Genomic DNA, 72,089 nt, shown 5'->3' with positions numbered 1-72,089 from the left:
TAGAGCCTCAACATCACATCCCTGCTCCTGTACTCTATTCCTCTAGAAATGGATGCCAACATTGCATTCGCCTTCTTCACTACTGATTCAACCTAGAGGTTAACTTTAAGGGTATTCTATACGAGGACTCCCAAGTCCCGTTGCATCTCAGAACTTTGAATTCTTTCCCCATTTAAATAATAGGCTGCCTGTTTATATTTTCTGCCAAAGTGCATAATCATACACTTTCCAACATTGTACTTCATTTGCCACTTCTCTGCCCATTCTTCCAATCTATCCAAGTCTCTCTACAGACTCTCCATTTCCTCAGCACTACCGGCCCCTCCACCTATCTTCGTATCGTAACAAACTTAGCCACAAAGTCATCTATTCTATAATCTAAATCATTGATGTACAATGTAAAAAGAAGCGGCCCCAACACTGATCCCTGCCGAAAACCACTGGTAACCGGCAGCCAACCAGAATAGGATCCCTTTATTCCCACTCTCTGTTTCCTGCCAATCAGCCAACGCTCTATCCATGTATGTAACTTTCCCGTAATTCCATGGGCTCTTACCTTGTTAAGTAGCCTCATGTGTGGCACCTTGTCAAAGGCCTTCTGAAAATCCAAATATACAACATCCACTGCATCTCCCTTGTCTAGCCTACTGGTAATTTCCTCAAAAAATTGTAATAAGTTTGTCAGGCAGGATTTTCCTTTAAGGAATCCATGCTGAGTTCTGCCTATCTTGTCATATGCCTCCAGGTACTCTGTAACCTCATCCTTGACAATGGACTCCAACAACTTCCCAACCACGGATGTCAAGCTAACAGGTCTATAATTTCCTTTTTGCTTCCTTGCCCCCTTCTTAAATAGCTGAGTGACCTTTGCAATCTTCCAGTCCTCCGGAACCATGCCAGAATCTATCGACTTTTGAAAGATCATCGCTGATGCCTCCGCAATCTCCACAGCTACTTCCTTCAGAATATATTCTTAGATTAGGCAAAGCAAGACCTCCATCCTTTTTCAATTTTTATAAGTGACATTTACTAATTCTTGGTCTTTTATTATTCCAAATAAAAGATTGAACAGTAATCTCACTGTGGAATGGGAGAAAGGGTGTCGATATGATTGAACAGAAATCTCACTGTGGAATGGGAGAAAGGGTGTCGATATGATTGTACAGTAATCTCACTGTGGAATGGGAGAAAGGGTGTCGATATGATTGTACAGTAATCTCACTGTGGAATGGGAGAAAGGGTGTCGGTGTGATTGAACAGTAATCTCACTGTGGAATGGGAGAAAGGGTGTCGATATGATTAAACAGTAATCTCACTCACACTCCTCCACAACCTGGTGCATTAAACTCGAGCTCCCTCTGCTGTCTCCAGTCACCTGTGAGTAGATGTGACTTAATTTTCTCCCAGGACACACTGGCCTTGTTATTCAAACCTATATCTCCCACTGAGGAAGATGCTCCACACTAATAAACAAATCTCTTCGTTCTGGGAGTTTCCTGTTGGCTGCGCCTACCAGGATTGCCTAATAACCGTTCCTTAGCAAGAGGAGAAGTGATGTCCCCTTCGCACTGGGAGGCTGTTACTTCCTGCTGTATCACATGTCTGCCCTGTTTCCAGACACAGGGCCCCATAGTAAATTGTACACATGGAGACCCTTTGTTCAGTCATGTGGTGTAGTGTTTCACTGGAGCTGTGCCGTTAGTCCGACATGGTCTAGCTATGTCATCCTGTAAAACTCCTCCTATCTTGAACGTATCCAATTTCTTCTGCACCACGTTACTGCATTGGCCTTTGTCACTCTCTCATCAGAAACTCACCGACTAATTGAACGTTCCCTGTTGCTGCCCATTTCCTGATGCTGTGCCCTGAGCTCCATTCATTTGTCATTCCCACCTTCCTGGGATACCACAACTGGGGTTGACACTGAGAGTTCCGACACACCCCGACTCATCGTCTGCTCCAGAATCAGATTCAGCTTTATTACCACTGGTACCTGTCCTGAAATGTGGTGTTTTGTGATGGCAGTACCATACAAGACAAAAAATACACTCTATGTTACAAGAAGAAATAAAAAGAATATCAAAAATAAACTAGTGTGTAAAAATAGAGTGAAAGTAGCAAGGTGACTTCCATGGACCATTCAGAAATGAACCTGTGGGAATGTTCCTGGGTGTCTCCACCAATCCATGAGATGACATTCCCACATTCCTGGTGCCGTTCTGGCCACTTTCTCCCAGAACCTGGAATGTCAACAAAAAATGTCATTCCACATATCAAGGTGGTACAAAAGGGAGCAGACAGAACATGGTGTTATAGTTACAGAGGAGGTGCAGTGCAGGTAGACAACACAGGACAAGGACCTCGATGATGTAGACTGAGAGATGGAGTTTATCTTTACTCCAGAGAAGATCTGATCTGATAACAACAGGATTGCAGCTTACTTGATACCTGTTCTCAAACCTTTTCATCTTCTGACTGAGGAGATGTGGGATGGAGGAGAAGAGAGAATGGCAGTGTGGGAGGGACCTCGATGAGCCTAGGCAACAGGATTTATTAGTCTGGTCTACCAAGTGTATACCACAGCGTGCCTGGTCCGACCGAGCACGTTCCAGCTGAACGTTCTCATGTGGACAGATGATTTCTGAACACCCCTGGGCCTGGTTTTGCCCTTACCTGACAGGACCCACTTCACACAGTGACTGCTCCAACCCACACCCAGGGGCAGACCTCAGACAGAGTGGGAGTCTGGGCACAGTGTGTCGGAGGTGCACTGGCCAGCAGCTGAGACACTGGCTTCACACCTGTTAGACCAGGTGGGTGGGGGTCATGTGCTGGGTTACAGAGACACCAGTGTGGGTACGGTAAAGGGGAGGGGGAGGGAATCTCTTCCTGGGTAGGGAACAGACAGTGGGGGAAGGTGGCTTCAGAAACAAATGGATGCACAGTGGGATGATATCACAAAGCCAGCTGTATGCTCCAGACGATGCTGGGCTGACCACTGCCAATTGGGGTGGGGTGAGGTCTCCCCCACCCCACCGTCACTACGTCCCTCCTTTAGGAAACTCACAGAGTCATTCAACAGGGAAACAGGTCATTCAGCCCATCATATTAGCAGGAACACATTGTTTGGTGTTTCGTGGTAAGAACCTTTCAAGCCGAGCAGCGGTAGTTGAATAGTCAGTGAGGTTCTGCCATTTAGGATTTTCTCCCATTGTAAATACGTTACACTCAGAATGTGGAACTAGGTAATCACAGTGTTGGAACTGTAGTCAGTAGTTTATTGTTGTTCTTGTGTTTAAAAAAAATCACTGCTGAGTTGTATGTGTAAGGGGGGAGAGAAGGAGAAAGTGAATCTCCAGAAGCCCTGCTGAAATGAGAAAAGACCCTTTATGTCCACCAGCTTCACTCTCCAGAGATCGATTCACAACCACAATGTAATCGCTTTCAGTTCTTAGAAGAGATTACAGAGCTTTTGTTCCACGTATTGGACAGTAAATTAGAAAAGGTGTATTGACAAAGAATAGGGAAATGGTCAACATAATCTGTACTGGCAGGAAGAGAATGGAACATGGCTAAAGGTTTATATGTTAGTCAGCCTAACGTTGCTGCTAGGGTAAATAGTGAATCCTTACTGAACATGGAATACAACGTAGTTAGGCTCTTCAGCCCATGACGTTGTGCCAACCTTTTAATCTCACTCAAGATCAATCTAACTCTTCCCTCCAAAGTAGTTCTCTACTTTTCTATCATCCATCTGCCTATCCAAGAGTCTCTTAAATGTCCCTAATGTATCTGCCTCTACCACCACTCCTGGCAGCATGTTCCATACACCTACTGCTCTCTGATGTCCTGCTAAGTCACTTTTGCAGCCTCTCTAAAGCTTCCACATCTTTCCTGTAATGAAGCGACCAGAACTGGACACAACACTCCAGGAATGGGCTAACCAGGGTTTTATAGGTTGCTTAGGGAGCACTTGCTGGGAGTCTGAATAGGTTCGTCCCATTGAGGCAGGGAAAGGATGGTAGGGCGAAGGAACAGTGCTTGATGAGAGATGAATATCTAGTCAAGAGGAAGAAAGAAGTTTAGGAAGCAAGGATCAGACAGGTCTCTAGGGAGTTGCAAGGTAGCCAGGAAGGAGCTGAAGAATGGACTTTGGAGAGGAATGGACTATGTGAGGAACAGAGAGATGACTAGAGTGAGAGTAGGGCCGATCAGGGAGAGAAGAGGAACTATGCCTGGAGTTGGAGGAGGTAATGAACACTTTGCCTAGGTAATCACCAGTGAGAGGTCTGTGAGAACAGGCTGATATCTCAAATGTGCCAATGTTCAGAAAGAGGACGGGCTGGGACTTCTGAAAAATGTTAGGATGGATAAGTGACCAGGGATGCACAAGATCTACCCTGGGTTACGACAGGAAAAAAGGGAAGAGATTGCTGTACCTTTGCTGATGAACTTTGTGTATTTGCTGGCTATGATTGTAGTACCAGGTGACCGAAGAAGGCAAATGTAATTCCTGTGTTCAGGAGAGCGAGTTATAGACCGGTGGGTGGTGGGCAAATTACTGGATCAAATTCTCAGAGCCAGGATTTCTGAGCATTTCTAGAAGCATAGTCTGATTAGGCTTTGTGAGGGGCAGATTATGCCTCACGAACCTGATTGAATTATTTGAGGATGTGACAACACACATTGATGAATGTGGAGATGTGGATGTGGGGTATATGGATTTCAGTGAGGCATTTGCCAAGGTTCCCCAGGGTAGGCTCATTCAGGAAGTCAGAAGGTACGGGATCCAGGGAAACTTGGCTGTGTGAATACAGAATTGGCTTGCCTATAAAAAGGTGATTGTAGATGGAGCGTATTCTTCCTGGAGGTTAGTGACCAGTGGTGTTCCATAGGGATCTGTTCTGATATCCCTGCTCTTTGTGATTTTTATAAATGACCTGGATGAGGAAGTGGAAGGGTGGGTTAGTAACTTTGCATGTGACACGAAAGTTGGGGCTGTTGTGGATAGTGTAGTAGTTTCGAAGCACAGGAACAGGCTCACAACTGGGCTGCTAGCGGCAGCGGTGGAGGTGGAAACAATAGGATCTTTTAAGAGACTCCTGGATAGATACATGGAAATAGATGGCTATGGGTAAGCCTAGGTAGTTCTAAGGTAAGGACAAGTTCGACACAACTTTGTGGGTCGAAGGGCCTGTATTGTCCTGTAGGTTTTCTATGTTTCTAATGTTGTCCTGAACTAATTAAATTAATAATCAGAATCAGAATCAGGTTTATGATCACTGGCATGAGTCATGAAATTTGTTAACTTAGCAGCAGCAGTTCAATGCAATACATAATACAGAAGAAACAAATAATAAATAAATAAATAAATAAAATTACAGTATACGTATATTAAATAGATTAAAAATTGTGCAAAAATCAGAAATAACATATATTTTAAAAAGTGATGTAGTGTCCAAGGGGTCAATGTCCATTTAGGAATCGGATGCAGAGGGGAAGAAGCTGTTCCTGAATCGCTGAGTGTGTGCCTTCAGGCTTCTGTACCTCCTACCTGATGGTAACAGTGAGAAAAGGGCATGCCCTGGGTGCTGGGGGTCCTTAATAATGGATGCTGCTTTTCTGAGACACTGCTCCTTGAAGATGTCCTGGGTACCTATATACAGTATACACACACACAAATATGCTAGCTGAATATGGAAGACTGTATCCAGAAATTTACAAAATTTATGACTAAATTAACAAACCCTCTGCAGCTTCTTTCAGTCCCATGCAGTAGCGACCCCTCCACCCACTGCCCCCCCATACCAAACTGTGATGCAGCCTGTCAGAATGCTCTCCACGGTAATCTATAAAAGTTTTTGAGTGTATTTGTTGACATACCAATACTCTTCAAACTCCTAATGAAGTACAGTCACTGTCTAGCGTTCTTTATAACTACATCGATATGTTGGAACCAGGTTAGATCATCAGAGATCTTGACACCCAGGAACTTGAAACTGCTCACTCTCTCCACTTCTGATCCCTCTATGAGGATTGGTGTGTGTTCCTTCATCTTGCCCTTCCTGAAGTCCACAACCAGCTCTTTCATCTTACTGACGTTGAGTGCCAGGTTGTTGCTGTGGCACCACTCCACTAGTTGGCATATCTCACTCCTGTACGCCCTCTCATCACCACCTGAGATTCTACCAGCAATGGTTGTATCATCAGCAAATTTATAGATGGTATTTGAGCTATGCCTAGCCACATAGACATGGCCAACCCAACTAAACTAATTCCTTCTGCCTACGCGATGTCCAAGTGCTTCCATTTCCCTCACATTCATGTGCCTACCTAAACATCTTTTCAAAGCCCCAGTGAAAAAGGTGAATGGTATGCTGGCATTTATAACGAGAGGATTCGATTACAGGAGCAGGGAGGTACTACTGCAGTTGTACAAGGCCTTGGTGAGACCACACCTGGAGTATTGTGTGCAGTTTTGGTCCCCTAATCTGAGGAAAGACATCCTTGCCATAGAGGGAGTACAAAGAAGGTTCACCAGATTGATTCCTGGGATGGCAGGACTTTCATATGAAGAAAGACTGGATGAACTGGGCTTGTACTCGTTGGAATTTAGAAGATTGAGGGGGGATCTGATTGAAACGTATAAAATCCTAAAGGGATTGGACAGGCTAGATGCAGGAAGATTGTTCCCGATGTTGGGGAAGTCCAGAACGAGGGGTCACAGTTTGAGGATAGAGGGGAAGCCTTTTAGGACCGAGATTAGGAAAAACTTCTTCACACAGAGAGTGGTGAATCTGTGGAATTCTCTGCCACAGGAAACAGTTGAGTCCAGTTCATTGGCTATATTTAAGAGGGAGTTAGATATGGCCCTTGTGGCTACGGGGGTCAGGGGGTATGGAGGGAAGGCTGGGGCGGGGTTCTGAGTTGGATGATCAGCCATGATCATAATAAATGGCGGTGCAGGCTCGAAGGGCCGAATGGCCTACTCCTGCACCTATTTTCTATGTTTCTATGTTTCTATATATCTGCCACCACCACATTCCAGATACCCACCGCTATGTAAAAAAACTTGTCCCGCTCATCTCCTTTGAACTTCTTCCCATTGCATGTCCTAGGTCATAGGTTACACTGAAGGACGCAGAGCTGGGCTAAGAAGTGGCAGATGGAGTTCAACCCAGAAAAGTGTGAAAACATTCAATCTGGAACGTCTTTAAAACCCTGGTTGGACTACACTTAGAATATTGTGTTCAGTTCTAGTTGCCTTGTGTTTCTCTCTCCCCTCCCCCACTTTTTAAATCTACTCCTTAGCTTTTTTTCTCCAGTCCTGCCAAAGGGTCTCAGTCTGAAACATCAAATATACTCCTTTCCATAGATGCTGCCTGGCCTGCTGAGTTCCTCCAGCATTTTGTGTGTATTGATAGGAAAGATGTGAAAGTTTTAGAGAGGGTGCTGAGAAGATTTACCAGGCTGCTGCCTGGATAGGAGAGCATATCATATGAGGATACGTTGAGTGAGTTAGGTCTTTTCTCTTTGGGGTGAAGGAGGATGAGAGGTGACTTAACAGAAGTGTACAAGATGGTCATAGGCATAGATCCAGTGAATAGGCAGAGACTTCCTCTCAGGGTGAAAATGGTTAATATTAGGGGCATAATTTTAAGGTAATTGGAGGAATTTATAGGAGGAATGACAGAGGTTAGGACATGGCCTAGTGGTTAAGGTGTTGGACTAGTGATCTGAAGATTGCAAGTTCAAGCCTCAGCTGAGGCAGCGTATTGTGTCCTTGAGCGAGGCACTTAACCACACATTGCTCCTGCACGTTTATAGCCCAGCGGCAGTGGTTGGTGCAGTATGGCAGGTCTGTTTGTTGTACAGAAAGAGATGAGTGGATAGAATGTCCTGCCAGGTATGGTGTAGAGGCAGATTTATTAGGGGCATTAGATACCCCATGCAAGGCTTATTGAGAAAGTAAGGAGGCATGGGATCCAAGGGGACATTGCTTTGTGGATCCAGAACTGGCTTGCCCACAGAAGGCAAAGAATGGTTGTAGACAGGTCATATTCTGCATGGAGGCCAGTGACCAGTGGTGTGCCTCAGGGATCTGTTCTGGGACCCCTCCTCTTCGTGATTTTTATAAATGACCTGCTTGAGGAAGTGGAGGAATGGGTTCGTAAATTTGCTGACAACATAAAGGTTGGGGGTGTTGTGGATAGTGTGGAAGGCTGTCAGAGGTTACAACGCGACATTGATAGGATGAAAAACTGGGCTGAGAAGTGGCAGATGGAGTTCAACCCAGATAAGTGTGAGGTGGTTCATTTTTGTAAGTCAAATATGATGGCAGAATATAGTATTAATGGTAAGACAGTGTGGAGGATTGCAGTGTGGAGGATCAGAGGGATCTTGGGATCCGAGTCCATAGGACACTCAAAGCTGCTACGCAGGTTGACTCTGTGGTTAAGAAGGCATACGGTGCATTGGCCTTTCTCAACCATGGGATTGAGTTTAGGAGCCGAGAGGTAATGTTGCAGCTATATAGGACCCTGGTCAGACTACGCTTGGAGTACTGTGCTCAGTTCTGGTCGCCTCACTACAGGAAGGATGTGGAAACCATAGAAAGGGTGTAGAGGAGATTTACAAGGATGTTGCCTGGATTGGGGAGCATGCCCAATGAGAATAGGTTGAGTGAACTCGGCCTTTTCTCCTTGGACCAACAGAGGATGAGAGGTGACCTGATAGAGGTGTATAAGATGATGAGAGGCATTGATTGTGTAGATAGTCAGAGGCTTTTTCCCAGGGCTGAAATGGTTAGCACGAGAGGGCACAGTTTTAAGGTGCTTTAAAGTAGGTACAGAGGAGATGTCAGGGGCAAGTTTTTTACGCAGAGAGTGGTGAGCGCGTGGAATGGGCTGCCAGCAACAGTGGTGGAGACGCATACAATACGGTCTTTTAAGACACTCCTGGATAGTTACATGGAGCTTAGAAAAATAGAGAGCTATGGGTAAGCCTAGTAATTTCTAAAGTAAGTAAGTGTTTGGCACAGTATTGTGGGCCGTAGGGCCTGTATTGTGCTGTAAGTTTTCTATGTTTCTATATAAGAAACTCTTAGGAAGGCACAGGGATGATAGAAAAATAGAGGGAATGTAGGAGGGAAGATTTAGATTGATCTTAGAGTTAGTTAAAAGGTTGGCACAACATCGTGGACTGCAGGGCCTAACCCAAGGTGTTGACTGTTCATTTCCCTCTATAGATGCTGCCTGACCCGTTGAGATCCTCTCGCATCTTGCTTGTTCTTCTAGGTTCCCGGGTCTGCAGAATCTGAGCTATGATGGTTTTGGAAGTGAGGGGTGCAGCCAGCAGGTGGCACTTGTGCTGTAGAAGACAATTGCCAGAGATACTTTCCCAGTGTTGATTGGTTGACTGAGCTCTGCCCTGCAAGTACCCTGTGCTGGATATCAAGTCCAAAGAGTGTAAGTCACAAGTCTGATATCCTTGTCCTTTCCTTCGGAATTTATTCAGTGATTACAGCATCACATCAATACAATGCTACAATATTCCACAATTCACACAAAATGCTGGAGGAACCCAGCAGGCCAGGAGGCATCTATGGAAAAGAGTTCAGTCTGATGAAGGGTCTTGACCTGAGTTGTCGACTGGACTCTTCTCTATAGATGCTGCCTGGCCTGCTGAGTTCCTCCAGCATTTTGTGTGTGTTGCTTAGATTTCCAGCATCTGCGGATTTTCACTTGTTCCACAATTCACACATTTACTAGTTTCATAGTACAACACAATCATCTCTATCCAGAATGCACTCGAGCCTCTGTGGTGTTTCCCAGCCCTGAAATTCCTTATTGCACCCGCATTGTTCTCCTTCTCCAGGGGCAAGCAGGGCACATGTAACCCTGGAAGAGGGACAGACAATCAGCTCAGGCTGAAAACTCCACTGCCCGTGTGAATGGCCACCTTGCTCAGGCCCAGGAGCAAACTGACCAGGAGATTCCCCGACCAACCCATCCGCAAACGCACCAGGTGACTGAAGATCAGGAGCATGGGATGCAGCACAGCCAAAACTTGAAGAGCAGCTCCTTGAGATACTAAAATTCTGCAGTCTCTCACACTCCATATATACACGATTAGCACTGATTACAGTACTTATCCACTGTGCTCAACATTGGGACAATAGCTGCAGTGGGTGCTACAAAAATGCCTCCTCTTCCTCAACAGATATAATGAGTAACATCACTGTTAAAATGTGTTTCTTTCTTCCAGAGGAAACAGCAGCAGAACTGCTGCCTGCCTTTCAGTATCTCAGTTTCTATCATGGGTTACAGGAGAAGTTACAGGTACTGGCAAATGGTTTATTATTGTCACATGTACCAAGATGCAGTAAAAGACTTTCGTTTGTGGGCCTTTCAGTCAGATCATTCCAGGCATACAGTAAGCACATTGAGGTAGTGAAAAGAAGACAGAATGATACAGTTACAGAGGAAGTGCAGTGCAGGTAGACAAAGAAAGTGCAAGGGTCATGTCAAGGTAGATGTGGAGATCAAAAGTTTATCGTGCATGAGGGATCCTTTCAGAGTCTTATAGCAGTGAGATAGAAGCTGTTCTTGAGCCTAGTGGTAGATGTTTTCGAGCTCCTGTATTTTCTGCCTAATGGAAGCAGGGAGAAGAGAGGATGGCCAGGGTTGGAGGGGACCTTGGTTATTGTTGGCTGCTTTCCTGAGGCATTGAGAAGTGTAGACAGAGCTATGAAGGGGAGCCTGGCTTTTGAGATGGAGGAATGGAACTGCTCTGTGAGTCAGCACAAACCCAAAGAAAGATAAAGATAATGACTAGGTTCTTTGTCACGTGTACAGTACTGCGCCAAAGCCTTAAACACATATACTGTATATAGCTTGGGTGCCTAAGACTTTTGGACAGTACTGTATTTGTCAACGTGGAGCAGAGTGAGTTTGTAAATCTGCTGGAGCAAAGCATGTTGAGAATGGTGAGGGTGAAGCTCTGTGGAGGGGTGTGGGACGGGTGGCAGAGACGGAGTACCAGGGGTGGAGAGTGGTGCGGATACAGACACACCCAGCCCTGAGACACCAGACAAGGTCATTTGATTCCAAACAACTGGTGTATTGATCATTGCAGAATGTCTCTCCGGTGCTTCCTGTTCCCTCCCCTCTCCCTCCCCTTTCCCAACCATGATTCCCATCTCCCTGCCCCCTTCCCACTCTCAGTCCACAATAAGACCCATTTCAGAATCAGCTTGATTATCTCTCACATATGTCATGAATTTTGTTTTTTTTTTATTTTTGCTGCAGTACAGTGCAATACATACAATTACTACAGTACTGTGCAGAAGTCTTGGCCACCCTAGCTGTGTATACAGTGTGTGTCTAAGACTTTTACGCAGTATTGTACTATGAAGCATACAGTGAAATGCAACATCTGTGTCAAATCAAATTAAATCAGTGACGATTACGCCGGGCAGCCTACAAATGTCACCACACGTCTGGCGCCAGCATAGCGTGCCCACAACTCATTTACCCTAACCTTATGTCTTTGAAATGTGGAGGAAACTGGTCTCCAGAGGAAATCCACGCAGTCACGGAGAGAACGTACAAATTCCTCACAGACAGTGGCAGGAATTGAACCTCGACGCCACTGTAAAGCGATGCCCTAACCACCACACTGCTGTGTCACCCAAATGGCTTCTTTCTATGTCCTCTGGAAATATTAGAACCCTTGTGATTGTGTGTGCAGGAAGAGGAATGGGAATGGTGTGGTGAGGCATCCCCTGAGTTTTGTCTCCACAGACACCGTTAGATCTGCTGATCATTTACAATATTCTCTGTTGCTCTCGCAAGGCAGCAGCTCTGACCTGTGATTCACAGCTTTGCGTTCCTCTCCATCTCTAATTAACCCCGTAAATCTACACTATGCACCAGAAGTCTTCCTGAACAAATTTCACCACAGCAACCCGGGTCTCACCCTACCACAGATAGTCCCCTTGCCTGATGCGTTCCCCCAGCAGACAGCAGCTTGCTTTCTCACATTCCCAATTCTGAAATCTCAAACATTAACTCTGTCTCCTCTTTCTCTGTCCTGTCACCCACGTTCGCAGACCCCCCAGTCTCAGCTCTCCCTCAGCTGGTGACAAAGCTCTGATACCCAAGTACACAGTGAGATCTGTGAGTTCTGCCCAGTGTTTGCCACTTGCATTTACATGAGACAGTATTTGCAGTCAAGTACTTTATACTTTATACTTTATTGTCACCAAACATTTGGTACTAGAACGTATAATCATCACAGCGATATTTGATTCTGCGCTTCACACTCCCTGGATTACAAATATTCAAAATATTAAAAATAGTTAAAATTAGTAAATATTAAAATTTAAATTATAAATCATAAATAGAAAATAGAAAAATGGGAAATAAGGTAGTGCAAAAAAACCGAGAAGCAGGTCCGGATATTTGGAGGGTAGGGCCCAGATCCCGGTCAGGATCCGTTCAGCAGTCTTATCACAGCTGGAAAGAAGCTGTTCCCAAATCTGGCCGTATGAGTCTTCAAGCTCCTGAGCCTTCTCCCGGAGAGAAGAGGGGTGAAAAGTCTGTTGGCTGGGTGGGTCATGTCCTTGATTATCCTGGCAGCACTGCTCCGACAGCGTGCGGTGTAAAGTGAGTCCACGGACGGAAGATTGGTTTGTGTGATGTGCTGCGCTGTGTTCACGATCTTCTGTAGCTTCTTTCGGTCTTGGACAGGACAACTTCCATACCAGGTTGTGATGCACCGTAGAAGAATGCTTTCTACGGTGCATCTATAAAAATTAGTGAGGGTTTTAGAGGACAGGCCAAATTTCTTTAGTTTTCTCAGGAAGTAAAGGCACTGGTGGGCCTTCTTGGCAGTGAACTCTGCTTGGTTGGACCAAGTCAGGTCATTTGTGATATTGACCCCAAGGAACTTAAAGTTTTTGACCTGTTCCACTTGCGCACCACCGATGTAAATTGGGTCATGCGGTCCGCTACTCCTTCTGAAGTCAACAACCAATTCCTTTGTCTTGCTGACGTTGAGGGATAGGTTATTGTCTTCGCACCATGCCACCAAGTTCTTAATTTCCTCTCTGTACTCAAACTCATCATTACCCGAGATACGGCCTACAATTGTTGTGTCATCAGCAAACTTATATATTGAGTTTGATGGAAACTTGGCTACACAATCATGGGTGTACAGTGAGTACAGCAGGGGGCTGAGTACACAGCCTTGTGGGGCACCGGTGCTCAGAGTGATTGCAGAGGAGAGCTTGTCCCCTATTTTTACAGCCTGGGTCCTGTCTGTCAGGAAGTTGAAGATCCTGCTGCAGATCTGAGTGCTAAGGCCCAGGTTTCGGAGCTTAGGAATCAGTTTATTTGGAATGATGGTATTAAAGGCAGAGCTGTAGTCAATGAAAAGGAGCCTTATGTATGCATCTTTATTCTTCAGGTATTCTAAGGAGGAATGTAGGACCAGAGAGATGGCATCTGCCATTGACCTGTTGCTCCGGTAGGCGAATTGCAAAGCGTCGAGGTTGACCGGTAGGCTGTGGTTGATGTGTGCCATAACTAATCACTCGAAGCACTTCATAGCAATTGATGTCAGAGCCACAGGTCAATAGTCATTCAGGCATGCCACCTTGCTCTTCTTCGGCACTGGGATTATCGTTGCCTTCTTAAAACATGAGGGGATCTTAGACTGAAGAAAGGAGCAGTTGAAGATGTCAGCAAACACTCCAGCTAGCTTGCTTGCACAGGCCCGGAGAACCCGTCCTGGGACGCCATCTGGGCCCGTATTGACTATTGACTGTCAATAGTATTTGTTGCATATGTGAATGAAATGTCCAGATCATTTTGCCGTAAATTGGATGGGTTAACCAGCAGAAATGGGATTGAAGCTCCCAGCAAGAATTAGACGGATGCTCCCAGTGGGAATTGGATGGATTTACCCAGTGTGACTTGGACAGATGTGCTTGTTGTTATATCAGTGTGAGGATGTCTGGGTTACATTTCCCCCTCTGGAACATCATTAGTGGGATCCTGAAACAGGTTCCCCAGGCACCTCATCTACTGGTGCACTTCAGAGATGGTCTTCTCATTGCCTCCTGGGCTGTCCCAAGTATGCAGACCTGCTAGACGTTTTTAGTTAAGAAAAGGGCCACATTCTCCCACCTCGTCAAACCTACGACTGTGCCGTTGAATTACCGTGTGAAAACTGTCCACCCCGAGGAAGACTCTACTGCCTATCAGCTGCAGAAAGGGTGGCCATGGAGGAGTGCATCTGTGATGGCCTCACATCTGGTTTCATCCCCAGATGGGACGGGCTTCTGGGAAAACCACCGCACATTCGTTGCTGCCTTTCCATTCCCACATGTCCTGAGAGTCCTTCCGTGCAGAGATTTCAGGACAAAGGAAAGAGGTACGCCCAGTGCAGTTACTAGGGTTCCAATATTTCTGTAAGACATAGAAAGTCTATTCGACCCATCGAGTCTGTGCTGACTCACAAAGAACTCCCAATCCTCCACTGACTTTCCTGTAACCTGTTCTTCTACATTCACAATTCACCAGGGCAAACTTCCAACAGCCAATTAGCCTACATGTCTAAATGTGGGGAGAGAGCAGAGCAGCCGGGGTGTAGTCATACGGTCAAGGAGAGAAATTGCAAACTCCACATAGAGAGTATCCAAGGTCAGGATGGAACCTGGTCTCCAGATCTGTGAGGCAGCAGCTCTGTTTGATGTTAGAGGTGCCCTGAGGCAGCTCCAGAAAGTCCACTCCTGCTTCGGTACTGGACACTGTGGTGGGAGTCTAAAGTTCCAGGCAGGTTACCACAAGTTTAATCAAGTGGGAGTCCAGTGCTCGTTCTCATCTGATTTGTTGTGTCTGCTAACTGGAATGGACATTATCTGTCACAGGTTGTCATCTGACTTGAGAGTCAGAGTGTCCTTAAATGTCACTGTCACCAAATGTCCTGTGCACAGTATCGGTTGACCCAACTGAAGCATTCCATAAAGTGTTGGCGTTGTCTAAGGAGGAGAGAGCACATCAGGCTAATGTTCAGAACTGCACTGAGCCACAGGCAGAGGGGTGCGTGTCTAAATCTGGGAGCATGCTCCAGTGGTCAGATAAGTTTGGCTTCAACCAAATGGAAGAGTCATATGGAAAGCTCTGTCGGATTATTGAATCCCATGGAAAATCTAAAGGAAAGGTTTGGAGGGTGTTCCAGCCTTTAAAACCTGGTCGGATGCAGTCTGTGATGTATTGTGAGGTCAGGAAAGAACTTCAAAGTTTAAAAGTTCAAAGTTCAAAGTAAATGTCTGGAGGAAGGAGTTTAGTCATGATGGCGCTTAATAGCGACTCCTTTCCATGCATCTTCGGAAACAGCTCTATTTCCATCTTTAATATCTCTATTTTTCCCTTTCAGGGTTTTTTTTTGATGACCCTGACCTGGAGTTACACACTGACTTCGGTTTTTTGCGGGAATGGGACCCGTTTTCAGGGTTTTATGACTGGCCGTTATTCGACAAGCCAAGGATTGGCCCAAGAGCTTAGCTCACCTTTGGAGGTCCCAGATCTCGTGGCTCTGGAGACAGGCGGATTGAAGGTCGGTGTCCCGGCAGGAGAGCAGTGTGTCGTGGGAGTCGGAAGATCTGTGACTGTGTGCCCTGAGGCCTGAGATCTTTGGGCACAGAGCTCGGAAAAAGCATCACAATGGACTTTTAACATCGTAAACCAGCGAGTTGTTTGTTTTGACTCCCCTCTCGCTGTGAAAGAGAGACATCTCTTTTTCCCCTATTAGGGAGAGAGGGAGCCTGTGGTATGATGAATGTTGGGTGAATAATGTAGTCTTTGGGTACTGCAAGTCTGTGTCTATGCTGATGCTTTGCTCATGCTTGAATGCACGGTGGGGGGGTGCCGACACTTATTTTTTGCTGGTGGGGGAGGGGGGATCGAAAATGCTGATGCTTACGTGCAGGAGGGGGGAGCTGGGGGGGGGAGTTTGGGGTTCTAACATTTAGCTGTCATTCATTCTTTGGGGGCATTCCTCTGTTTTTGTGAATGGTTGCGAAGAAAAAGCGTTTCAAGACATATGGGAACCCTCACAACGCGTTGGAGGAACTCAGGAGGTCGGGCAGCATCCATACAAACGATCAGTCAACATTTCGGGCCGGAACCCTTCGTCAGGACTGAAGAGGGAGGGGGCAGGAGCCCTATAAAGAAGGTGGGGGGAGGGTGGGAAGGAGAAGGCTGGTAGGTTCCAGGAGAAAAACCAGTTAGGGGAAAGATAAAGGGTGGGGGAGAGGAAGCAGGGAGGGGAGAGGCAGGAAAGGTGAAGAAGGAATAGGGGAAAACACAATGGGTAGTAGAAGGAGGTGGAACCATGAGGGAGGTGGTAGGCAGCTGGGGGAGGGGGCAGAGTGAAATAGGGATAGGGGAAAAGGGAGGGGGAGGGAATTACCGGAAGCTGGAGAATTCTATATTCATACCAAGGGCCTGGAGACTACCTAGATGGTATACGAGGTGTTGCTCCTCCAACCTGAGTTTAGCCTCAACATGGCAGTAGAGGAGGCCACGTATGGACATATCTGAATGGGAATGGGAAGCAGAGTTGAAGTGGGTGGCTACTGGGAGATCCTGTCTATTATGGTGGACTGAGCGGAGGTGCTCAACGAAGCGGTCCCCCAATCTGCATCGGGTCTCACTGATGTAGAGGAGGCCGCACCGGGAGCACCGGATGCAATAGATGGCCCCCACAGACTCACAAGTGACGTGTTTCCTCACCTGGAAGGACTGTTCAGAGCCCTGAATGGTGGCAAGAGAGGAGGTGTAGGGACAGGTGTAGCACTTACGCTTACATGGATAAGTATCGGGAGGGAGATCCATGGGGAGGGACGTGTAGATCAGGGAGTCATGAAGGGACCGATCCCTGCAGAAAGCAGAGAGAGGTGGAGAGGGAAAGATGTGCTTAGTGGTGGGGTCCTGTTAATCCCAACCTCACCATCAAACCCACTGACAAAGGTTGTGCCATAGTAGTCTGGCAGACGGACCTCTACCTCACTGAGGACAAACGGCAGCTCTCTTACACCTCCTCTTACTTACCTCTGGAACAGGACCCCACCAAAAAACATCAAACCATTGTCTCCTGTACCATCACCACCCTCATCAGCTCTGGAGACCTTCCATTCTCAGCCGCTAAGCTCATATTTCCCACACCCCGCACCGCTCGGTTTTACCTCCTCCCCAAGATCCACAAGCCTGACTGTCCTGGTAGACCCATAGTTTCTGCCTGCTCCTGCCCCACCGAACTTGTATCTGCCTACTTGGACTCCATTTTGTCACGCATAGTTCAGTCCCTCCCCACCTACATCCGGGATACATCCCATGCCCTCCACCTCTTCAATGACTTCCAGTTCCCTGATCCTGACCGCTTCATTTTCACTATGGATGTCCAATCCTTATGCACCTCCATTCCCCATCAAGAAGGCCTCAAAGCCCTCTGCTACTTTCTGGACAATAGACCTCACCAGTTCCCCACCACCACTACCCTCCTCCGGTTGGCGGAACTGGTACTCACACTTAATAACTTCTTTTTTGGCTCTTCCCACTTTCTTCAGACCAAGGATGTAGCTATGAGCACTCGCATGAGGCCCTAGCTATGCCTGCCTCTTCGTTGGTTATGTGGAGCAGTCTATGCTCCAAACCTATTCTGGTACTGCTCCCCAACTTTTCCTTCGCTACATTGACGACTACATTGGTGATGCTTCCTGCACCCATGCTGAGCTCGTCAATTTCATCGACTTTGCTTCTAACTTTCACCCAGCCCTCAAATTCACTTGGTCTATCTCGGACACTTCTCTCCCCTTTCTTGATGTCCCAGTCTCCATCTCTGGAGACAGACTGTCCACTGACATCTTCTACAAGCCCACTGACTCTCATAACTACCTCGACTATACCTCTTCCCACCCCGCCACATGCAAAAATGCCATTCCCTATTCCCAGTTCCTCCGTCTCCGTCGCATCTGCTCCCAGGATGAGGCTTTCCGTTCCAGGACATCTCAAATGTCCTCTTTCTTTAAAGATCGTGGTTTCCCTTCTGCTGTCATCAATGATGCCCTCACCTGCATCTCCTCCATTTCCCACACTTCGGCCCTCACCCCATCCTCCTGTCACCACAACAGGGACAGAGTTCCCCTTGTCCTCACCTACCACCCCACCAGCCTCCAGATCCAGCACATTATCCTCCGCAACTTCCGCCATCTTCAACAGGACCCCACCATTAAGCACATCTTTCCCTCTCCGCCTCTCTCCGCTTTCCGCAGGGATCGGTCCCTCCGGGACTTCCTGGTCCACACGTCCCTCCCCATGGATCTCTCACCCGGCACTTATCCCTGTAAGCGTAAGTGCTACACCTGTCCCTACACCTCCTCTCTTGCCACAATTCAGGGCCCCAAACAGACCTTCCAGGTGAGGCAACACTTCACTTGTGAGTCTGTTGGGGTCATCTATTGCATCCGGTGCTCCCGGTGCAGCCTCCTCTACATCGGTGAAACCGGACGCAGATTGGGGGACTGCTTTGTCGAGCATCTCTGCTCCGTCCACCACAACAGACAGGATCTCCCGGTTGCCACCCACTTCAACTCTGCTTCCCATTCCCATTCGGATATGTCCATACATGGCCTCCTCTACTGCCATGATGAGGCTAAACTCAGGTTAGAGGAACAACACCTCATATACCATCTAGGTAGTCTCGAGCCCCTTGGTATGAACATAGAATTCTCCAACTTCTGGTAATTCCCTCCCCCTCCCTTCCCCTATCCCTATTTCATCCTGTCCCCTCCCCCAGCTGCCTATCACCTCCCTCATGGTTCCACCTCCTTCTACTACCCATTGTGTTTTCCCCTATTCCTTCTTCACCTTTCCTGCCTATCCCCTCCCCCACCCCTTTATCTTTCCCCTTACTGGTTTTTCACCTGGAACCTACCAGCCTTCTCCTTCCCACCCTCCCCCCACCTTCTTTATAGGGCCTCTGCCCCCTCCCTCTTCAGTCCTGATGAAGGGTTCTGGCCCGAAACGTTGACTGATCGTTTGCACGGATGCTGCCCAACCTGCTGAGTTCCTCCAGCATGTTGTGTGTGTTGCTTTGATCCCAGCATCTGCAGAGTATTTTGTGCTTCAGGATGTATATTGTGTACATTTCTCTGACATTAAATGTACCCTTGAAACCTTTAAAATTTATTATTAAAGTAGTATATATCACCATGCCGGCTGGTAGCGTAGTGGCATCAGAGCCAGATTTTGGAGCGAAGGCTCCCGAGTTCGAATCCAGCCAGCTCCCTTGCACGCTTTCCATCTGTGCTGGGTTGAGCATCGAGCTAGCAACTCGGCCTCGTAAAAATAAGAAAGCCGGCTAAAAATATGCCATCATCACGGCGTCTCGATGACTCCACTCAGAGTTAAGGGGTTTCTTTATATGTCACCATACAGTAGCTTGAGATTGATTTTCTTGGAGGCGTTCACAGGAAAACAAAGAGATACAATAGAATCTGAAAAACTACACATGTACAAAGACTGACAAACAACCAAGTTGCAACCTTTTCCCTTTCTGCATCATCTCGGATTTTTAATCTCTGTTTCTCACATGAATGCTGTTTATTTGACACCACGAGCCAGTGATGTTGCTGCACGTAAGTTTTTGGCCGTACTGCTGGCACATACTTGTGCTTCTGACAATAAATTCAATATTGACCTTGGATCAGTGCATTACCCCAGAATGGAGCTCACACTAGCACATGACCTTCCAGTTGGTTGAAGCCAATCTTACCTCACCTCAGAAGCATCTCCCGGATTTAGACACCCTATGGCTCAGTACAAGTGATGAAAATTAGCCCGACCTTCTCTCACGGAGTGAGATAGTCAATTGTCGTCACACAGCACCCAAACACATCTCAAGGCATTCCCGGGTGTATTGAAAGCGATGGTGGAGGGCTAGGAGAAGATGGAGAGTGTGGAGTACAGGTGTACCACTGAGGGCCATCAGTGAACACACAAATCAAACACAACGTCTCGGGTTAAGTAGCGAATGTTGGGATTCATGCATAGCTGATTGCATTTCTCTAGTTTAATGCTCTCGGTGAACACCCCCAAACCGCCAAGGGGGAGGTGACACTGGGTCACCAACATTTGAGAGGAGGGGACCAACCAACAACCTGAGACAGGTCAGACTGAAAGAGCAACAGTCTCCATTTCTTCTGAGGCCCAGAAGTATCCCATCATGGTCTGGTACGGTAATCCCAATGAGCAGGAAAGTAAGAAGCTGCAGGGAGTAGTGAACTCAGCCCAATAGATCACAGGCACATCCCTCCCCACCATCAGCAGTGCCTACAGGAGGCACTGCTGGGGCAACATCTCCTGGGCCAGGCCATCTTCTCACAGCCACCACTGGGCCGGGGGTACAGAAGCCTGAAATCGCACACCATCAGGTTCCAGAACAGTAACTTCCCTTCGACCACTTGGCTCTTGAACCAGCCAGCACAACCCTAAGACCGCTTTGCTCACTTTTAACTACAATGGATTTTGTTGATTTTCTTGTTCTAATTGTGTTCTTTCTTGTATCATATACGTTTAACCTATGTATTTTGTGTGAGTGCTGCTTATCTGATGCTGCAATGTTTTCATTGCACCTGGCATTGCACCAATAAATGTGATATTGACCTTGAATTAGGAATGACAGCAGACCAATATACAAATTGCTACTCGAGTTTCACGTACTGTCTTATTTTAGTTTATTTAAAATGTGTTGACATGTTTTACTTTACCTGTAAATTACTTTACTCATTAGACTATTTTTCAGTGGTTTGCAAATTCTCGTGAGCATTGGTCGTCAAAGGTCCTTTCTCGAGCAATGGAGCTCATTCTGTTCTCACAGCTCAGGTGACAGGACCACAGTAGGTGATCCTGTTAGGGAAGAGGTCCTGCACTCTGACATTTGAACTGCCTTCCTGCAGTGTGTTAACATAAGAGGTGAGTCCAGTCTTTATCCATGGGTCACCAGTGACCAGGTAACACGTTACCAACCACCGGTCCCAGACCAGTTACCTGCATGTTACTGATGCTACCCTAGGTTCTGAAAGATATGCTGAACTTTATACTTTATTGTTGCCAAACAATCGATACTAGAGCGCACAATCATCAGAGCGATATTTGATTCTGCGCTTCCCACTCCCTGGATTACAAATCGATAGTAAATATTAAAAATTTAAATTATAAATCATAAATAGAAAATAGAAAAATGGAAAGTAAGATAGTGCAAAAAAACCGAGATGCAGGTCCGGATATTTGGAGAGAACAAACCAATCCAGGTCAGGATCCGTTCAGCAGTCTTATCACAGTTGGAAAGAAGCTGTTCCCAAATCTGGCCGTACGAGTCTTCAAGCTCCTGAGCCTTCTCCCAGAGGGAAGAGGGACGAAAAGTGTGTTGGCTGGGTGAGTCATGTCCTTGATTATCCTGGCAGCACTGCTCCGACACTATGCGGTGTAAAGTGAGTCCAAGGACAGAAGATTGGTTTGTGTGATGTGCTGTGCCATGTTCACGATCTTCTGCAGCTTCTTCCGGTCTTGGAAAGGACAACTTCCATACCAGGTTGTGATGCACCCCAGATGCTTTCTCCAGTGCATCTATAAAAATTAGTGAGGGTTTTAGGGGACAGGCCAAATTTTTTTTGCTTTCTCGGGAGGTAAAGGCACTGGTGGGCCTTCTTGGCAGTGGATTCTGCTTGGTTGGACCAAGTCAGGTCATTTGTGATATTGACCCCGAAGAACTTAAAGCTTTTGACCTGTTCCACTTGCGCACCACCGACGTAAATTGGGTCGTGCGGTCCGCTACTCCTTCTGAAGTCAACAACCAATTCCTTCGTCTTGCTGATGTTGAGGGATAGGTTATTGTCTTCGCACCATGCCACCAGGTTCTTAATTTCCTCTCTATACTCAAACTCATCATTACCCGAGATACGGCCTGCAATTGTTGTGTCATCAGCAAACTTATATATTGAATTTGATGGAAACTTTGCTACATAATCATGGGTGTACAGTGAGTACAGCAGGGGCTGAGCACACAGCCTTCTGGGGCACCGGTGCTCAGCGTGATTGTAGAGGAGAGCTTGTCCCCTATTTTTACAGCCTGGGTCCTGTCTGAGAGGAAGTTGAAGATCCAGCTGCAGATCTGAGTGCTAAGGCCCAGGTTCTGGAGCTTCGGAATCAGTTTATTGGAATGATGGTATTAAAGGCAGAGCTGTAGACAATGAAAAGGAGCCTTACGTACGTGTCTTTATTCTCCAGGTGTTCTAAGGAGGAATGTAGGGCCAGAGAGATGGCATCTGCTGTTGACCTGTTGCTCCGGTAAGTGAATTGCAAAGCGTCAAGGTTGACCGGTAGGCTGTGGTCGAAGTGTGCCATAGCTAGTGAGAATCCATGTGTTAAGGCAAAACTCTTATGTATGAATGTGCTGTGTTTGCTATCAGCTTCTCAAACAGACATTATAAAAATACTTGTGATTGAGTAGCCATATTATCTGAATGGTGGCCGATTAGGAAAAGGGGAGGTGCAACGAGACCTGGGTGTCATTATACACCAGTCATTGAAAGTGGGCATGCAGGTACAGCAGGCGGTGAAAAAGGCGAATGGTATGCTGGCATTTATAGCGAGAGGATTCGAGTACAGGAGCAGGGAGGTACTACTGCAGTTGTACAAGGCCTTGGTGAGACCACACCTGGAGTATTGTGTGCAGTTTTGGTCCCCTAATCTGAGGAAAGACATCCTTGCCATAGAGGGAGTACAAAGAAGGTTCACCAGATTGATTCCTGGGATGGCAGGACTTTCATATGAAGAAAGACTGGATGAACTGGGCTTGTACTCGTTGGAATTTAGAAGATTGAGGGGGGATCTGATTGAAACGTATAAAATCCTAAAGGGATTGGACAGGCTAGATGCAGGAAGATTGTTCCCGATGTTGGGGAAGTCCAGAATGAGGGGTCACAGTTTGAGGATAGAGGGGAAGCCTTTTAGGACCGAGATTAGGAAAAACTTCTTCACACAGAGAGTGGTGAATCTGTGGAATTCTCTGCCACAGGAAACAGTTGAGTCCAGTTCATTGGCTATATTTAAGAGGGAGTTAGATATGGCCCTTGTGGCTACGGGGGTCAGGGGGTATGGAGGGAAGGCTGGGGCGGGGTTCTGAGTTGGATGATCAGCCATGATCATAATAAATGGCAGTGCAGGCTCGAAGGGCCGAATGGCCTACTCCTGCACCTATTTTCTATGTTTCCATGTTTCTATATATCTCATGAGAATATTGTGGAAAAATTACAGATCTCAACATTAAATGGTTTAGCATAATCTTAAAAATTACTCGAACAGGTACATGGATAGAGTCATAGTGTCACAGAGTCATACAGCACAGAACCTGCCCTTCAGCCCATCTAGTCCATACCAACTAAGATTCCCATCTAAGTTTGTTCCATTTGCCTGTGTTTGGCTTATGCTCCTCTGAACCTTGCCTATCTATGTCCCTGCCCTTTCAAATGTTCTAAATGTACCAGCCACATACTGACCAGCCTCTAGGTGAAAAAGGCGCCCCTCAGGTTCCTATTAAACCTTACTTCTCTTACTTTACACCTATGCTGCCTAGCTGTTCATTCCCAACCCTGGGAATAAGACTGTGCGCATTGAACCCCCCCATCACCATAGGAAGCCCCTCATGATTTTATAAACTTTTATAGGTTCACTCCTCATTCTCCTGAATTCTAATGAAAAATCACACAATCTACTCAAGTTCAGTCCCTTAAGCCCCAGCAATATCCTCAGAAATCTCTGCACTCTTTCCTGCTTAATTGCATCTTTCCTATAGCAGGATGACCGAAACCGAATGCAGTATTCCCAGTGCAGCCCCACCAGCATCTTGTACAACTGCAACGTAACAGCCAAACTTTTATATACTCAGTGCCCTGACTGATGAAGTCAAAAGCTTGCTTCACCACCCTTGTTATGATGTGGTGGCATGGTGACATATGTCATTCACATACTTTTACATATAACCTGTACTGATTACTTAAACAACAAAGACTGCTTAATCAAACAATATATTTACAGTATTACTCAAACATTACTGAAATATTAAATACAACCCTGTCTACCTGTGATGCTACTTTCAGGGAACCATGTACATGCACTCCTCAGTCCCATAGTTGTACAATGCTTCCCGGAGCTCTACCGGTCACTGTGAAGTTCACTTCTCAGATGTCTTCCTAAAATGCAACATCTTGCTCTTATCTGATTTAATTTCCGTTTCCTATTCCTTGGCCCATTTACCCAGCTGATCGAGAACCCTCTGTCAATCCTGATAGCCATCTTCACTACTTTAGCCCAGTCACAAACAAGAGAAAATCTGCAGATGCTGGAAATCCAAGCAACACACAGAAAATGCTGGAGGAACTCAGAAGGCCAGGCAGTGTCTATGGAAAAAAGTCCATTCAGCGTTTCCGGCCGAGACCCTTCGGCAGGACTGGAGAAAAAAGTTGAGAAGTCAGAGTTAGAAAGTGGGGGAAGGGGAGGAAGAAACTCAAGATGATATGTGAAACTGGGATGGGGAGTGTACTAGGAGATCTCACCTTTTCTGGCAGACAGAGCCCCCAGTGTCCACCTATTTTGATTCCACTTCCCATTCAAATTCGACAGGTCAGTCCATAGCCTCCTCTACTGTTGTGATGAGGCCACACTCAGGTTGGAGGAGCAATACCTTATATCCCGTCTGTCTCGCCCCCAACCTGATGGCATGAACATTGACTTCTAAACCTTCCGGTAATAGACCCTCCCCACACCATTCCCCACCCCCTTGGCTGTCTCTCACCTTATCTCCTTACCAGCCCATCACCTCCTTCCTTTTGAACTCCTCTTCCTTTTCTTTCTTCCATGATCTTTTGTCCTCTCCTATCAGACTCCCCCTTCTCCAGTCCTTTATCTCCTTCACCAATCAACTTCCAAGCTCTTTACTTCACCTCTCCCCCCGGCCTCCCAGTTTCACCTATCACCTTGTGTTTTTCCTCCCATCACTCCACCTTCTTACACTGACTCCTCAGCTTTTTTTCTCCAGTCATGATGAAGGGTCTTGGCCCGAAACATCGACTGTTTACTCTTTTCCATAGATGCTGCCTGGCCTGCTGAGTTCGTCCAGCATTTTGCATCTGTTGCTTTACTACTTTGGCTTCAACTTACCAACAATCATCCAATTTTTCTCATCTAAATTATTGATATAGATGACAAGTGAGCCTAGCACTGACCCCTGAGTACAATGCTAACCTTGGATCTTCCGTCTGAAAAATAATCTTCCGCCATCACCCTCCGCTTCTTACTATCAAGCCAATAGTGTATCTATTTTACTAGCTTTCCCTGGATCCCATGCAATCTAATTTGCCATAGCAGCCTATGATACAGAGACTTATCAAAGACCTTAGTGAAGTCTATGTAGACCTCATCTATCACCCTTTCCCCAAGAAAGGTTTCAACAGATACAGACCAGACATGGGCAGTGAGACTCGCTTAGATGGACATCTTTATCAGCATGGACTATTTGGGATGAAGGGCCTCTTTGACTCCTTAATGATAATCCAACTGAATTGAAACTAAACCTAAATAATAACTGCACCCTGCCTGAAGTCCCACACCACCAGGTTCAGCAACAGAAACTTTCGTACAAACATCAGTCAAGCTGCACAACTGTAACCCTACCTCAGCAATGGAATACCACAGACAGCTTCTTGCATTGTACGTACTGTACTTGTCAATGATGTGCTTCTTTTTTGCACTGACGTCTTGTGCAGTCTTTTTTTCTTCACTGTCTAGTATAATTTATGCATAATTTTGATTCTGATTGGTGCCTGTACCCATGTGTGATGTTGCTGCAAGATCTTTTATTGTATTTGTACTTTATGGTTCTTGAGTATAAACTCAAGTTGACTTGGGTTTCTGCAGAGCTTGCTTCACCAGTATGTTCTATTCTTGCTCACACAGAAGAGTGCAGATTAGACACAAGAGTCTGTGTAAGTGATGAGCTGATAGTCATCGCTTGAGTGTGAGTTACAGAATCAGAAGGAAGCCCCCTTTCCACATGCTCCATGCTTTGGTGAATGATTTCATTTATTTATTGACATACAATGCGATATGGGCCCTTCTGGCCCTTCGAGCCACACCGCCCAGAAATCCCCCAATTTAATCCCAGCCTCATCACGGGATGGTTTACAATGACTAATTAATCTATCAACCGGTTTGTCTTTGGACAGTGGGAGGAAACCAGGGCACCCAGAGAAAACCCACACGGTCACAGGATGAACTTACAAATTCTTTACCTCCAGTGGCAGGAACTGAACCGGTTTCGCTTGTACTGTGAAGTATTGTGCTAACCACTGTGCTACCATGCCCCTGGACCCACTCTTCTGCTTCTTTCCCACAGCACTGGATTATTTCATTCTTTATAAGTGCATCCATTTTCTGTTGAGTGGGCTCCCACTGCCCTTTCTGACTCTGCCCAGGTGGCATGTTCGTTTAGCAGCTAGACAACATGCTGATTCCTCTCCCACTGTAATCACGTTCTCTTATTCACCAAATCCCTTCTGAACAACAATTCACCTTCTCCAGTCCTGAAGATCCTCTGCACCCTCTCCAGCATGATTATATCCGATCTTTAAACCTGAAATCATTCCCTCCATTTCTCTGTTCCTTCAGCCACAATGAAATGCTGGACTTTAGTTCTGGCTGATCCTGCTATCACACACACTACATGATTGTTCAACCAAGCTTGAAGTACTGCCGTTGGTCAAAGAAAACCCAGTTGTTTGATTTGTTAGATTAAAGGCCAAATAAATTTTGGACTGTACACATGATTTTCACAACGAGCTGTACTGATGTGGTTGTTAATTCACTAAGATAATTAGACGTAGTGTTACTGGAATAAATGTCCATGTTGCTTTATGGTCAATGGGTAGGAAACAAGAAACAAATCAATTCAACGAGGCAAACTGAGCTGAATGCTGATTATTGAATCTCACATCAAGTTCCCTGGGTGCCGCCAAGTCCATAAATCATTGAGGAAAGCCACACTGCAGGAGGTGTAAATGGAACCCAGGCAAAGCCATACACTGCAGCTCTGAAGGAGAGTTTCAACTGTAGTCCTGGCTGGCCGAGAGATCTCAGGGAAATACATTGTTCATTTGGTGTCATATGATGTGGAAAAAGGCCCTTCAACCTAACCCGCCCAAGCTGACCAAGAAGTCTTTCCAAACAAGTAACTTTGTCTATCTCTGCCTTGGCCTATTTCACTCTAAACCTTTCCTATCCATATACCTGTGCAAATATCTCCTAAACATTGTACTTGTACCTGCCTCTACCAGTTCGCTCTGCAATTCCTCATTCCCACAAGCCTTCATGTGAAAAAGGTTCCTCTTGGGTCTTTTGCAAATCAGTCCCTTTGACCTCTCCGATCTTAGAAAAAAAGATTCTAACCGCCCATCTTATCTACCCCCCTTATGAAGTGCAAACATCAATAAGGTCACCCTCAATCCCCTTTCCTCCATGGAAAAAGTCCCAGCCTATCCAGCCTCTTCTTACAATGTAAAACATCCTCATGAACTTTTTCTGCATTCTTTCCAACTTAATGATACCCTTCTGTTGGGTGGGTGACCAGACCTGTACATTAAACTCCAAGTGTAGTCTCATCAGCAACATGCACAGTTGTAACGTGATGGTCCAACTCTATACTCTGTGTTTGGAGAAACAAAGGCAAATGTGACAAACATCTTCCTCACCATCCTGTCTAGCTGTGTCATACATTTTAATGGTATCCTGGCCAAGATTATTTACTTATTTATCTATTTGTTTGTTTCTTTGTTTATTTATTGAGATATGGCACGGAATAGGCCCCTCTAGTCCTTCAAGCTGCTGTGCCCAGCAACCCCCAATGTAATCCTAGACTAATCACTGGACAATTTACAATGGCCAATTAACCTACCAACTGGTACATCTTTCAATGGTGGGAGGAAATTGGATCACCTGGAGGAAATTGGAGCACCTGGAGGAAACCAGAGCACGTCAAGGAAACTGGAGCACCCGGAGGAAACCAGAGCACATCGAGGAAACTGGAGCACCTGGAGGAAATTGGAGCACCTGGAGGAAACCAGAGCACCTGGAGGAAACTGGAGCACCTGGAGGAAACCGGAGCACCTGGAGGAAATTGGATCATCTGGAGGAAACCAGACCATCTGGAGGAAATTGGATCACCTGGAGGAAACCAGAGTACCTGGAGGAAATTGGATCACCTGGAGGAAACCAGACCATCTGGAGGAAACCGGAGCACCTGGAGGAAACCAGAGCACCTGGAGGAAATTGGATCACCTGGAGGAAATTGGAGCACCTGAAGGAAATTGGATCACCTGGAGGAAATTGGAGCACCTGGAGGAAACCGGAGCACCTGGAGGAAATTGGAGCACCTGGAGGAAACCAGAGCACCTGGAGGAAACCGGATCACCTGGAAGAAACCAGAGCACCTGGAGGAAACTGGATCACCCAGAGGAAACCAGATCACCTGGAGGAAACCGGAGCACCTGGAGGAAACCGGATCACCTGGAGGAAACCGGATCACCTGGAGGAAATTGGAGCACATCGAGGAAACCGGAGCACCTGGAGGAAACCAGAGCACCTGGAGGAAACCAGAGCATCTGGAGGAAATTAGATCATCTGGAGGAAACCAGACCATCTGGAGGAAATTGGATCACCTGGAGGAAACCAGAGTACCTGGAGGAAATTGGATCAGCTGGAGGAAACCAGAGCATCTGGAGGAAACCGGAGCACCTGGAGGAAACCAGAGCACCTGGAGGAAATTGGATCACCTGGAGGAAATTGGAGCACCTGGAGGAAACCAGAGCACCTGGAGGAAACTGGATCACCTGGAGGAAATTGGAGCACCTGGAGGAAACCAGATCACCTGGAGGAAACCGGATCACCTGGAAGAAACCGGAGCACATCGAGGAAACCAGAGCACCTGGAGGAAACTGGATCACCTGGAGGAAACTGGAGCACATCAAGGAAAGCGGATCACCTGGAGGAAACTGGAGCACCTGGAGGAAACCGGAGCACCTGGAGGAAATTGGAGCACCTGGAGGAAACCAGAGCACCTGGAGGAAACCGGATCACCTGGAAGAAACCGGAGCACATCGAGGAAACCAGAGCACCTGGAGGAAACTGGATCACCTGGAGGAAACTGGATCACCTGGAGGAAACTGGAGCACATCGAGGAAACCGGATCACCTGGAGGAAACTGGAGCACCTGGAGGAAATTGGAGCACCTGGAGGAAACCAGAACACCCGGAGGAAACCCACATGGTGAACGGCAGAACGTACAAACTCCTTACAGGCAGCAGCGGGAATTGAACGCAGACCGCTGGCACTGTTAAGTTTTGTGCTATGGTGCCACCCCATGGTAATATTCACGGCCACCATCAGTCACGGAAAGGCTGTGCTGATTGTGCCGATGGAAAGGAGTTTGCTGTATGTAACACACAAAGTGCTGCAGAACTCAGCAGGCCAGGCAGAATCTATGGAAAACAGTACAATTGAAGTTTCGAGCCAACGCCCTTCATCAGGACCGGAGAAAGAAATATGACAAGTCAGAGTTAGAAGGTGGAAAGAGGGGAAGAAGAAACACAAGGTGATGGGTGAAACTGGGAGGGGGGTAAGGGGTGAAGTAAAGAGCTGGGAAGTTGATTGCTGAAAGAGATACAGGGCTGGAGAAGGGGGAATCTAATAGGAGAGGACAGAAGACCATGGAAGAAAGTGAAAAGGAAAGGAGCACCAGAGGGAGGCAAGGAGATGAGGTGAGAGAGAGAAAAGGGGATCGAGGATAGTGAAGGTGGGGTGAGGGGGGCATTACTGAAAGTTCAAGAAATCGATATTTTTGCCATCAGTTTGGAGTCTACCCAAATGGAGTATAAGGTGTTGCTCCTCCAACATAAGTGTGGCCTCATTGTGACAGTAGAGGAAGCCATGGATGGGCATATTGGAATGGGAACGGGAAGTGGAATTAAAATGTGTGGCTACTGGGAGATCCTGCTTGTTCTGGCAGAGAGAGCATAGGTGCTTGATGATGCAGTCTCCCAACCTACGTCAGGTCTCACCAATATACAGGAGACCACATCAGGAGCACCGGATACAATAGGTGACCTCAACAGACTCACAGATGAAGTGTCGCCTCACCTGGAAGGATTGTTTAAGGCACTGAATGGCAGTGAGGGAGGAGGTGTAGGAGCAGGTGTAGCACCTGTTTCACTTGCAAGGATAAGTGTCTGGAGGGAGATCAGTGGGGAGGGACGAATGGACAAGGAAGCCACGTAGGGACCATTCCCTACAGAAATCAGAAAGTAGTCGGGGGAAGGGAAAGATATGCTTGCTGGTGGGATCCTATTGGAGATGGCAGAAGTTGATGTCCCTCCTGGCACCTGGGTCCCACCAAACCTGTGAGGTTGGGAGGACTCGTCCACCTGAACCCCAGATTGTGTGAATACAGGTCCACAATCTCTTATCCCTTATCCGAAATCCTTGGGGCCATTTGCATTTCAGAATTCAGAATTTTTCAGATTTCAGATCCCACCCCCGCCCCCCATACCAAAAAACACGTATGCTGAAGTCCCTTATTTAACCTGTCTCAGTGCGGTGGACCAAACCTACACACATCCTCCCGTATACTTTAAATCATCTCTAGATTACTTATAATACCTGACACAATGTAAATGCTATGTAAATAGTTGTTATACTGTATTGTTTAGGGAATAATGACAAGAAAAACTTTTATTTCCAACAAAAACATTCAATAAAATATAAAAATATACAGCTTCAAACGAACCGAATCAAACATGTGGTAAATGACTTATTGGAATAAATGTAGAACGTCACTGTCACTGTCACTATAAAACTTCAGTAACTTGTCTTTCTGTTTATTTAAATCATATACAGTGGTAGTTCCAACACTATTTTCTTCAGTAAGACGCCACACATACACACCACGATCAAGCTTCTGCAATAACTTCACTTTCTGCGTTGTTGATAATGAAACAGATGCTTCCTTCTCTTTTTCTCATTGTTACCCATAGGGGTATCTGCAGCTCTTTTTGACATTTTCACTGTGAAATTAAACACAAAGTCACCAGTGAACACAAAATATCAGCAAACAGCAAATGCACGTGTAACCAGTACGAGCGCTGAGCCACATCTGACGTCTGGCGGCCTCTGCTAGTGCTGCCACGTCACACCTGAGTGATGTCAGCTGTCGGCGAAAGAAACTTCAGTTTTCAGAGCTTTTTGGATTTCAGAATTTCGGATAAAGGAATGTGCACCAGTATTATGTAACTTACAGCTCCCAGTCGATCGCCTATTGGCAAGATTAACAGACCTTACACTGCATACAATTATAAAGAAATTATATTTAAGAATGTTAGCTTAACCAAACAGTTATTAAAGAAAAGAAAGGAAAAAGCAAAATGGCCCATCATAATGAAGCAGTCAAGTGTGCACATAAGTTGGATCTTGAAGTTGCCTTTAACTCACATGCTGGACCCTCGATCTGTGAGAAAGCACACACCACCTTCTGACTGTTGCTCAAAATCCACCTCAAACAAATGGGCTCCCCCATGGGAGTATTAGTCCTTCCTCGTAGAAGCCATTCATCTGCACAAAGCACCTTGTGCAATAGGGATGGCATCCTAGCTATCTTCACTCCTGTCTGCCCCCAGCTCCCACCAAAAAGACCTCGACCTACACCAGTGTCAGTCACAAAAACCTCTCCACTCAGTGGTCTCTAGAACCTTCTCCCAATTCCACCATCCTGATTGGCTGACTCAACATTCCTAAGCAGAACAGCAAAGCCCCTTATCTTAGCTGAAACTCAAACAGGCTGAATGCAGAACGGACTGCTCTTACAGAAAACCATTACATGAAATGCCCTACATCGTTAGCAGTAAAATCCTTCCCACGGCATTGCATAAGGAAGCAGAGTTAGTGGTGTGCTTTCTTGACTGTAGTGTCCACTAGGTGGACCAGGACAAGCTGTTGGTGATATGTGTATAGCACAGTGTCAGAATCCGAATCAGAAACAGTGTGCACATCGGGCTGCAGAGGGTGGGTGCGGTCTCTGTGCTCCTCACCAGGAAAAGTCAAGGAACAGGAGTTTGTGGAGATGAGGTTGGTGAGCTGCCTCTGTCAGCAGTGGTCCACCCTACTTCTGACCTTATGATGGAGAGAGCATGATTGATAAGGCTGCCAGAAACCGGACAGGCAATCCACAATGATGCTCTGAGACTTCAGTGACCACAGCACCTTCCAGAGAATCCAGTCATCTCAAGCCCAAAATCAAACTGCTACCTTAATACTGAGGGTAATGGCTTTAAATTCGAGTTGACCTGCAGGTCATCTTACCTTATTGTGTTTGATTTACATGGATAATGTTTCTTACACAAATTGCACCCTACCAGTGGTGCAGTGGGTTATTTTTGCAAACTTCTGGTCTCTCTTCGGGTGAGAACGACCTCGGTTCAGCACCAAACTCTGGTGCTGAGTGAATATTATCCCCTTCCTTCCATAACTCAGAATGGGTTTTGTTCTGATCTGAAATGTTAACTCTGGTTTTCCTCCCATGGGTGTCACCTGACCTGCTGAGAGTTTCCAGCATTTTCTGTTTTTATTTTAGGTCTCCAGCATTAGCTGTTTTTATGATTTTCAGGTTTTATTTCCCTCGGAATGTATCAGACCATAAGACCAAAAGATATAGGAGCAGAATTGGCTGATCCCCTCTAAACCCCATTCTCTTGCCTTCTTCCCGTAACCTTTCAGCCCTGACTAATCAATAACCTATTAATCACCGCCTTAAATACACCTAGTAACCTGGCCTCAACAACTGTCTGTAGCAACAAATTCCACAGTTTCATTGCCCTCTGGCTAAAGAAATTCCTCCTCACCTCCATTCTAATGGACATCCCTCTATTCTGAGGCTGTATCCTTTGGTCCTAGACTCCCCCACCATAGGAAATATCCTCTCCATATCCACTCTCTCTAGGCCTTTCATCATTGGTAGGTTTCATTGAGATCCCCGCTCATTCTTCTAAATTTCAGTGAGTACAGGCCCAGAGCCATCAAAAGCTCCTTACATAACCCCTTCATTCCTGGAATCATCCTCGTGAACCTCCTCTGAACTCTCTCCAATGACAACACATCCTTTCTTAAACAGGAAATTAGAAATGTGTGCAATAAAGGAACAGCAGTTATAATGGGTGACTTCAATCTACATATAGATTGGGTGAACCAAATTGGTAAGGGTGCTGAGGAAGAGGATTTCTTGGAATGTATGCGGGATGGTTTTCTGAACCAACATGTCGAGGAATCAACTAGAGAGTAGGCTATTCTAGACTGGGTATTGAGCAATGAGGAAGGGTTAATTAGCGATTTTGTCGTGAGAGGCCCCTTGGGTAAGAGTGACCATAATATGGTGGAATTCTTCATTAAGATGGAGAGTGACATAGTTAATTCAGAAACAAAGGTTCTGAACTTAAAGAAGGGTAACTTTGAAGGTATGAGACGTGAATTAGCTAAGATAGACTGGCAAATGACACTTAAAGGGTTGACGGTGGATATGCAATAGCAAGCATTTAAAGATCGCATGGATGAACTACAACAATTGTTCATCCCAGTTTGGCAAAAGAATAAATCAAGAAAGGTAGTGCACCCGTGGCTGACAAGGGAAATTAGAGATAGTATCAATTCCAAAGAAGAAGCATACAAATTAGCCAGAAAAAGTGGCTCACCTGAGGACTGGGAGAAATTCAGAGTCCAGTAGAGGAGGACAAAGGGCTTAATTAGGAAGGGGAAAAAAGATTATGAGAGAAAACTGGCAGGGAACATAAAAGCTGACTGTAAAAGCTTTTATAGATATGTGAAAAGAAAAAGGTTGGTTAAGACAAATGTAGGTCCCATACAGACAGAAACAGGTGAATTGATTATGGGGAGCAAGGACATGGCAGACCAATTGAATAACTACTTTGGTTCTGTCTTCACTAAGGAGGACATAAATAATCTTCTGGAAATAGTAGGGGACAGAGGGTCCAGTGAGATGGAGGAACTGAGGGAAATACTTGTTAGTAGAGGAGTGGTGTTAGGTAAATTGAAGGGATTAAAGGCAGATAAATCCACAGGGCCAGATGGTCTGCATCACAGAGTGCTTAAGGAAGTAGCCCAAGAAATAGTGGATGCATTAGTGATAATTTTTCAAAACTCTTTAGGTTCTGGACTAGGTCCTGAGGATTGGAGGGTGGCTAATGTAACCCCACTTTTTAAAAAAGGAGGGAGAGAGAAACCGGGTAATTATAGACCGGTTAGCCTAACATCAGCGGTGGGGAAAATTCTAGAGTCAGTTACCAAAGATGTGATAACAGCACATTTGGAAAGCAGTGAAATCATCGGACAAAATCAGCATGGATTTGTGAAAGGAAAATCATGTCTGATGAATCTCATAGAATTTTTTGAGGATGTAACTAGTAGAGTGGATAGGGGAGAACCAGTCGATGTGGTATATTTGGATTTTCAAAAGGCTTTTGACAAGGTCCCACACAGGAGATTAGTGTGCAGACTTAAAGCACACGGTATTGGGGGTAAGGTATTGATGTGGATAGAGAATTGGTTGGCAGACAGGAAGCAAAGAGTGGGAATAAACAGGACCTTTTCAGATTGGCAGGCAGTGACTAGTGGGGTACTGCAAGGCTCAGTGCTGGGACCCCAGTTGTTTACAATATATATTAATGACTTAGACGAGGGAATTAAATGCAGCATCTCCAAGTTTGCGGATGACACAAAGCTGGGCGGCAGTGTTAGCTGTGAGGAGGATGCTAAGAGGATGCAGGGTGACTTGGATAGGTTAGGTGAGTGGGCAAATTCATGGCAGATGCAATTTAATGTGGTTAAGTGTGAGGTTATCCACTTTGGTGGCAAAAACAGGAAAACAGATTATTATCTGAATGGCGGCCAATTAGGAAAAGGGGAGGTGTATCGAGACCTGGGTGTCATTATACACCAGTCATGAAAGTGGGCATGCAGGTACAGCAGGCGGTGAAAAAGGCCAATGGTATGCTGGCATTCATAGCAAGAGGATTCGAGTACAGGAGCAGGGAGGTACTACTGCAGTTGTACAAGGCCTTGGTGAGACCACACCTGGAGTATTGTGTGCAGTTTTGGTCCCCTAATCTGAGGAAAGACATCCTTGCCATAGAGGGAGTACAAAGAAGGTTCACCAGATTGATTCCTGGGATGGCAGGACTTTCATATGATGAAAGACTGGATCAAGTAGGCTTATACTCATTGGAATTTAGGAGATTGAGGGGGGATCTTATTGAAACATATAAAATCCTAAAGGGATTGAACAAGCTAGATGCAGGAAGATTGTTCCCAATGTTGGGGAAGTCCAGAACGAGGGGTCACAGATTGAGGATAAAGGGGAAACCTTCTAAGACCAAGATTAGGGAAAACTTCTTCACCCAGAGAGCGGTGAATCTGTGGAATTCTCTGCCACAGGAAACAGTTGAGGCCAGTTCATTGGCTATATTTAAGAGGGAGTTAGATATGGCCCTTGTGGCTAAAGGGATCAGGGTGTATGGAGAGAAGGCAGGTACAGGGTTCTGAGTTGGATGATCAGCCATGATCATACTGAATGGCGGTGCAGTCTCGAAGGGCCGAATGGCCTACGCCTGCATCTATTTTCGATGTCTATGTCTATAAGGGGCCCAAAAACTGCTCCAATTCTCCAAGTGAGGTTTCACCAGTGCCTTATAAAGCCTCATCCTTGATTTTGTATTCTAGTCCTCTCAAAATGAATGCTAACATTGCATTTGCCTTCCTTACCACTAACTCAACCTACAAATTAACCCTAAAGAATCCTGCATGAGGACTCTCAAGTCCCTCTGCACTTCTGAATTTTTTACTTTCTCCCTGTAAAGAAAATAGTTTACCCTTTTCTTCCTTCTACCAAAATGCATGACAATATACTTCCTGTCACTGTATTCCATTTGCAACTTCTTTATCCATTCTCCTAATCTATCCAAGACCTTCTGTAGCCTTGCTGCTTCCACAATAATACCTGCCCCCTGACACTCTCGAACTTCTGGCATACTGCTAGTGACTTCCACAGTGAAGTCTGATGCAAAATACTTATTCAGTTCATCCACTATTTCCTTGACCCCATTACTAGCTCTACAGCATCTAATATCTACTCTTTTGACTCTTTATATATCTGAAAAAACTTTTGGTAACCTCTTTGATATTGTTGGTTAGTTTACATTCATATTTTGCGTTTTTCCCCAATGGCTTTTTTAGTTATCTGCTGTTAGTTTTTAGAAGTTTCTCAATCCTCTAATTTACCTCTAATTTTTCGATTATTATATGCCCTCTCCTTTACTTCTACATTGGCTTTGACTTCCTATGTCAGCCACAGTTGCTCATCCTGACTTTGGGATGCATCTATCTTGCACCTTCTGAATTGCTCCCAGAAACTCCAGCCATTGCTGCTCTGCTGTCACCTCTGCTAGTGTAACCTTCCAATCAACTTTACTCATCTCCTCTCATGCCTCCACTGTAATGCTGATACATCTGACTTTAGCTTCTCCCTCTCAAATTGCAGGGTGAAGTCTGTCATGTTATGATCACAGCTTCCTATGAGTTCCTTTACCTTAAGTTCCCAAATCAAATATAGTTCATTACATGACACCCAATCCAGACTAGCTGATCCCCTAGTGGGCTCAACCATGAGCTGCTCTAAAAAGCCATATTGTAGGCTTTCTACAAATTCTCTCTCTTGGGATCCAGCAACAACCTAACTTTCCTAATCTACCTATATATTGAGATCTCTGATGATTATCATAACATTGTCCTTTTGGCATGCATTTTCTATCTCCCATTGTAATTTTTAGCCCCCACCGCCCCCCCCCCCATCCTGGCTATTGCTGAATCTGTGACTAAATGTTGGTCCAGCCCTGAGAACAAGGTCTTTCATTGAGTGTTTTGAATTTGTCATCACGGTTTGCAACATTGAAGCCAAAACTGCACCTCATCAGGGCATGTGAAAAAATAGCATGAAGATTATGAAAATTATGAAGTTTTATCCAAAACACAGTATTTCATCCTGATGCACCATTTCACACACATTGTCTGTGTGTTAGTCTTTCTCTCTCTTACACACACACTCATTTACACATACAAACACAGATACACGTTCATATACACACATACCAGAATCGGGTTTAGTATCACCGGCATGTACGTGAAATTTGTTAACTCAGCAGCAGTAGTTCAATGCAATGCATAATATAGCAGAGAAAAAAAAATAAATGAAATCAATCAATCAATTACAGTATATGTATATTGAACAGATTAAAAACGTGCAAAAATCAGAAAATACAGTATATTAAGAAAAAGTGAGGTAATGTCCAAGGGTTCAATGTCCATTTAGGAATCAGATGGCAGAGGGGAAGATGTTCCTGAATTGTTGAGTGTGTGGCCTTCAGGTTTCTGTACCTCCTACCTGATGGTAACAGTGAGAAAAGATCATGCCCTAGGTGCTGGGGGTCCTTAATAATGGATGCCGCCTTTCTGAGACACTGCTCCCTGAAGATGACCTGGGTACATATACACACATATGCTAGCTGAATATGGAAGATTGTATCCAGAAATTCTACTAGCCAATCCCAAGAAAGCAATGATTGAGGGTCACCATCCCCCTCCCAGTCAGGAACATCTCCCAAAGTGTGGGGTGTTCATGACAAGGAGGGAAGGCTCAACGTGCCTGTCCGAAGGTGCAATGACTGTGAAGTAGTCTGGAAGAACTGCCTTCATGATGACACTTCATAGATAGATGCCTTCACAACTCCTGACTGATCTCTCTTATCCAACAAAGAGCTATGGAGAACCCTTTAGAAATAAATATCCTGGAGAATAGGTTGTGAGGTTCCTCGAACTTTCCAAATGAACAGCCCCTGCGCTAATTTTTATCATTTGCTCTCAAGGGCTTTCCAGAGTACTAGGATTGTTGATGACTCAGAGGGAACCGGTGGAATGCTCTTCAATGCTGGCCACTAATTTATTTCTCACTCAGGGAAAATCGCTAGGGACGGTAACTGGTATGCTACGGCAAAGAGCCATCAGTGTGATGGAGTTAATATGAGTTGCAGCTTACCGGCAAAGCGAGGTGTCTGGTTCATTCCAAGGGCTCTAGCCCTCACATTCACCATTGTCGTTGTATCTGGTCTCCAGATGGGGATCTCTTTATTTTCATCAGAGCATTGCAGCCATGGGGTGTACAACACAGACAGAGGCCCTTTGGGCCCCTGCCCCCCCATCACCCATTCACTGTAATTCCCCACCCTCCTTCTTTTATTCTTCCCAATTCCCAGGAGCCCCCAGATTCTGCTTATCCGCATCCTTGGGGCAATTTACAATGGCAAATTAACTAACCAGCCTGCACATTTTTAGGATGTGGGAGAGAAACTGAGAACTCGGGGGAAACCCACATGATCACAGGAAGAACGTGAAAACTCCAAATACATAGCATTGGTAGTCAGGAGTGAAAGCAGATCTCCAACACTGGGACATGGTGTTTCTACCGGCTGTACCACTGTGCTTCCTGGCACTTTAGCCAGACAAGAATTGTCCTGATAGACAATCTCAACCCACTAAAACATTGCTCTCTGGTTAGGGGCATCCAGTTGAGAGATGGTACCTGAGTGATTTGAGGTGCTAGTGCATTGGCCCAGAAGTGCATGTATAGTGCACTCAGTGGTAAATAGGCAGGCCTCACTCTCCATCACAATCTATCCAAGAGCAAGAAACCATTGCGTTTTGCCTGTATGAAGTGTGTCACTCATGCTGCACAACACCACAAATAGCAGGATGGCTACAGAGTGTAAGGAGATTGTGGGAAATAGGAAAGATGCATCTGGCAGCCCATTTTCCCTCTGAGGTTTACATTTTACAAATTGCATCCCATTAACGTCACCTCACCAAAACTTTGTGGATCAGTTTGTGATGTAGCCAGCTCAGTGTGCAATGACGTTACTCCATGATTAGTAAAGTCAGCCAGACTCCTGATCAGCTCTGTCTGTGACCCGGAGAAACTGCAGACAGTTGTGGACACAGCTCAGTACATCACAGAAACCAGCCTCTCCTCCGTGGACTCGTACACTTCTCACTGCCTCAGTAAAGCAGCCGAGATACTCAAAGACCCCTCCCACCCCAGACATTCTCCCCAATGGGGAGAAGTTAAAAAGGTTATGAGCACGTACCACCAGGCTCAGGGACAGCTCCTACCCTGCTATTACGAGACTTCCGTGTGATAAGGTGGACTTTTGACCTCACTATCTACTTTGCCCCTTCTGGTCTACCTGGACCACACTTTTCTGTAAATGTAACAGTTTACTCTGCTCCTGTTTTGCTTTTCCCTTGCTCTATTTCAACGTACTGATGTGGTGAAGTGATCTAAGTGGCTGGCATGCTGAACAAAGTGACAATAACAAACCAATTATCAATCGCTATTTGTCTCAACAATCCCTCCCTCCCTAAAACTGTGGAGCAACAGACTACTGCTATCTACACAGGTCATGTGACTCTGTTGGTTAGGGTGAGGTTGCTGGGGCAGATTCATATACTCACCCCGAACAGCAGATGGCAACCCTGACCCCAAGTGTCCACAAGCAGTGTTAAGGAAACAAGAGTGAAGAGCATTGGATACAATGGAATAAAAGCCAATTACCTCTCTGAGCAGATTGTGCATGTGGAGCTGATTCAGGGCAGTGAGAGATGGATCCTCAATAGAAGAGCTCCAGAGACACCCTGGTCTCTTACGGATCCACATCAGTCCCAGGGCTGACAGTTCTGGATCAGACCAGCTCGCAGCAACTTCAGAAGGAATTCCTCCAGGTTGCATGGGGAAGGTCTCACAGAGAGCCATACTGTCACACACTATCACGATTGGCTCCCCACACCCACTGGACCCAAAGCTGGTGTTGTGATTGTACCCCCACCACCATCAGTGTTGGGCATTCCCACACTGATTAGGGCTAAATTTCAAAGAGTGGAGCACTACCTCATATTCCACCTGGCTAGTCTACAATCTGATGTCATGAATATTGGATTCTCTCATTTGTGGTAATTTTGCTCCCCCTCTCGCTTCCTCCTACACCCAACCCTGTCCCCATCACCCGGTTTCTTTTCCCTCCTTCACCCAATCCATCTGTTCATCACCCACACATTCTTCCCACTGGGTCCTCTTCCTCATTATTCCCAGCATCACCCCCACCTCCCTCACTCGGTTCCACTCTCCACCTTCCTTTCCAACCCAATTCCATCATTTTTAGCTCTTTGTCACCTCCACCTCGCAGCATCTGTCATAATTTCCACTCTCCCTTCCCTCTCTGCCTATCGCTCTTCCTCACCTGAATCCACCTAGCACCTGTCAGCTCTTGCTCCACACATTCCCCTCACCTTTTCTTTAACCATCTATCCCATCTCTATCCAGTCCAGATGAAGGGTCCACTCCAACATGTCCACTGGCCATTTCTTTCCACAGATGCTGCTTGGCTGAGGTCCTCCAGAATAGTGTTGATTCCAGTACCTGCAGTCTCTTGTGTTTCCCTGGGCTATCAGTGGTCTGCTGTGTGTAGACCTTTGTTTGCTGCTGTTTGAGACAAGTTATCAGTCTAACCTTATCATGGGCAGCAATGGGTGATGTCACTCTGATCTCCAAATGTGAAACCTGATGTTCTCTCATTGGACATTTTATTGAACCTCCCACATCATGAAGACCCTGGAGAGACTTGTTCTGGAGCTGCTCCGGCCTATGGTCAGGCCACACTTAGATCCCCTCCAGTTTGCCTACCAGCCCCGACTAGGAGTTGAGGATGCCATTGTCTACCTGCTGAACCGTGTCTACGCCCACCTGGACAAGCCAGCGAGCACTGTGAGGATCATGTTTTTTGACTTCTCCAGTGCGTTCAACACCATCTGCTCTGCTCTGCTGGGGGAGAAGCTGACAGCGATGCAGGTGGATGCTTCCCTGGTATCATGGATTCTTGATTACCTGACTGGCAGACCACAGTACGTGTGCTTGCAACACTGTGTGTCCGACAGAGTGATCAGCAGCACTGGGGCTCCACAGGGGACTGTCTTGTCTCCCTTTCTCTTCACCATTTACACCTCGGACTTCAACTACTGCGCAGCGTCTTGTCATCTTCAGAAGTTTTCTGATGACTCCGCCATAGCTGGATGCATCAGCAAGGGAGATAAGGCTGAGTACAGGGCTACAGTAGGAAACTTTGTCACATGGTGTGAGCAGGATTATCTGCAGCTTAATGTGAAAAAGACTAAGGAGCTGGTGGTAGACCTGAGGAGAGCTAAGGCACTGGTGACCCCTGTTTCCATCCAGGGGGTCAGTGTGGACATGGTGGAGGATTACAAACACCTGTGGATACGAATTGACAATAAACTGGACTGGTCAAAGAACACTGAGGCTGTCTACAAGAAGGGTCAGAGCCGTCTCTATTTCCTGAGGAGACTGAGGTCCTTTAACATCTGTCGGACGATACTGAGGATGTTCTACGAGTCTGTGGTGGCCAGTGCGATCATGTTTGCTGTTGTGTTCTGGGACAGCAGGCTGAGGGTTGCAGACACCAGCAGAACCAACAAACTCATTCGTAAGGCCAGTGATGTTGTGGGGATGGAACTGGACTCTCTGACAGTGGTGTCTGAAAAGAGGATGCTGTCCAAGTTGCATGCCATCTTGGACAATGTCTCCCATCCACTACATAATGTACTGGGTGGGCACAGGAGTACATTCAGCCAGAGACTCATTCCACCGAGATGCAACACAGAGCGTCGTAGGAAGTCATTCCTGCCTGTGGCCATCAAACCTTACAACTCCTCCCTTGGAGGGTCAGACACCCTGAGCCAATAGGCTGGTCCTGGACTTATTTCCTGGCATAATTTACATATTATTATTTAATTATTTATGGTTTTATTACTATTAATTATTTATGGTGCAACTGTAACGAAAACCAATTTCCCCCGGGATCATTAAAGTATGACTATGACTATGACTATGAATGATCTGTTCTGGAGAAAACAGATTTAAGGTAGCTTTCTTCCTCTCATTCACTTTCCCTTCCATGGTAAAGGTCCGGAAAGTGTTTATCCTTGCATCACTATAATACCCTGATCTGGCGTGCATCTTACCCGTATTCTGTCACCTCTTCAAAAGTCGTCCCTGTTCCAATGTTCCCTCTTCTCATCCACTGTTGTTAAAGACCCTGAGGGACACTTTTTCTCTCGGAGAGTGATCCATATATGGAAGCAGCTGCCAGAAGAAGTGGTTAAGGCAGGTACAGTAGCAACATTTAAAAGGTACTTGGACAGATCCATCGGTAGGAAAGTTCAGAGGAAGATAGGCCAAGCACAGGCAGATGGGACTGGCTTAGTAAGGTGCCTTGGTGGCCATGGACCATCTGGACCAAAGGATCTGTTTCTGCATTGTACGGCTCTATGAATCCGTCAGGAAACGTTCTCACACCAATCCCCTCCCTCCGTCTTTACTTCCCGACCACACTCTCTCCACAACTAATCCGTTAGTCTTGTATATTTAATTTTTCAGTATTATTTGAGTAATCTTGTAAATATATTGTTTGATTGAGCATCTTTGTTGTTTATATAATTCATTATGGTTATATTAAAAATACGTGAATTGCATACATCATGATACTACCACGTGATACGGGCACACCTCGCTTGAAGTAAACATGAAATTAGACTCACATTCTTGTCCTACTTTGAATTAGTTTAATGCTTTGAAGATACAAAGCGTAACAATTTGCTTTCACAAATCTCCAACTATTTGAATCTTTGAACGCCTTTGTTCTTCTTACAAGGTGTTTGTGACGTTCATTTGTCACATAATAAAGGTGCAGAATCCGAACATCAAGTTACCCGTGAACATACAACCAAGTTTCCTGCCGCAGTTAATCACTCATGTTGTCAGCTTTATCATCAATAATTGACAGGCATACTTTGTTGTCGCAGAGATTCTGGATTCAGAAAGAATAGCTTGAACACGCTAGGGTGGTTGGTCACAATACTTCTGACTGAAAGGAAAATTCAGACAATGGACCTCAGTAACATTAACTTCATTCTTTTGTCCCTTATTAACCACTTACTATAATATAGGAGACCATTTGGACCATCAGGTACATGGCAGCTCCCAGGAGAGCCATCCCATCATTCCCATTCTCCCTCAGTTCCCTATACCCGGCAACTTGGATCTCTCCACATTCCCAGCAACTCCCCCCCCCCACCCACAGATTCTGCCCCTCACCCATACATTAGGGGTAATTTGTAAAGTCCTATCAAACTATTGACTCGCATGTGTTTGGGATGCGAGAGGAAACCAGAGCACACGGAGGAAACCCACACAGTCACTGAGAGAGAGCATGCAAGCTCCACGCAGACAGCTCCAGAGATCAGGATTGAACCCACGTCTCTGAGGCTGTGACCCACAGCATTAAACATCTTCTTAATTACAGCTTTATGTTACATCTAATGATGGGACGAATGTTTCCTCCTTAACAGTACAGTATACCATTGGCCAGCATGCCTCTGTTCAAGCTAAAGTCAGTTGTGTACATACTTCATCCATTGTCTGAATTTTCTTTTCACCCAGAGTTATGTGAAGAATCACACATGCATCTTCTAAGTTGTTCTTCCTGGATCTACAGGTTTGGTGGGCCACAACTGATATGACCTTCTCCTTACTTTGATGCATAATTTCAGATATTCATGTTTTTATGCATGATTGAGTGGTGGTGCAGACTCGATGGAGTAAATGGCCTAATTCTGCTCCCATGTCTTTTGGTCTCATATCTGGGTCATTGCATTGTTGACTTCTTGTTTTTCCTTATTCACTGTGCTACAACACACAGCTTCTAACTGTCAACCTGCTACACACGATCCCCTTGTTTTACCCTCACAGGCTTCTCAAATCATCATTCGAATATTGGAGTTAGGAATAAAATCCCTTCTCATGGAAGTGATGAGAAAAAAGGAAGTAAATAAACGCATCATTCTTTTCCAACTCATGTTTCTTGAGAAATGTTCAGGTGATGTAACTTTGTGCTATGAAACATGGTGATGTAGATTGTTTTGTATGTATGTAAATCCTCCCTGTAACTCAGTGTCTACTAAACAGCCAGGAGTCAGTCTTTTCCATCTCTTTCTGCTAAAACTGGGCCTAAAAACCTTCAGAGTTTTGTTCTACTGGAGCCTGAACTTCTCAAGTATCTTTGAACTGAAACAGCTGTGGTTAGAGAGGCAGGGCTCCAAATGAAGTCTTTCCCACAACATTTTTAAAAGTTGAGATATAATTGTTGTCTAGAATATGGAAGTTTCAAGCTGCAGGGTGTTCTCATCTGTAGTGTAGGGAGGGTACAAAGGGCAGTGCGGAAACCTGTTGCCTTATAGGGCCTGATCCTGAAGGTGCAGAGGCAAGGTTGGAACGAATGTGGGTGGGCATCTGACAGTGATCATGGCCAGGATAGGCCAAAGGGCCTGTTTCTGTGCTGTATTGGCTCTGGCTCTAAGGAGCACCAGGCCTAGATGTGGTATGGAGGGGGGAGGGGCAGATGGAGATCGGGAGAATCAGAATGTTTCCTGAGCTTTGGGGGTCTGGGCTCAGTGCCAGATGGACTTGAGGCCAAGCACAAGACAGTTTCCACCTGTGGGGAGGTTATCGTGCAATCACCAGGTGTTGATATTTAATCACCTGGTCGCTGTTAGACTAGTCAGCAGGGCAATTGAAGAAATGTATATATTTTTCCAAATTCTGTAAACACTTGCATTTATGAGTTTCAAAGAGTGGGAAGGTGTTTGGCAGGTGGAAATGGGAGGAGGGGTCTGGATTTAATACTTCCAGAAGCACATCAAACACGATTGTGTTAAATAAATCCCCAGGATTAGGACAAGAATCCCTGAAGTATCCTTGAGGAATAGTATTAAGGAGAATCCAAGGAATTTTGTACATATATCAAAAAGAAGAGTGTAGGATCACTGAAAGGCAAAGCAGGGAATTTATGCCTGAAGCAGAAGGAAGTGGGCAAGGTGTTAAATCTGTGCTTAAGCCAGTATTCACTCAGGATAAGGACCCAGAGAACCATGAGATCAAGGAGGGATACGTTGACATTCTAGGGCATGGTCGCTATGTATCATAACTCTCAAAACATGAGGCTAATTGGAAGAAAAATAAGTGAGCCGGGAATACAAATCTAACTTTGTGTTTACTCTAAGCAAGGTGCACATGTATCACGGTAACGCCATGACATTTACAATTCAGGTATTTTTACACATAACCATAATGAATTATATAATCAACAAAGAATGCTTAATCTAACAACAGATTTACGATATTACTGAAATATTAAATACACAACACTCCTCCCTGCTTAGTTATAAACTCCAACTCAATATAAAATGCATTGCAACTGTATACGCTGATAATACAACTACTATACAGACATCCACAGCATAGTAATTTTTAAAATGTCCCAATCAGGCCTGAAGATTTAATCACTATGGAGGCTTTCTTACTCTTGTGGGATAGCATCTTTCCTGACAAGGGAGATCACTCTGCTTGTCAGGTGAGACGTGGCTGTGAGTCTCAGGTCCTGGGGCCTCCTCCGTGGGATTGACTCTGAGACTGCAGGAAGTGGTTCAGACAGCAGTAACCACCTTTCTTCTCCTTTTTCTTCTTCTAGTTTGTGCATCTTGATCTTGGGAAGGTGCATTTAGTCCACTGGAGTATTCTCATGAATCCTTCTATTGCTCCCTTTCGATCTGATCTTTCCTACTGGTTTCCTCATCCACAACATCATCTCAAAATCTTGTTCTCATATCTCCATTGACTACTTTCTTTTTGGCCTTCCATTCATGCAGCTGGGCTTTGGTCTTTGCATCTACTTTTACAAGCAGCTTTTTGTCTCCCACTTGAAGTTCATGCAATAACCTTAACGCATATAGAGAAGATTCTAGTTCTTTATACTCACAAAATCCAGATGCTTGCAACTTTCCTGAAACTCCTTGGATTCTCTTCTTGCTTAAAGTCTTTATGTACATTTAAGGTAGAGTTTGATAGATTCTTTATTGGTCAGGGCATGAAGGGATGCGGGGAGAAGGCAGGAGACTGGGCTGAGAGGAAAATTAAATCAGCCATGATGAAATGGTGGAGCAGACTCGATGGACCAAATATCCTAATTCTGCTCCTATGTCTTATGGTACTATGGCCTTTATTTCACTGTTATGAATATCATTCCGACAGGAGTTACCTTTTCTCCATTATAGGTTCTTGGAGTCATAGAGTCATAGAAAAGTACAGTACAGAAACAGGCCTTTCAGCCCATTTAGTCTAGGCCAAACCATTTAAACTGCCTAGTCCCATCAACCGAAACCTGACCATAGCCCACCATACCCCTACTTTTCAACATAATTGTATAAGGGCTAAGAGTGTTGTAAAAGCAAGCCTGAAGGCTTTGTGTGTCAATGCAAGGAACATTCATAACAAGGTGGATGAATTGAAAGTGCAGATAGTTATTAATGAATATGATATAGCTAGGATCACAGAGACATGGCTCCAGGGTGACCAAGGATGGGAGCTCAACATTCAGGGATATTCAATATTCAGGAGGGATAGACATGAAAGAAAAGGAGGTGGGGTAGCATTGCTGGATAGAGAGGAGATTAACGCAATAGAAAGGAAGGACATTAGCCGGGAGGATGTAGAATCGATATGGGTAGAGCTGCATAACACTAAGGGGCAGAAAACACTGGTGGGAGTTGTGTACAGGATACCTAACAGTAGTAGTGAGGTTGAGGCTGGCATTAAACAGGAAATTAGAAATGCGTGCAATAAAGGAACAGCAGTTATAATGGGTGACTTCAATCTACATATAGATTGGGTGAACCAAATTGGTAAAGGTGCTGAGAAAGAGGATTTCTTGGAATGTATGCGGAATGGTTTTCTGAACCAACATGTCGAGGAACCAACGAGAGAGCAGGCTATTCTGGACTGGGTATTGAGCAATGAGGAAGGGTTAATTAGCAATCTTGTCGTGAGAGGCCCCTTGGGTAAGAGTGACCATAATATGGTGGAATTCTTCATTAAGATGGAGAGTGACATAGTTAATTCAGAAACAAAGGTTCTGAACTTAAAGAAGGGTAACTTTGAAGGTATGACACGTGAATTCGCTAAGATAGACTGGCAAATGATACTTAAAGGGTTGACGGTGGATATGCAATGGCAAGCATTTAAAGATCACATGGATGAACTACAACAATTGATCATCCCAGTTTGGCAAAAGAATAAATCAGGGAAGGTAGTGCACCCGTGGCTGACAAGGGAAATTAGGGATAGTATCAATTCCAAAGAAGAAACATACAAATTAGCCAGAGAAAGTGGCTCACCTGAGGTCTGGGAGAAATTCAGAGTCCAGCAGAGGAGGACAAAGGGCTTAATTAGGAAAGGGAAAAAAGATTATGAGAGAAAACTGGCAGGGAACATAAAAACTGACTGTAAAAGCTTTTATAGATATGTGAAAAGAAAAAGATTGGTTAAAACAAATGTAGGTCCCTTACAGTCAGAAATAGGTGAATTGATCATGGGGAACAAGGACATGGCAGACCAATTGAATAACTACTTTGGTTCTGTTTCACTAAGGAGGACATAAATAATCTTCCAGAAATAGTCGGGGACTGAGGGTCTAGTGAGATGGAGGAACTGAGGGAAATACATGTTAGTAGGGAGGTAGTGTTAGGTTAAGGACAGATAAATCCCCAGGGCCAGATGGCCTGCATTCCAGAGTGCTTAAGGAAGTAGCCCAAGAAATAGTGGATGCATTAGTGATAATTTTTCAAAACTCTTTAGATTCTGGACTAGTTCCTGAGGAATGGAGGGTGGCTAATGTAACCCCGCTTTTTAGAAAAGGAGGGAGAGAGAAACCGGGGATTTATAGACCGGTTACCCTAACATCGGTGGTGGGGAAAATGCTGGAGTCAGTTATCAAAGATGTGATAACAGCACATTTGGAAAGTGGTGATATCATCGGACAAAGTCAGCATGGATTTGTGAAAGGAAAATCATGTCTGACGATCTCATAGAATTTCTTGAGGATGTAACTAGTAGAGTGGATAGGGGAGAACCAGTCGATGTGGTATATTTGGATTTTCAAAAGGCTTTTGACAAGGTCCCACACAGGAGATTAGTGTGCAAACTTAAAGCACACGGTATTGAGGGTATGGTATTGATGTGGATAGAGAACTGGTTGGCAGACAGGAAGCAAAGAGTGGGAATAAATGGGATCTTTTCAGAATGGCAGGCAGTGACTAGCGGGGTACCGCAAGGCTCAGTGCTGGGACCCCAGTTGTTTACAATATATATTAATGACTTAGATGAAGGAATTAAATGCAGCATCTCCAAGTTTGCGGATGACACGAAGCTGGGCGGCAGTGTTAGCTGTGAGGAGGATGCTAAAAGGATGCAGGGTGACTTGGATAGGTTGGGTGAGTGGGCAAATTCATGGCAGATGCAACTTAATGTGGATAAATGTGAGGTTATCCACTTTGGTGGCAAGAACAGGAAAACAGATTATTATCTAAATGGTGGCCAATTAGGAAAAGGGGAGGTGCAACGAGACCTGGGTATCATTATACACCAGTCATTGAAAGTGGGCATGCAGGTACAGCTGGCAGTGAAAAAGGCGAATGGTATGCTGGCATTCATAGCAAGAGGATTCGAGTACAGGAGCAGGGAGGTATTACTGCAGTGGTACAAGGCCTTGGTGAGACCACACCTAGAGTATTGTGTGCAGTTTTGGTCCCCTAATCTGAGGAAAGACATTCTTGCCATAGAGGGAGTACAAAGAAGGTTCACCAGGTTGATTCCCGGGATGGCAGGACTTTCATATGATGAAAGACTGGGTCGACTAGGCTTATACTCGCTGGAATTTAGAAGAATGAGGGGGGATCCTATTGAAACATATAATATTCTAAAGGGATTGGACAGGCTAGATGCAGGAAGATTGTTCCCGATGTTGGGGAAGTCCAGAACGAGGGGTCACAGTTTGAGGATAAAGGGGAAGCCTTTTCGGACCGAGATGAGGAAAAACTTCTTCATACAGAGAGTGGTGAATCTGTGGAATTCTCTGCCACAGGAAACAGTTGAGACCAGTTCATTGGCTATATTTAAGAGGGAGTTAGATATGGCCTTTGTGGCTAAAGGGATCAGGGTGTATGGAGAGAAGGCAGGTACAGGGTTCTGAGTTGGATGATCAGCCATGATCATACTGAATAGCAGTGCAGGCTCAAAGGGCCGAATGGCCTACTCCTGCGCCTATTTTCTATGTTTCTATGTTTCTACCATCCATATATCTGCCCAAACTTCTCTTCAATTTTGAAATTGAGCTCACAGTACCACTTGTGCTAGCTGCTCATTCCACACTCACACGATCCTCTGCGTGAAGAAGTTTCTCTTCATGTTCCCTTAGTCCTTTCACCTTTCACCCTTAACCCATGACATCTGGTTGTAGTCCCACCAAACCTCAGTGGAAAAAGAGTGCTTGCATTTGCCCTATCTATACCCCTCATAATCTCCCCTCAATCTTCTACATTCTCAGGAATACAGTCCTTACTTATCAAATCTTTCCATATAACTCAGGTTCTCCAGTCCCAGCAACATCTCCGTATACAATATCCAGTTATCTGTTGTGTAACTAAGTGCATCATTCTTTATGATGTAGCCAGCCATTTCTGTTCATTTCTAATGATTATTGTCTCCCAGTACTCATTGTTTATGAACCTGTGAATTCTTCCATTTTCTGCCCTTTTTTTTAAATACAATTGTTTCTTTCTTACTGTGAAGAAAACATGCTGCTCCAAAGAAAAAATACATGCTACGCTTATTTTAATGACCATTTCTCACTGTACTTTGTTTGAACTTGAGCATCTCGCTGTGCTTCAATAGGTAGGTAATCGTCTTGCATTCATTTTAAAAATAGACTGTTGTGTTTTGTAACCCTCAAAATATTAAACTAATTAAAAGAAAAAAAGAGCCAGGAATGCGAATCTAACTTGGTGTTTACTTTATGCAAAGCATGCACGTATCACGTGGCAGCATCATAATGTATGCAATTTACGTATTTTTACATATAGCTATAATGAATTATATAAACAGCAGCAAATACTTAATCAAACAATGTATTTACAAGATTGTTCAAATATTACTGAAAGTATTAATGTTGATATCAAGGAAGAGGTGTTGACTCAGTTGAAGAATATTAATGTCAATATGATCCCAGGGCCTGATGGGCATTATTCCAGGTTTTTGATAGAGGCAAGAAATGAGATTGCTGGGGATTTGACAAGACACCTTTGTTTCTTCTTTAGTTAAAGGCAAAACCCCAGAGGACTGGAGAACAGTTCATAGTCTTCCTTTCTTAAGAAGGGAAATAGAAATAAGAAGCTATAGACCCATGATCTTTATGCAGGGTTCTCAGTAATATTAACTGTAATATTAACTGCTAACTGCTAATAATAAAATGACTTCTCTGCAGTGTTAAGATGAAATGGCTTCTCTGTAATGTTCACTGATGAGGTAAGGTTCTCTGTAGCAGCATGTTTGGGTTATAATTAGTGATAATGGGACTTGTATTCATTTGCTAACCAATGGAAGAGATGTTATTCTTTCTGTCTGTGTGAAAGCTATTAGTTTGCACGGGCTTGTGGGGTTTTCAGCCAGGAAGAACGAAGAGGAAGGACGTGCTGGACGCGCTCTGGTAGACCACTGTAGTCGGTCCCAGTTGGAGGGTCGAGGAGTTCAGAGGAGATCAAATGGTGGAGAGAAAACTCCATTAATTGAGCTCCAAAGGTTGTGCATGAATTGGTTGAACTTTGATAAATTTGGCACCTTTTTCTTTTCTTTTGTATTTGTATCTCTATTAACCATATAGTCACATTAGGATTTATAAAGTGTAATCAGTTAATCGTACCTTGTGTGCTGTCTGATATTTTATGTGTGTGTTTGTACCTGGGGGCATTACACAGCATCTATGCAAACGTGAGACATGGTTTGGCGGGCGGACGGGGTTTCCCCTAGACAAACGTGAGTCGATAGCCCTGAGCGTTACATTTGTGGGGGCTCGTCCGGGATTGTATTCTGTGGATGCTGTGTGACCACGCTGTTTAAAGTAGAGTGGTGATGGCAGCCGCCGCATTTCGGCAATGGTATGCAGCTGTGAGCGTGCCAGTGAGCAAGGCATGTGTGTTTGGGGGGTGGAGACCAGTGTATGTATTGGATGATGTGTTACTTCGAGGTTTGAGTACGGTTAAAGCGGTTGGCAAAGTGGAAATTGTATCGTGAAACTTTGATTTTGAGGCAGGTACAGACATAGTGTTGGTGCAGACAAGTGAGGACATAGGAGGGGCAGAGTTGCCGGAGGAGATTGGTGTCCCGGGGAGGCAGGACCATGGAGCCTGCAAATAGTCGGGGAGGGGGGGCCAGAGCTCAGCGAGCTGAGTCACCAGCGGATGAGGGTGGGGATCTTAGGGAACAAATTCTCTTGGTACTGAGGGATGAAGGGAAGGTGTGGTCAGATTTGGAAAATTTGGTTAGTTCCCATTCCCCAGCGAAAGGAGAGAGTTCCGAGTTGGCATCTGCAATTACCTCCCTCGTGAGAAGGATAGAGGGGCCCCTCCAGAAGATAAGAATTTTCTTGGGGATAACACCCACCCCCGAAGGTGACGAGGATTATGAGACATGGGTAGAGCAAATGTCGCAGTTGTTAAGTGAGTGGCAGTGCTCGGATGAGGAAAAGCGACAGAGATTGGTTGAAAGTTTGCGGGGAGTGGCAGCTGGGGTAGTGTGAGACGTAAAGGTTAACCAGCCTTCGGTCACTCGGAATGACTACCTGCAGGCTTTGGAAAGTGCTTTTCGGTTGACCGAGAGCTCCTCGGGGAGTTTCAAAACATGCGTCAGGAGAAGGGTGAGAAGCTCTCCGCGTACCTCTTTCAGCTAGAGAGACGGCTTGGGGGGCTCTGGCGCTGGGTGGGGGGGGTCATTCAGGCTGAAAAGGTGGATCAATTAAGGATGGCTCAGGGAGTTAGGGGTGCCCAGGCTGAGGACAAGATTGCTTGGAGTCTCCGGCAGTCCTATAAAATGTGCCCCCCTCCGACGTTCGTTCAGCTGTTCAAAGACGTGAGGGGGGATAAGAACGTGTTGAGGCCGCGGTGAGGGGGGGGATGAGAACTCCTTCAGGCTGCGGGAGGACCCTGTCAGTGGGGTGAAATCCTCAGGTGTAGCCCCTGGTGGTGAAGTGAGTGGGGCCGGCTCCACCCGGAAATTGATAAAGGAGATGGTGGCCAGGCTGATAACTGAGGGGTCGGTAGGGAAGGCCCCTCCCCCAGGGGACAGACAGCGCAGAGGGCTGCGAGAGGCGGGGGGGAGGGGTCCATGAGAAGAGGAGTAGCCGGTAGCGTGTGCTATAACTGCGGGAAAGAGGGGCACTTCCGGCGGGAATGTGAGCAGCAGGGAGCCCCTCGGAGAGCGAGTCCCCGGGCATCCAAGCAGGGAGAGGTGTCGGGAAACTTAGAGGAGACCCAGTGAGGTCAGTGCTGGTGATTATCCGTATGACGGGTATTTGTCTGTGAGGCTGGAGTTTTCAGAAGCCAAGGTGGGATGTCTGAAGTTCTGGAGACGTTAGTGCTGGTTTGTCCGGAACCGGTTGAGATGGGTGGTGCGTCAATTCTGGTGGGGACCAACACCCCTGTGGTGTGGAGGCTCATGGGGGACCTGTCAGGAGAGGGCGGATGAGAACTTTTGAGACCTGGGCTGTGCACCCAATGTTTCCGGCTGCTTTTGAGAAGTGCAGAGCCACCCTGGGTCAGATACTGAATTTAAACGAGGAACTGTGTGGTGCACCAGTCGAAGCCCAAGGTAATGAGATCCGGGAAAGTGGCGAGAGTGATGGGAACCCCCAGATTTCCTTGAGTGCCTGATGGCAAGGCCCTTTTAGTGGACGCCCCAGAAGACCTCGAGGGGGAGTCGCGATTTCCGTCTGGGATGCTGGTGAGGCCCGAAGTGCAGAGGCCCTCGGTGGTACAGGTGAACAGGATGGCAGTGGTTGTCAGGAACACCACGAAGAGAAAAATCACCTTTCACAGAGAAGGCTGAGGAAAAGGAGATGCCATATCGCGCAGTGGACCCATTGGGTGTTTCTGACAATGCCCAGTTTACTGTGAGCTGACTGCTCTGAAGACCAAACAGCTGCTGGAATTGAGTCCGGGGAAAGTGGCAGCTGCTCAGCGAGGTGACCCGCACATTGGCACCATTTGGTACGCGGTGGAGAAGGGGGATATGGCGTGGGTGGAGAAGACGAAACGCTTCAGTGCCTCCATTACTGAGGGAATGGCCTCGGTTGAAGTTAAGGAAACAGGTTTTATACCGGGTAACGTCACCCCCGGACCAACCTTGGTGTTGGCAGTTGGTCCTGCCTGTGAAGTATCGGAAGATTGTGTTGAAGTCACTGCACGATGAGTCTGGACATTTGGGGGTGGAGAAGACCTATGGATTGCTCAAAGACCGATTTTACTGGCCTCGAATGAAGTTGGAGACTGAAGAGTACTTAAGTCGTGCATTGGCTGCACACGCCGGAAGACACTGCCTGTGTAGGCCGCTCCTTTGTCCCACTTGCAGAGTGCAGGGCCCCTGGACCTGGTGTGTATGGATTTCCTGTCAATAGAACCTGATGCCAGCAACACAGCGAATGTCTTAGTCATCACGGACCACTACACTAGATATGCTCAGGCTTTTCCTACCAAGGACCAGAGGGCGACAACAGTGGCGAAAGTGTTATGGGAGAAGTATTTTGTGCATTATGGCCTTCCCCGGCAGATACATAGTGACCAGGGACGGGATTTTGAGAGTAAGCTCATCTATGAGTTACTGGACATGCTGGGAGTTGAGAAATCGAGGACCACGCCCTATCACCTGCAGGGCGATCCACAACCTGAGAGGTTTAATTGGACTTTGCTAGACATACTCTGAAGATCAGCAAAAAGAGCAGGTGGAGTCAACATATTGGGCATCTGTTACAACTGTATACGCAATGAGGCTACTGGGTATTCGCCCTATTATCTGATGTTTGGGCGCGAGGCAAGGTTGCCCACTGACCTCTGTTTCGGGACTGACGCGGGTGACATACCGCCGAAGCACTATCTGAAGTATGTGTCTGATATGAGGAGAGAGCTGAAAAGGGCTTACGAATTGGCTGGGGTGGCAGCCGCTAAGCAGAATTGGGGAAATAAGAGAAGGTATGATCAAAAAGTGAAGTTCTCCCAGGTCCTGCCGGGTGACCGAGTCCTCATAAGGAATTTGGGGCTACCTGGAAAGCACAAGTTGGCTGACCGCTGGGCGGCCGCACCCTATGTGGTGGAAAGTCAGATGCCAAACCTGTCGGTTTTCCAGGTGAGGCCTGAGGACGGGAAGGGGCCTGTCAAGATTCTCCATTGGAACCACCTGTTGCCCCGAGCCAAGAGGTGCAGGTAGACCAAGAGCCCAACTTGGAGTCTACCCCTAGTACGAGGACTCTGCGGAAGTGCGGGACGAGGGAAGAGCCCACCGCGAAGGAGCCTGGGCCGGGCCCAGCCCCTGAAAGGGATACTGATTCAGAGGATAATGATTTGGATGTATGGTACATGCTGCCATTCGTTAACTCCCCCGTGACGGGGGAAGGGACTCCAGGCCCTTCTCCCACTGCATCAGGTGAGGTGAGGGGGGCTATGGGTGGGCAGCTGGACATACAGCAGGACTCTGGAGGAGAGGAAGTGGGGCCTGAACAAGAGACAGAATATTCCAGGGTGCGGAGGGGTTTGAGTGACCCCTCGCGGGAAGGTTCACCCCGTAGCTCCAAAGGGTCCCCCGTAGTGTCTGAGGTGGAAGAGTTAGAAGAGGGGGTACGCAGGTCACAGAGAAGTAGGAACCCCCCAGATAAATTGGCCTATGTAGCACCTGGGGATCATGGTGTGATCTATACTGTTTTGGGGAGTTACAGTGTGTCACTGCCTTCTGCACTTGGATTGGGCTCTGTGTTTTGCAGGAAGGGTTGGCAAATTATCCGAACGTCATGAAGGCATGACTAAATTCGGTGGGGGCAGAATGTGGGGTTCTCAGTAATGTTAACTGCTAACTGCTAACTGCTAATAATGAAATGGCTTCTCCACAGTGTTAAAATGAAATGGCTTCTCTGTAATGTTCACTGATGAGGTAAGGTTCTCTGTAGCAGCATGTTTGGGTTATAATTAGTGATAACGGGACTTGTATTCGTTTGCTAACCACTGGAAGAGATGTTATTCTTTCTGTCTGTGTGAAAGCTATTAGTTTGCGCAGGCTTGGGGGTTTTTCAGCGAGGAAGAATGAAGAGGAAGGAAGTGCTGGATGCGCTCTGGTAGATCACCATGGTTGGTCCCAGTTGGAGGGTCGAGGAGGTTGGAGGAGATCGAATGGTGGAGAGAAGACTCCGTTAATTGAGCTCCAACGGTTGTGGACGAATTGGTTGAACTCTGATAAGTTTGGCGCCTTTTTCTTTTCCTTTTGTATTTAGATTAGAGTAGAGTAGATTATGAGGACACTTAGTCCTCGTTTATTGTCATTTAGAAATGCATGCATTAAAAAATGATACAATGTTCCTCCAGAGAGATATCACAGAAACACAGAACAAACCAAGACTAAAACCGACAAAACCACATAATTATAACATATACTTACAATAGTGCAAAACAATAGCGTAATTTGATAAAGATCAGACCATGGGCACGATAAAAAGAAGTCTCAAAGTCCCGACAGCCCCATCATCTCACGCAGACGGTAGAAGGGAGAACCTCTCCCTGCCATGAACTTCCAAGCACCACAAACTTGCTGATGCATTAGAAGCACCTGACCGCAGCCGACTCTGAGTCTGTCCAAAAACTTCGAGCCTCCGACCAGCCCTCCAACACTGAGCACCGAGCACCATCTCTGCCGAGCGCTTCGACCCCGCCCCAGCCGCCGAGCAACAAGCAAAGCCGAGGGCTTGGGGCCTTCCCCTCCGGAGATTCTGTAGATTTGTATCTCTATCAACCATATAGTCACATTAAGATCTATAAAGTGTAATCAGTTAATCATACCTTGTGTGCTGTCTGATATTTTATGTGTGAGTTTGTACCGGGGTGCTTTACACAGCATCTACGCAAACGTGAGGCATGATTTGACGGGAGGATGGGGTTTTCCCTAGACAAACGTGAGTCGATAGTCCTAAGCGTTACACTTACATCAGTGCTATGGAAATTATTGGAGAAGATTCTTAGGCATCTGGAAAAAGCATGGCCTTATTAGGAAAAGTCAGCATGGTGTTGTGCAGTGGAGGTCACGCCTTGCAAACTTGATTTGGATGTTGTTACACAGACTTTAGCAACATTTTTAACCCCTCATGTTAGGCTCATCCAGAAGATTAAGGCACATGGGATCCATGGAGATTTGGTGGTTTGGATTCAAACTTGGTTTGAGCACTAAAGACAGTGGGTAGTTGTGGTGGAGTCTGTGAGGTCTGTGAGTAATAGTGTTCCATAGATGCTGCCTGGCCTGCTGAGTTCCTCCAGCAATTTGTATGTGTTGCTTGGATTTCCAGCTTCTGTGGATTTTCTCCTGTTAGTGTTCCACACAGATCGGTGTTTGAAATATGTATAGCTGATTTGGACACAAATGTCGGTGCTTTGATTGGTAAGTTTGCAAATGATACAAAATTGGTGGAGTTGTGGACAGTGTGCAGGGTTGTCAAAGGATATCAATCAGTGGAAATGTAGGTAGAAAAATGACACATAGAATTTAATCCAGACAAGTGTGAGATCTTGCACTTTTATATGTCAATTGCAAGAGGGAAACAAACAATAAGTGACAGGACCTTAAAAATACTGATGTACAGCGGGATTTTGGGGTGCGAGTCCATAGCTGACTGAAAGTGACAATGCAAGAAGATACAGTGGTAAAGGTGGTGAATGCAGTGCTTTTGCCTTCATCTGCAGAGCACTCAGCATAAAATTTGGCAATTCATATTGTGGTTGTACGGTATAACACTTTGGTTAGGCCACTCCTGAACCACCTCGGCGAGCAATCCCAGTCCCAATCCATATTCCATCTTGGAAGTAGCCACTGTCCTCTGAGGCTTCGTAGAAAATAATACTTCCAGGGACAGTGGAAACTTCCAAAGATAAGCCGTCACCGTCAGTATGCGATTGCTGAATTAGAGAATGACTACAGACTTTGGCTGGGGCAGGGAATGTTGGCTGAAGACAGCTTGTTATCTGTTGGGAACACAGCGAGCTAAAAGGCTCCTGATAAGCTCTGATACGCAATGAGTTTGCCCAGATTTTTCCATAACTGGGATGTGATGTATAAATAGGACAGGCTGTCGATCATGTCCTTCACACCCCTGGTATGTCCTGAAGCACTTCCAAACCATAACACACTTGTGGAATATCGTCACCCTTGTGATATGTCTGGGAATGGGAAATAGCAGCAATGCTCAGAAGGTCAGGTAGGATCTGCCAGTGAAGAAACAGAGTCAATGTTTCTGAGGAAAAAAGAAAAACAAGCAGATTTCACTTCAAGAGAAGACAGGGAGGTTGATGTGTAAAGCAAGAAGAATATCTTCAGTAAGGCGAGACCAAGCATGCCTTTGTCTGAAGTATGTGTTGCAGACAATGAGGCTGTAGCATGACCAATAGATCATGTCTACAATGCGGAGAGAAAGCTGGCCTTAATCACACAAATGTCCAAACTTGATACACACACAAAAATAAAAAGTTGCTCAACATTGTTATTTCAAAACTCTATCATCTGCTGTATTTTTTTGATTGGGATGTAGGAAATGTGGCAGCAATTGTTTGCATCTGAAGATCCCATAAACAAAACTGTGGTGCTTGTTAAACAATTTGCTCCTCTCTCAGGCTGTACCTCAGCATGGAGGGTTACCTGGCTTCCACTCCAGTCTTGTGGATTTGGGTTGGTGTGGGTAATTTGGAGCCCAGCACAGATGGGGCAGGAGGTAGCTGATGGGTGGGCAGGCCCATTGGTGAGGTGCTGTGCTGCCGACCCAGAGACCTTGTTTGATCTCAACCTGTGGCCCCGAAGTCCTCAGCGCTCCTTCTCCTTGTTCAGCCATCGGGGGCCACGGGTCCTCAAGGGCCACTCTGAGCACCTCCCTGAACCTTCTCCTCTGTCCACCAGTCATCTCTCCCCAAGATAGGACTCACAATGGAATGCTCGCTGTGGGAGTCTGGTGTTGCAAACAACACAACCCGCACGTCCAACACAAAACCTCAATGCTGGCGGTATTGGCTTGGGAAACTAGAAAATATCCATTGCCTCTTCCTGCCAGAAAGCTAGAGGATTTCACAGAGATGTCATTGGTGTTACCTCTTCAGAAGGCCTGGTGTAGGTAATCTGAGCCTCATAAACATATCAGAGGGCAGTGATCACTGCTACCTGCTGGACCATGAGTTTTGTGCTGGATCTGATGCCTTGATCTTCAAACATGCATCAACCAAAAGCCGTGCTGATGCATGGACATTGTTGATGGGAGGGAGGGCTCCTGGGAATGGGACGTGGCCGACGTTTACCAGGCTCTCGCTGCATCCATGCAGATGAAACTGTTAATGTTCCAGGTCAAAGACCAATTGTCAGACCTGATGCTCAGCCATTCTGATGAAACAGTAACAACTAAGATTTGGAGTAGTTTTTCACCCCCTGCATGGAGGAGATAAATTGGCAATGGTTTTCCCTGTGGTGACTACCCTAGTCAAGCCACCTGAACTATGGTTAGTCTTGACAGCATTGAAGGATCAGTGAAGAATCAGTGAGTCTCTGGAGCTTGTTGACATATACATTCTGTCTCAGAGTGGTCCCATAGGTAATACTAGTCTTCATTGAAGGACAGGTATGGTCGAGTTATAATGGTTTCTCTAAAAGCTAGGGGTTCTAACTCCCATAATACACAGATGAGTATAATCCCCGTTTCCTGGAGTGAACCTTAGAACCATAGACCTGTACAACTCAGAAACAGATCCTTTGGCCCATCTCATTCATGCTGACCAAGATGACAACCTGAGTTAGTCCCATTTACCTGCTTTTGGTCCATACCTCTCTGAAACTTTCCTATGTATGTACCTGTCTAAATGTTAGTTTAAATGTTATAACTGTGCCTGTCTCAACCACTTCCTCTGGCAGCTTGTTCCATATAACTAGCACTACCTGTGTGAAGGACTTGCCCCTCTGGACACTTTAAAGTCTTTCTGCTCACCGTATTTTATAACCCTTCTTTGGGAAAATGATAGTGTGCATTCACCCTATCTAAGCCCCTATATGCCTTTGTAAGGTCACCCAAAATAGCACTTCAAGGAATAAACTGCTAGATTGTTGAGCCTCTCCACATATATATAAAACTCAGCACCTCGGGTCCTGGCAACATTATTATAAATCTTCTTTGCGTTTTGCCCAGCTTAAAGACAACTTTTCTATGATGGTAACCATAATGAACACAATACTCCAGCTACACACATCAAAGTTGCTGGTGAACGCAGCAGGCGAACATGATACTCCAGCTGCAGCCTCTCCAAAGTTTTACACAATTACAATATAATGTTCCAACTCCTGAACTCAGTGCCCTGACTTATAAAGGCTGACATGCCAAACGCCACCTTCACCATCTTCAGCCCATAGTTTTTTGACTCAGAAGTGAGTACTCCTACCCTGGAGTGGGTTGCCCATGATTGCCAAGTTGAGGAACTGTGCAGCTGCTTCATTATTTCTTTCTTTCCCATTTTTTTGTTTAATTTATTTGAATTTAATGTGCTTGCACTGTACTGTACAGACTGCATCATCTAAGTCAGTGTTAATAAACCTGATTCTGATCTCTCGCACTTATGAGGAGGCAGGAGCATAGCCATTTTGTTATATCCTTGCTCAAACCATGAAACAGTGAGACAAGCTTCACTGATGTAGCTACCACTTCTGCAGTTCAGTGATGGGATTGTTCTGCTGTGTCTGATTTAAGGAAGTGAAGGAACAATATCCCTGAAGCGAGTCCGCCTTGGAAATGTAAGAAAGGAGTATTGTCAGGACTATCTGTGACAAGTGGGTGTTTTTATTTTTAAGCTGTGAAGAGCCCTGCTTTCAACATAATGCAAACTCCATCTGACTGTTCTCACTCACAGCTGCACATTGACGTAAATGCTCTCTCACAATGGAACCTTTCAGCCTTCAGTCATGGCTGCAGCATTAGCCCCGTGACCAGCTCTGAGACCCAATTAGGAGAGTCACCATGAAGCGGTAAACAGCTGGAAACCCATGTGACGTGGACTGAGCTCTGCAGCAGACACAGGGCTGTGGGCCTTTGGCTTATGCTGGAGCTGCAAGCCACTTTCACTCTCCTACAGAACTGAGAGACCATGTCTCTTGTTGACAATCTCGGGGCATCTGGTTTGAAAATATGGCAAGTGTGGCTGTGGGATATTGCCAGCCATGTGTACATATGGATAACCAGACTGGCTGGGACAGAGAAACAGCAGCTTTAAATTCCTGGACGTTAACATATTGGATGACCTGTCCTGGGCACAGCATATAGATGCAATTACAGGGAAGAGACACTGGCATCATTACTCTTTCAGGAGGTTAAAGAGGTAGGGATGTCACTGAACCAAGTTCTACAGATGTACCTTGAAAGTATCATGACTGGTCGCACCATGGTCTGGTAAAGGAATTTGAGTGTGCACAGGAACACAAGACAAGAGGCAGAGGAGGGTAGTGGACTTACCCAAATGCATCACGGGTCATCTTCCCCCACCAAAGTTAGTACATACATGAGGCGCTGCGTCATTTTCATAGGTCCCACCTTCCAGGCCAGGCCACTTTCTCACAGCTACCACTGGGCAGGGGGTAAATAAACCTGAAATCCCACACCACCAGGTTCAACAACAGTTACCTCCCTTCAACTCTGTGGTTCTTGAAACAACTTGCTAGACCCTAATCACTACAGTTTAGCAACACTGGGACCACTTTGATCACTTTGCACTGTAATGGGTTATTTTTGGTTCTAATTGTGTTCTTTCTCGTAAAAGTTGTGTATTATTTATGCTAATTGATACCTTCTTTTAGAAAGCTGCCTAGAAGATGCCCTTTGTCAAGTCTCCAGTTGTTCCAAGAACTGAATGGCTAAGTGTTCTTGAACCTGGTGGGGTGGGACTTCAGGTGTCTGGTGGAAGCTGCGAGAATGGCCTGGATGTCATGTAGTGGGTTTGCCAGCGGAATCTCACACATCCACCTGAGACGATGGAGGAACTTTTGTTTAATACCTCAGCCTGTAGGACTATAACCTTCCCTTAAAACCATGCACTGGAGTGGTACGCCATCTTCCCTACACTCCTCTCATGTCAACATACCCGTGCTTTACAGGGCTTCACTGTTGCATGTAGAGCATGTGTTAGTAAGTCAACAATCTTGCCCTGTGCTGTTGATTTGCTGGGAGGTGTGAGGGTATAATGGAGAGAGTTGGCTGGTGTGGAGTATGGAAGTGTGTACCTGCTGAGGTGGCGGGCTACACTGTGCCCCACCGTCCTGGCACAGTCCTGCACGGCCCAGTGATCCCAGGATCTTTTCTCTTCTCGAAGGTCTAACAGTACGGACCACACCATCAGCCAACAGAATGATGCCCATACACACACACGCACACACACGCACTCACACTCACATTCACAATACACATACACACTCACACACACACACACATACACACTCACGCTCACACAAACACACTCACACACATACACACACACTCACACACCCATACACACACACTCACACATACATACACACACTCACACACTCACACTCACTCACACACACATACACAATCACACACTCACACTCACACATACACATTCACACTCACACACTCACACAGGGAACCGAGAGAGGGTGAAGTAGAAAAATCAAGTTAGTGTCTGTATTTATTGCAGATTTGTGACATCTGTAACATAATTCACCTCCAGTGTCCCAGAATTTGTTTTTCCTCATCCCCCTCCCCAGTACTCAATTATTTCATTTGCAGTTCCTCCAAATTTTTTGAACAGCTTTGATGAACAAGACCTTATTGTCTCTCAAGACACAAGAGTCTCTCTCAGTCTCTGCCTGTCCCAGACACTACCCTTAGATCACTCTCTTCTTGCACCTTAAGATGATGATTTTCTAACTATCTGAGTTTGAATGAACATCACCCTGAAAAGTTGTCTCAATTTCTCACTCTCTATCCATTGATCTATCTCTATTTATCTTTCTATGTCTGTCTCTCTCTCCCTCCCTCCTCTCCCTTTCTCTCTCTCTCTTTCCTTCTCTTGCCCTCTCTCTGTCTCTCTCCCTCCCTCTCTCTGTCTCTCTTCCACTCTCTCTCCCCCCCTCTTTCTCCTCTCTCTCTCTCTTTCTGCCTCTGTCTCACTCTCTATCACTGTCTCTCTCACTCTCTCACTCTCTCTCTCTCTCTCTCTCCACAGATGCTGATTGCCCTGTTAAGTAGTTCCAACATTCCTGCTTTTCAACATGACAATAGCACCTATCCCTACCCTCGGACAGGTGCTGGTGTGTGCTGAAGCCTTCTGTTGTTCTGTGTTGCAGAGCACAGTTGTTCATTGAACAGTGCCCAAGTAAGTGGACAGAGCTTCTTCCCATGGTTTTGATGTTGGGGTTCACCTGCACTGAAAGGAGTTTGATCAGTTAAATTGGAGTTCCTGATAAGTTACACAGTGGAACTCACAGGGAAGGGTGGCCCGTTTCAGGCCTGTGTGACAGAGACCGTACAAAAATGAGCCGCCACTGAGCACAGGACTGTCATTATTTCCACATATTGAGAGTGCTTCTATAAATACATCAGCTGCCTTCTCTACATTTGAACTTTGTAGGGGGGCTGACGAATGGTCATAATTTCAGTTTGCAAAGCCTCTGTTTGAGCTAACCAATCTGGCAACTGTGCCCTGTATCAATCAGTAAATTACAACTCCAGACATCAATGGAACGGTGTGTTTATAACATCAGCAGCAATTTCCTAAGGTCTGTACAAGTCACTGATTTTCATAAAGGACATTTCACGGGTAAGAGTATCCTGGCGACAGGGTTAGTTGATACAAATGAATGACAGCCACAGGTGAGAGTCCTGGGAAAGAGAACACGAGTGATAGGAGAGTGGAAGTGCTCCAACATCTGTAAAGCAGCCAACGTACCCAATGCAAAGCTCAAAGTAAATAATTTTTACTGAGTTCAACTCTTCACCCACCTCTTCCCTGCTCAGGATCTCTCTCATCTGATCTGTCGGAAGACAGGCTGTTTCCAGGGAAACAAGGCACTCTGGTGCCATTGTTGGAGGAAGATTTGTTCCTAATGAATCACTGAATCAAATTATTTGATCAGTAATGCCTTTTCTGTTTTTAGAAGATGAGCATAAATGAAATGATCAGGAAGCCGACAAGGTTAATTTCATTTCTAACCACTGAAATAAACAGGAATCTTGCAGTTCACTGCTGGGCATGTGCAGTCATTGGAAAAATTGCATGCCTTGTACATTAAATTTTAAACCTTTGCATGTTTTTGTTCTGTTTTATTCAAAATAGAGGGTTGTCCGTTTAGAACAGAGATGAGAAGGAATTTCTTTAGCCAGAGGGTGGTGAATCTGTGGAATTTGTTGCCACAGGCAGCTGTGGAGGCCAAGTCATTGGGTATATTTAAACAGCAGTTGATAGTTTCTTGATTAGTCAGGGAGAAGGCAGGAGACTGGGGTTGAGAGGGAACTGGATCAGCCATGGTGAAATGGCAGAGCAGACTCATAGAACATAGAACAGTACAGCACAGTACAGGCCCTTTGGCCCACAATGTTGTGCCGACCCTCAAACCCTGCCTCCCATATAAGGCCCCACCTTAGATTCCTCCATATACCTGTCTAGTAGTCTCTTAAACTTCACTAGTGTATCTGCCTCCACCACTGACTCAGGCAGTGCATTCCACGCACCAACCACTCTCTGAGTAAAAAACCTTCCTCTAATATCCCCCTTGAACTTCCCACCCCTTACCTTAAAGCCATGCCCTCTTGTATTGAGCAGTGGTGCCCTGGGGAAGAGGCGCTGGCTATCCACTCTATCTATTCCTCTTATTATCTTGTACACCTCTATCATGTCTCCTCTCATCCTCCTTCTCTCCAAAGAGTAAAGCCCTAACTCCCTTAATCTCTGATCATAATGCATACTTTCTAAACCAGGCAGCATCCTGGTAAATCTCCTCTGTACCCTTTCCAATGCTTCCACATCCTTCCTATAGTGAGGTGACCAAAACTGGACACAATACTCCAAGTGTGGCCTAACCAGAGCTTTATAGAGCTGCATCATTACATCGCGACTCTTAAACTCTATCCCTCGACTTATGAAAGCTAACACCCCATAAGTTTTCTTAACTACCCTATCCACCTGTGAGGCAACTTTCAGGGATCTGTGGACATGTACCCCGAGATCCCTCTGCTCCTCCACACTACCAAGTATCCTGCCATTTACTTTGTACTCTGCCTTGGAGTTTGTCCTTCCAAAGTGTACCACCTTACACTTTTCCGGGTTGAACTCCATCTGCCACTTCTCAGCCCACTTCTGCATCCTATCAATGTCTCTCTGCAATCTTTGACAATCCTCTACACTATCTACAACACCACCAACCTTTGTGTCGTCTGCAAACTTGCCAACCCACCCTTCTACCCCCACATCCAGGTCGTTAATAAAAATCACGAAAAGTAGAGGTCCCAGAACAGATCCTTGTGGGACACCACTAGTCACAATCCTTCAATCTGAATGTACTCCCTCCACCACCATCCTCTGCCTTCTGCAGGTAAGCCAATTCTGAATCCACCTGGCCAAACTTCCCTGGATCCCATACCTTCTAACTTTCTGAATAAGCCTACCGTGTGGAACCTTGTCAAATGCCTTACTAAAATCCATATAGATCACATCCACTGCACTACCCTCATCTATATGCCTGGTCACCTCCTCAAAGAACTCTATCAGGCTTGTTAGACATGATCTGCCCTTCACAAAGCCATGCTGACTGTCCGTGATCAGACCATGATTCTCTAAATGCCTATAGATCCTATCTCTAAGAATCTTTTCCAACATTCGACTCGATGGGCCGAATGGTCTAATTCTGCTCCTATATCTTGTGATATATAGGCCCTGTTGTGAAATGCAGAGTGTGTTGTTGGATCAGAACGAGATTTATTATCACTATTTTATTTTGTTGTTTTGTAGCAGCAATGCAGTGCAAAGGGATCAATTTACTGCAAATTATGAAAATAGTTAAATCAGGCAAAAGTTGGAAAACCAAAGTAATGCTTGTGAGTTCATAGATGTCATGTCTTCTAACTCCAAAACATTAAACTAATAAGAAGAAAAACAAGGGAGCCACAGATAACTCATATATGTTAAGTTTTACTTAAATGAGGCAAATCACGTGGTATCATGTGGTTCGTCCATCATCATCGATGAAGACCTCGACACCATTAGTACTTTTTACGAGGTCGAGTTGCTAGCTCGACACTCAACCCAGCACGGATGGAGAGCGTGCCCTGGAGCAGCCCAACTGGATTCAAACTCGGGAACCTTCACCCCGGAGTCCGGCACTGCTGTCACTGCGCCATCAGCCGGCTTGATGGTGTCGAGACAAGCGCTTGATTTGGATTTAAGTGAGGGAGAGTTGTGCAGCGTCAGCCTCACTCTCTCTTCCCAATTCCCATCTGGATCCAGTGGCAAGACAAGAGTCGAGACGGCTGGAGATGGGACTAAGCGCAGCGGATGACCAGGACATCTTCTGTGTCTTGTCCTGCTCTACGCGTTCTACGACGCTTGCAGAGACCGCCTTCTTGACCGTTGGACCTACCATTGGTCTCGTCCGCTCAATCCACCGGAGTCTGTCTTCGCGTGCAGGGATAGACAACTCCTTATCTCACCAAGGGTTTGAGACCCGTCGGCTACCCTCACCTGGTTTAGCCGGCTTGTCGAAGCCGCTGCCTGGGGTGTGGCTGCTGTCGTATGCAAACAGCTACGGGGAGCCACAGGTGAGAGCTGAGTGCCAGGTGGGGACCAAAGGTGGACTAACAGCCTTGAAAAGAAAGCAACATGTTCCCCCACCAGAAGTGCTACCCCTCCCTGATACCCCATACACCACTATCATGTGGTAGCATCATGATGTATGCAATCCACACACGTTTACATATAGCCAGTAAGAAATTATTGAAACAAATAAAGAATGCTTAATCAACAACATATTTACAATACTGCTGAAATATGAACTACACAACAATGGGCCCTGAAGTCTGACAGTGGAGGGGAGAAGCTGTTTCTGAATTACTGAGTGGGGGTCTACAGGCTCCTGTACAGCCCCCTGATGGTAGCGGCAGGATGAGGCAATACCCTGGATCACGAGGGACATTGCCTTCTTGAGGCACTGCCTCTTCAGGATGATGACCGTGATGGTGGGGAGGGTTGTTGCCCGTGATGGAACTGGCTGGAGTGTGCAACCTTCTGCAGCTTCGTGGGATTCGATGTGAGGCAACCAGTCAGAATGCTCTCTAATGTACACAACCAGGAAATTATATGTGTCTTTAGTGACACACCAAATCCCCTGAAACTACTAACCAAGTTTAGCCACTGGCTTGCTTCATGATGGCATCAATGTGCTGCGGTCGGGGTAGACCCTTTGCAATGTTGATGTGCAGCAACTTGAAGCCGCTCTCCCTTTCCACCTCTGACCCCTCAGTGAGGGTGTTAATTCCCTTGTCTTGCTCTCCGAATGATGGGAGAGTGTAAAAACACCCATATGAACATCAATCAAGCATATTCCACTGACATGAAAGCCTGTGCCAAAAATGAGTTGTCGGTAGCAACCGAAGTAGTGTGGAGATCTGTGACACTGTAATCAAAGGCGCCAGTTATAACCGAAGGATTTCTTGTGCCTGAACAGGAGCTGCTCCCAAACTAAGAAAACTGAAGTGATTTTAGTGCCAAGCTTCAGCAGAATGGAATCTATTTATAAATCAATTCCCATGGAAAAAATTCTCTGAACTCATTATACTGTCAGAACTTATCAGGAGTCTCAGCTCACTGCATTCCCAGCAGATAGCAGGCTATTTCTGAACCGCATTCCTTGCCCCATCAGAGGCTCTTTCTGGTTTCTTAAGGCCTCAACAAGTCGCTGGACTAACACCTCACTTTCAAGAGCTTCCCACCATTTCCACCTTAATGGAGCCTCGGAGAGCGGCTGCCACCTCTGGGTGGGGATGTGATTGGATGGAGAGCTTCCCTCGCTTGTTTTTGGCTTTATGTCAACCCCAGCAGCCCGTATCACTACTGGATCACTATTCCAGTAATAATGTATCCACCCACTCCTATCTCTATCTCTGTCCTGTCCACCTCTCTCTCTTCCTCCCTTTCTTTCTCATCCACCCACGTTCGCAGACCCCAGTCTCAGCTCTCCCTCAGCTGGCGACAAAGCTCTGATACCCAAGTACACAGTGAGATCTGTGAGTTCTGCCCAGTGTTTGCCACTTGCAGTTACATGAGACAGTACTTGCTGTCGAATATTGACTATTCTTTGTAGCACATCTTAATGAAATGTCCCGATCACTTTGTCATGAATCAGATGGATTAACCAGCAGAACTGGAATTGATGCTCCAACAAGAATGAGACAGGTGTTCCCAGTGGGAACTGGATGGAATTGCCCAGTGTGACTTCGATGGATGTGCCTGGTGTGATATCAGTGTCAGGGTGTGTGGGTTACATTCTCCCCCTCTGCAACATCATTAGTAGGAGCCTGAACCCGATTCCATATAACCATATAACAATTACAGCACGGAAACAGGCCATCTCGGCCCCTCTAGTCCGTGCCGAACACTACTCACACCAGATTCCCTGGGCACTCTAGGCCTCATCACCAGCCCTCCACAATTCACAAACTGACTGCTCCACCAGCGCACTTCACGGGCTGATGGTCTTCTCACTGCCGGCTTGCCCCCCGCCTCTCCAGGGCTGACCCAAGTTCCTCCCGGGTACTCAGAGCTGCTAGAGGCTTTTAGTAAGAAGAGGGCCACAACTCCCCCACCTCATCGAACCTTTGACTGTGAAATTGAATTACTGCGTAGAACCTGTACACCCTGGGGAAGAATCTACTCCCTGTTAGCTCCAGAAAGGGTGACCATGGAAGAGAGCATCTGATTTATCTGTCCCTCCACATCTCCTGTTAGCTCCAGAAAGGGTGACCATGGAAGAGAGCATCTGATTTATCTGTCCCTCCACATCTCCTGTTAGCTCCAGAAAGGGTGACCATGGAAGAGAGCATCTGATTTATCTGTCCCTCCACATCTCCTGTTAGCTCCAGAAAGGGTGACCATGGAAGAGAGCATCTGATTTATCTGTCCCTCCACATCTCCTGTTAGCTCCAGAAAGGGTGACCATGGAAGAGAGCATCTGATTTATCTGTCCCTCCACATCACCTGTTAGCTCCAGAAAGGGTGACCATGGAAGAGAGCATCTGATTTATCTGTCCCTCCACATCTCCTGTTAGCTCCAGAAAGGGTGACCATGGAAGAGAGCATCTGATTTATCTGTCCCTCCACATCTCCTGTTAGCTCCAGAAAGGGTGACCATGGAAGAGAGCATCTGATTTATCTGTCCCTCCACATCTCCTGTTAGCTCCAGAAAGGGTGACCATGGAAGAGAGCATCTGATTTATCTGTCCCTCCACATCTCCTGTTAGCTCCAGAAAGGGTGATCATGGAAGAGAGCATCTGATTTATCTGTCCCTCCATATCTCCTGCTGTTGCGAGCTTCTTCTTCATGGGGACTGTGACCACATATAGATCACCTCTCCGGGGTGTTTGAACAACCAGTCCTGCTCACTGTCCCAGAACCATCATCCCGAGGTCCAGACAGGTGGCACTGCTCCAATGGGAAGCTGACACCATCATCTGGAGAGCACAACAGAAAGAGGCAGAACCAGCAAATCAGACCATAAGACCACAAGAAAGAGGAGCAGAATTAGGCTGTTTGGCCCGTCGTCTCTTCTCTGCCATTTCATCACAGCTGATCCATTTTCCCTCTCAGCCCCAATCTCCTGCCTTCTCCAATCAAGAATCAATCAGTTTCAATATACCCAATGACTTGGCCTCCACTGCTGCCTGTGGCAATGAATTCCATAGATTCACCACTCTCTGGAGGCTTTTAAGAGACATTTGGATAGGCAGATGGATATAAGGAGAATGGAGGGATATGGACACGGTGTAGGTAGGAGGGATTAGTGTTTGGGTGTTTTTGATTTGGCTGATTCGGCATAACATTGTGGGCCGAAGGGCCTGTTCCTGTGCTGTATTATCCTATGTTCTATATTCTAAAGAAATTCTTCCCCATCTCCATTCTAAAAGGATGCTGCTCTATTCTGAGGCTGTGTCCTCTGGTCTTAGACTCCCCCACCATAGGAGACATACTCTCCCGATTCACTCTATATTCAATATTCCACAGGTTTCGATGAGGTCACCTGTCAGCCTTCTGAATTCCAGTGAATACAGGCCCAGAGCCATCAAATGCTCCTCATATGACAAGCTTTTCAATGGCAGAATCATTTTCATGAACCTCTTTTGAACTCTCTCTAATGTCGGCACGTCCTCTCTTGGATAAGGGGCCCAAAACTGCACACCAGTGTTTTATATAGCCTCAAAATTACATCCTTGTTTTTATATTGTAGTCCTCCCAGAATGAATGCTAACATTGCATTTGCCTTCCTCACCATAGACTCAACTTGAGGGAATCCTGCGCAAGGACTCCCAAGTCCCTTTGCAACTCAGATTTTTTCATTTTCTCTACATTTAGAAAAATTGTCTACCTTTTTATTTCTTCTATCAAAGTGCGTAGCCGTATATTTCCCAACACTGTATTCAACCTGCCACTCCTTTGCCCATTCTCCTAACCTAAGTACTTCTACTTCCTCAAAACTACCTGCCCTCCCACCTATCATCACATCATCTGCAAACATGATCACAAAGCCATCAATTCCTTCATTCAAATCACGGACATACAACATAGAAAGAAATGGTCCCAACACAGACCCCTGTAACCAGCAGTCAACCAGAAAAGACCCCCTTTATTCCAACTCTTTGCCTCTTGCCAATCAGCCACTGCCTTATCCACGCTGGTATCTTTCCTTTAATACCATGAGTTGTTAACTTGTTGAGTAGCCTCATGCGCGGCACCTTCTGAAAGGATCTGAACCTGGGTTGTTAAAATGGGTCACCTTTTTCTCGTCCCTAATACTGTCCTTTCAAATGTATTACAGTGGAGACACACATTACATATCGCAGGACGTTTCGGGGATGCTCAAACAGCGGACTTCCTCAAGAGGCAGTCCTGGTGACCAGGCATGATGGCATGTATCGGGATGTTAAATCATATGTGGCAGCCTGTCACATCTGCGCCCAAAACAAGGAACCCAAATCACATCCACCAGTGCTGCTACACCCACTGCCTATTCCTTCCCATTCCTTGTCCCATTTCTCCATGGATTTCACCACCAGTTTGCAGTGTAACACAATAATTATGGTGGTGGTGAACTAGTTCTCCAAGACCTCCCACTTTGTGCCCCTACCTAAGCTTCCCTCAGCTCAGGAGATGGCCAACTTTATACTACAAAACATGTTTAGAGTGCCTGGCTTTCTCTGGGGCATTGTTTCTGACTGAGGCCCTAAGTTTTCCTCCTGGCTCTTGAAGGCCTTCTGTCAGCTCATTGGAGCTGTGATCAGCCTCTCGTCAGGATTTCACCCCCAGTCCAATGGGCAAATGGAGAGGACCAACCAGATGCTGAGCTGCCCTGTGTCGGGCAAGTGATGATCTGCTCTGGGGAGAGTTTGCCCATAACATTCTGCACCATACTCCTATGGGAATGTCTTCCTTTGAGTGCCAGTCTGGTTATCCACCTCCTCTGTTTCCCGAGCCGGAGTCCGAGGTGAGAGTCCCACCTGCTGAACAACTGTTCCATAAGAGGAAGAAAGCTTGGGGAGCCTTGCTGAAGGCCTGTTGGCAACAACAGTGACATTCCAACCGTTGAGGGCGGCTGGGACCTTTGTTCCATCCTGACTCTCCACCAGTGACCTTCTTCTGTTGGTTGAGTCTCGGAAACCGACCCCATGCCACATCCGAATGCTCAAGTTTCTTTGTGGGATCAGCCCAGTCACTTACCATCTCCAGTTGCCTCATGCCATGAATATCAACCCCACCTTCCGTGTCTCCTGTTCTGTGCAGTCCACTGAGACCATCCCTGGCTCTTCACATCATCAACACTCAGCCAGCGTACACCATCATCGGCTTTTGGGCTCCCGTCTCATTCGTGGCCGTCTCCAGTACATGGTGGTTGGGCAGGGTTGAGGTCCTGTGGGAAGGTCGTGGAATCCCTCCTGTGACATCCTGGACCCGGACCTGATCAGAGACTTCCACCGCTGCCACCCAGATCACCTTGGGCCGTCAGATCCTGGTTGTGGGGGGAGGGGTCCTGTCATGCAACAGTCCGATCACCAGAGGGAGCCAGAGTCCCCCAAGCTCCAGCACTCCTGTTCCCTTGATAATCAGTTGATTATTTTCATCTGTGTCTTGTTTTAGTTATCAGTGCACTGGTGCCATGTTTTATTCTCCCTTTTAGTTCTCTCTGTTTGTTTGTTTTTGCTCAGTTTTGAGTTTACCTACCCTGTGTGCAGTGATTCCTGAGTCCCAGCCTATGT

At 46.1% G+C, this 72,089-nt stretch overlaps 1 long non-coding RNA gene across 1 annotated transcript; it reads left to right on the top strand.

The window, feature by feature from the left end:
- The first annotated feature begins 21,027 nt into the window (after positions 1 to 21,027).
- On the top strand, positions 21,028 to 62,874 carry LOC134337477 (uncharacterized). Its single transcript, XR_010016011.1, has 3 exons — positions 21,028 to 21,041; positions 22,356 to 22,415; positions 62,799 to 62,874. It is a non-coding gene; the product is annotated as an uncharacterized LOC134337477 (long non-coding RNA).
- Positions 62,875 to 72,089: the final 9,215 nt, after the last annotated feature.

This window comes from Mobula hypostoma, chromosome 1 (assembly GCF_963921235.1).
Source record: "Mobula hypostoma chromosome 1, sMobHyp1.1, whole genome shotgun sequence".
NCBI classification, from domain to species: domain Eukaryota; kingdom Metazoa; phylum Chordata; class Chondrichthyes; order Myliobatiformes; family Myliobatidae; genus Mobula; species Mobula hypostoma.
The sequence above is the reverse complement of the archived record's forward strand: the minus strand, read 5'-3'. Positions and strand labels throughout refer to the sequence as shown.